This window comes from Bactrocera tryoni, chromosome 1 (assembly GCF_016617805.1).
Source record: "Bactrocera tryoni isolate S06 chromosome 1, CSIRO_BtryS06_freeze2, whole genome shotgun sequence".
Lineage (NCBI taxonomy): Eukaryota > Metazoa > Arthropoda > Insecta > Diptera > Tephritidae > Bactrocera > Bactrocera tryoni.
The window spans coordinates 53,008,332-53,070,789 of NC_052499.1; the positions used below are offsets into that span (position 1 = coordinate 53,008,332).

General features: G+C 33.9%; 2 protein-coding genes across 3 annotated transcripts; both read left to right on the top strand.

Annotated features, from left to right (window-relative positions):
* Nucleotides 1-21,917: 21,917 nt before the first annotated feature.
* Nucleotides 21,918-47,653, top strand: LOC120780830 (acyl-CoA desaturase). Its single transcript, XM_040113075.1, has 6 exons — nt 21,918-22,095; nt 38,486-39,043; nt 44,489-44,619; nt 44,688-45,079; nt 45,151-45,326; nt 47,122-47,653. Exons 2-6 carry the CDS (start codon nt 38,551-38,553, stop codon nt 47,280-47,282), a joined length of 1,353 nt encoding a protein of 450 aa, XP_039969009.1. The 5' UTR covers nt 21,918-22,095; nt 38,486-38,550; the 3' UTR covers nt 47,283-47,653.
* A 346-nt stretch (nt 47,654-47,999) lies between these two features.
* LOC120776697 (acyl-CoA Delta(11) desaturase) lies at nt 48,000-53,243 on the top strand. 2 transcript variants are annotated; one of them, XM_040107585.1, is made up of 5 exons: nt 48,000-48,076; nt 50,799-51,029; nt 51,195-51,325; nt 52,283-52,488; nt 52,575-53,243. In XM_040107585.1, the coding sequence occupies exons 2-5, from the start codon at nt 50,810-50,812 to the stop codon at nt 53,074-53,076; spliced, it is 1,059 nt and encodes a 352-aa protein (XP_039963519.1). In that variant the 5' UTR covers nt 48,000-48,076; nt 50,799-50,809; the 3' UTR covers nt 53,077-53,243. The 2 variants fall into 2 exon arrangements, with proteins under 2 accessions (XP_039963519.1, XP_039963528.1); XM_040107594.1 differs by having other exon boundaries at nt 48,012-48,127.
* The last annotated feature ends 9,215 nt before the right edge of the window (nt 53,244-62,458 follow it).

The window sequence follows — 62,458 nt, forward strand, 5'->3', positions numbered from 1 at the left end:
TTTGTTAAAATGATTTGTGTATTGAAGCGATTTACAATAGTGTGTAAAATTGGAAAATGATCATTTAGTTCCTCCTCTTGAGAGTGGATTGTAGCATTTGTGCTTATGTTGTCTTCTTCCAATGAATGAATCTCGCCTGTGTTACTATCTATTCTACTTAGAAAATCGGCTACGTTATTTTCCTTTCCTTTCACGTAATTTATATTAATATTGTATTCACCTAGTTTAATTAACCATCTTTGCAATCTTGGGTTAATGTCTTTTCCCTTGTTTTTTATTTGGAGCTACTTAAGTGGTTGGTGATCGGTTAAGAGATCGAATGCTCTGCCATAAATGTATGGTCTATAATATGTCACTGCCCAGACAATAGCTAGTAGTTCTTTTTCTGTAGTGGAATAACTTCTTTCGTGTTTGTTAAGTGTTCGACTAGCATAGCTTATAGGATGACTGTCCTGGGTTAATACTGCGCCAATTGCAAAGTCACTTGCATCAGTTGAAATGCCAAATTTTTTTGTTAAAGTCTGGATATTTCAATATTGGTGGGCTTACTAATAGATTTTTAAGTTTTTCAAAGGATGATATGTACTGAGGATCGCATGAGTGTTTATTTTAATATCCTTTTTAAATATTTTGTTAAACCATGTGCTACTTTAGCGTGCAATCTCTTACAAATTTTCTATAATAACCTGTTATACCTAGGAATGATTTAATTTGCTTTGATGTAGTAAAACTTTAGTTTTGTATGTTTTCGATTTTGCTTAAATTTGGTTGTATCCTTCTGTTGTTAAAGTGTGACCTAGAAATTCAGTTGTTTTCGCGAAAAATTTGCATTTATCTACCTGAATCTTTAAATTATGTTTTCTTAATGCTGAAAATATTTTGGTGATATTTTGGGTATGTTCTTCAATACTTGAACTAAAAATTAAGATGTCGTCTAAATAAACTACACATATCTTGTTGATATATTCCCTAAGAACTGAATTCATTAAACGTTGGAAAGTTGCTGGTGCATTCTTTAGTCCGAACGGCATTCTTATAAATTCAAAGTGTCCTTGGGGTGTAGAGAAAGCTGTTTTTGGTCTATCTTCTTCTTTTATTAATACTTGATGAAAGCCTTTTGCAAGATCTAATGTTGTAAAATACTGAGCTCTTCCAAGTTTGCTGAGTATTGTTTCTATATGGGGTATTGGAAATTTGTCATCTATAGTGACTTCGTTTAGCTTCCTGTAGTCAATAACTATTCTCCATTTTTTCTTCATTGAATTGTCTTGCTTTTTCGGTACAATCCAAAGAGGCGAGTTGTGCAGGGAATTACTTTCTTTAATTATACCTTGGCGCAACATCTCGTTCATCTGTCTAATAATTTCTTCTTCATGAATTTGGGGATATCTATAAATTTTATTATAAGTTGGTCTACTTGTTTTTGTAACTATTTCATGCTGAATTTCATGAGTATGAGAAAGGTTTTTACCTTCTTGGAAAAATAAATCGCTATTTGCTTTTAGAATGTATTCTAATTTTTGCTTTTCTTCTTCATTCATGTCACTATTTGATAAAATATCTAGCAAATTCTCTTTACATTCTGTAAGTATATTAATATCTTCGTAATTGTAAGGGCATGAGTTTATAAATTTAATTTTATTGCCGTTTATTTCTACATACTCCTTTTCTAAGTTAATTATTGCTTTAATAGGTTTTAAAATATTTTGTCCTATTATTGCATCAAAGTTTTTATTTTTTATGTTGGTTAGTTTCCAATGTATATAACTTTTCATTGAATTCGTTTGGGGTTGGGGTGACTAACTCTTTATTTAGGGAAAAATTTTCCTTAATGGTGCTAAAGTGTATTGGTTTATCAAGCTCAATGCATTCATAATCTTTTAACACATTATATTTCAATAATGATGTTGTAGACCCTGTGTCAATAAGACATTTAATTTTGGAATTTTTTATGGTCACTTCTATTATCGGTAACGATTGTTTTGGGCTGGCAACCGAAAATTTGCTTGTTCTTGAACGTGATCTATTTCCATCGGTTTCGGGGGGGTTTTGTCTCCTTTGGACTGAATTATATCTTCTAGATTGTTGTGAATTATTTTGCCTACTTTGTCCAATTAGCTAAATTGTTGATAATTGCCATTTGGTTAGAATTGTTACGAAATTCTCTCGGCTGATTTTGTCCAAATTGAAAATTATTGGAATTTTGCATATACTGGTTATTATTGAAATTGCCAAAATTGTGAGACAAAGAATTTCTATTTGAAAAATTTCTATAATTATTTCTTTTATAATTGTTTTGTCTTTTATCAAATTGTATTAGCAAACCTGTCTCTTGAAGAACGCTAAAAGCCTCTCTAATGGTGCTTATATTTCTACTAATCACTACACTGCTTAAGTTGGGGTGTATCCCATTTAAAAATGTTTTTGAATTAAACTTTCGTTGTTAATTGGGGAAAATTCTTTAGGCTTTATCCTATCGAACTCATGTTTTAAATTTAGTTTATCTAAAATATCTTTTAAATTTTGGAAATATTGACTTACGTTATAGTTTCGTAGTACAATCGCCTGATTGTAAAGGGTGTGGTACGACTCCTTTACTCCAAAATTCTTTATGAGTTCTTCTCTCATTTGCTGCCATGTTGGTGTAGGTCCCAAAGGCCGGATGACACTTGCTGGTTCTCCTTTAATTTTTGTTTTGACGTGTCGCTGCGTTACAAATTCCAACATTGATGGGTTGGGGTTGAATAAAGGAAGGATCATGTCAACTTCCCTGATGAATGATGATAAATCTCTGCCGTCAAAGTCCATGATTCTTGAAGCTTCCTTCAAAATTTGCGATCCTGTCATCTGAAGTGGTTGCTGCTCGCCTGGATTCATTGCTGATGTATCCTCTTTTATTACAACTGAACTTGTTGTTGTTGCTTTGTATGGTGCACTTCGCTCTTTCTGCGTCTTCTGTGTGTGGGGCATTAATCTTTAATCCCACTCTTCCTGGTAATGTTGATGGGCGGAATGAAGCTATTCTTCGCCTTCACAAATTGTAGTCCTCGGAGTCGCTCTCCGACGTTCCAGATAACTTGTGTAGAAACTTAAATTTCTTAAACTTGGCTATCTGTGCCGACCGACTTATATATTTGTATATATAAGAGATCTTTTTAAAATGGGAGCTGATCTTAAGATTTGCTTCCCGTTGCTAAAGCTTACGAAACTTAAAAACTTCAATTTTTAGTATCGCTCAACTTTGCAGTTTGTTTTTACCGACTGCGCCAGTTTTAGGTTTGTTCGAGCGGAGGAATAAAAATGCCAATGATGTTGTTTCTATGACATTATATTTTATTCTCTGATGTTTCAAGTTATGCTCTGCTTATATAACTACTAAAGTGATTACAATTTTCTTAATCTATTTCTTTGTTTTGTTTATTTTCTTATGAAATACAATATTTGTAAAATGTAATCTTATTTTCTATTGAATGCAAACAAACATGACTGTGGGGTTTACCCGATAATGTTTGGGTTATCATTATAGTCAAACATAAGGACCAAAACATGTTTGTATACATTTGCATTATGTTCTTTATCTCTACTTGTTATCTTATATTTTTTGTAATGTTTACTTGTTTTTCTTTAATCTTTTATTTTGTCCAATTTATAGTATTTTGTTGTGTGGTGTCTGGTTGGGATGATAGTGTACACATAACTTACGTTGATGGCAAAAAGAACGCCGACCAATATTAGCGCGACCTCTTCGTGGCTTCGTAACAAATTTCAATCTGTAATTGATCACTTCGTCTGAAACACACATAAAGTTTTCACTGAATAATTTTCAATAATTTTTCCTTTGCATAGCCGGAATAAAAAAGCAAGCGACCGAAATTGAACGATTCAAATAATTAACAAATCAAAATATTGATAAAACAAAACAAACAAAAATTTGAAAAAATGTGTATGGAAAATGTTACTTTTTGGAATTGTCCAATTTTCCGACTTCTCCTCATGAAAAGTATAAGGTATTTTGTTTCTAAACCTTTCCCGATTCACAACAAACAACCTTTATAAATTTCACCAAGATTGGTTCAACCGTTCTCTTAGTGTTACTAACAAACAAACATTCATTTTTATATAACGTTTGTATGGGGAAAAGGAAAGAGCTGTTTTAAGGGGGTTTCCGGAAATTTTTCGAATTTTTCTCGCCGTAAAAACCATCTTTGAACTTCAACGAACATTTAAGAAAAAGAATTGGCCAAATTGGTCCAGGCGTTATTGAGTTATGCGCGTACATACAGTTTGACGATTCATTTTTATTTATATAGATATAACCCTATAGCTATCTCGATTAGTTTTAGGTGATACGTACAACCGTTAGGTGAACAAAACTATAATACTCTGTAACAACAGGTTGCAAGCGTATAACAAAGAAAACTAAAAATTAAATACGGGCGCGTTAGAATTCCACATAAGCAAAAAACAACAAAAAACTCAAGCCTACATACGGCATAGCAGACAACTATAACAAGCAAAGTGGGAAGAGGATAAAAACTCAACACTGAAAACACCGAACAAAATCAAACAAGAAAGTGAAAAATTAAAAAAAATGAAAGTAACATGAGAAAGGAAGAAGGCATAAGTACAAGGTGGTTCCAAAGCAAACAGGACTTTTAGAATCTAGCGCCCCCTGTTGGCGCCATCTATATGTCGACTAATGCGATAGAATTTGCTACTTTTATCGATTGGCCAGTGAGAATTTCATGACATTTCATGGATTGCAAGTGAAGTTATTGCGTTTTAAGTGTCAGTATGTTTGTGTTATCGGTGCGAAAATGAGCTTCGAACAAAGAGCCAACATTAAATTTTGTTTTAAAATTAGTAACACATTTACCGAAACGCTTCATTTGATGAAACAAGTTTATGGCGATGATTGCATATCTCGTAGCAGAGTGCACGAGTGATTGTAACCTTTTCAAAGTGGTCGTGAGGACATAAATGACGATCAACATGTGGGCCAATCAAAATCCGTGACCACCGGAAATTCCATCGAAACTGTGCGTGAATTCATCAAAAAACAGCCGAAATCATCGAAATTCATGGAAATAGAAATGAACATCCCAAAACATCGATTTATCGTATTTTGACCGAACATTTCGGCTTACGAAAAGTGTGCGCAGGGTTTGTTCCGCACGAATTAATTTAATACAATTATTTTGAGCTGTAATTCGGCATACAGCTTATTGTAAGAAACCAAACTGTTCATTACAGAAAAACCATTTAGAGATTTTTTTATATACATATGTATGTATGTATATATAGTATCTACCGAAATAAATGAAAAAATTACGGTACCTGCCTACTGTTTATTTTGTGTTTTCAAACACACTGTAACAATTATTCAAAATCAAAGGAAATAATTCAAAGTCAAATATTCTTACTTGCAAGTTTCGGTGATACCCCTTGGGTTGATAAAGCGACAAGCAGGACCACCTATAATAAATAAGCAAAGGCGAGCAAAAAAGAATTGCAAATACATACATATGTGCACATGTAATAAAAATTTAATTTATATTTTTCTTTACACATTTGCCCATATTATCAATTTTTTAATTGTATTTCAAAGCAAAACATTTTTAAGCTCAAAGCTTACAATTTAATTCTTTAAATGCAATCTGAGAAATCAGAAGAGGTTAATCCAAAAACACCTCAATTATTGGAAATTCCAAAAATGGCTGACGATGATAAACCACAAAACACACCTGCAGAAGCAATACGGTCAAAGAAGGGAGCCAAGCAAAAAAGAACCAAAGATAATTCATTGTCAAGGTTTATAACTGTAAGTGACAATTTTATTAGAAACTGCGCTAGGTTTTCAGCTTCCCCTATTAATGGCAACACAGAATCGGTTCTAAATTTAAAAATTCAAAGCATAGATAGCATATGGGCACTTCTTCTGGCAGCGTACGATGCAGTACTAGATACTGACGACGCTGAAATCCCAGAAAACATGAAAGCTTCGGCATCAGCTAAATATGAAAACTGTCTCGAATAATACGAAACTACGAAGACAATGATATTAGACCAAATAAATTTTTAAAGGCCATGTAGAGCCACTTCTCCTCCTCCGAAAGTAGTTACACCTCAAAAAGGAGACCTAGATATAGGTATATTCTTTAAAGTACCAGCTTGTGACACTGAAGTTTTCGACGGAGGTTATGATCAATGGCCGTCATTCCGGTACATGTTCACTGTCGTGTAATTAGATTAGATGCACAAGCCATCGTTCTACCGCAACTCCAAGCTGTGAAGTAAATAAATTGTTAATTCTAAACACAATCTTTGGTTGGATATTGATTGGTCAAGTCACAGAAAGATTTAATTCCTTCACAATCAAAAAATTCTGGGAAGTAGAAGAATTACCTCAGGTTACACACCCTTCAGAAGAAGGCCAGGCATGCAAAGCCTATTACACGTCCACAACAACAAGAAACGAAAATGGTCGTTATGTTGAGCGACTCCCATTAAAATCCACCTTCCTAGATTCTATAGCTCTAATCTTTCTAGAATATAAGCAGTCCAGCATTTTCTAAGCTTGGAAAAAAGTTTGATAAAGAAAAGAGAGTTTATATCAGGACATGATAATGTGATGAATGAATATCTTCACCTCAATCATATGGAAGAAGCTGTACCATATGAAAAAGTATCTAAAGGTTGATATTTATCTTTTTATCTTCCACATTACGAGGTGATACGACCTGATAAAATCACAACAAAAGTATTAGTGGTTTTCAATGCCTCAAAGTATACAAGCTCAGGCAAATCACTCAACGACGTACTATACACTGGCCCAACCTTACAACCAGATCTCATGCTGCTAACACCGAATTGGCGCATGTTTAATTATGTTTTTATTGGGGACTGGCTGACCCGGCGAACTTCGCACCGCCTAATTATTGGAGGCATATTTAGTAAGTCACAAACACATGACACAATACTTTTTTAATTTTATTGAAATTTGCTGCTTTTAGATTTTTAGGAATATTAAAGAATTATAGTATAGAGCAGCAAAGAGACGTTAACATTTCAAGTAACATTTTACCATAGACAATTTTTTTTGAGTGAATACTGACAAATATTTACACTATAACTATCAAACTACATGTTAACATGGCAAATGTTAACAATTACTAAATAAGTAATAACACATAATCAGCAAAAATGAGCAAATCATAGCGGAAATGCATCTTTAGTTGCACAATATTTCCCACAGCAAAAGCCAGACGCTTTCATCAGCATAAAAGCTCATTTTTCGGCGTGAAGCGGAAATCCAACACGCGCAACCGAAATAAGCCAATTCGGAGAATCGGCAACAAAGTCAGCAGTTGGCCAGTGCAACGTAGCTTAGCTTTTAAGTAAATTAATTCTTAAGTTTAGTCTTAGCTCTGTAATGAAACGAACAAGTAATAAATAAAATTTTTTTTTTAAAAGAAGTTAACGTAAAATTTTTTAACTGGCGCCCAACGTGGGGCCTTCGCTAGTCCCGTTTAGTATCAATACAATTCGCGGGTGTATCCACAAGTCTTGGTTAAAAAGTTTGTGCTGTCGTGATTCTCAGCGGCTACCATTAGAAGACAAGGATAATACTTACCACCCCATAGACGGCGAAGGCTTGGGCTAGGACTCAACAGAAGTGCAAGAAAAGAGGGCCCCTAGTCGCCAATAGCAAACGGGAAACGCAAGACGTTAGCCGCCTGCCCAGGAGAATGTTCCTGCTACTAGAGTAAGAATTAATTTTAAGGATCAATATATATCATATATTCACATATGTATGTAAAAGAATTTTTAAAATATAAAAAGTGAAACTGTTTAATGTGAAACAAACTATGTTTAAGAAATCTTTAATGCAAAGGTGAACACAATTTAAGAATAGTGACATAATTTAAGAAAGAGAGCGTAATTCAGAAAAAAATAATTGAACTAGACGAGATAGTATTATATCGAAAAGCTATGTAACTAAAAGTGAAAAATTTAGAAAGGAAAGTTTTAGCTCAAAACAAAATAAGCTAAGGATAAATTAAATTTTTAAAATAAAAAAGTGAATAATAGAAATATATCAATCATGCCAGTTAATCCTGCCAACCTCGCACCCCAAGGGCCACCAGCACCTTCTGGTCAGCCTCTTGCCTCTTTTAATTCATTCTCTATGGATGAGTTAACTACCGTAATCACAGGAATTGTGAACAATGTCTTAAGGACTGAAGGGCGTAACATGGTTCAAGCCGCCCTTAACCCAAATTCCAACTTTTCAAATTTCACAGACATTACCATAGACTCAAGACTATCCGGGAATGTCTCTGAATTAAACAAAATACCAGATGTGGTACGATGTCTTCGGGAGTTCTCCGGAAATCCGGGAGAATTCCCATCTTGGAGGAAAAGCGTGGACAGGATCCTCCAGATATATGAGCCCCAAAGGGGTACCCCAAAATATTATGGCATCCTCAATGTCATTAGAAACAAAATCGTGGGCAATGCCGACATTGCCTTGGAGTCCTATAACACTCCACTGGATTGGAGGCGATCTCCAATTGCCTAACATTGCATTACGCGGATAAACGCGACCTTGGTACCCTTGAGTACCAAATGACCTCTCTCGTACAGGGTAGCAATACAATTCAAGAATTTTACCAAAAGATATATTCTCATCTCTCTTTAATTCTAAACAAACTAGGATGCATGGAAGTCGGCGCAGAAGCCATGCACATTCTAACTCGTACGTATAGGGATAAAGCCCTAGACACGTTCGTTCGCGGACTCAAAGGGGATCTACCGAGATTCCTTGGAATGAGGGAACCAGCAGATCTCCCTCAGGCACTCCACCTGTGTCTCAAACTAGAGAATCAAACCTTCAGGTCACATTATGCCTTGAGCAATAATAACAATATCAGCAGGAAACCACAAGAGTTTCGTCCACCACTACCTCCCAGAAGGATGAACAATGAGTTTTACCCCGAATTGGCATACTTGCCCCAACCATGGTTGTACGTAGCCACTCCACATAGACCACCGCAAATGAACTATCAAGTTCAACGCCAGCAACAGGCGCCCTAATATGTACAACAGCATTACAATCCACCACCACGTCCTTTGCATAAGCCACAGCCACGTCCAGAACCACTGGACATTGACCCATCACTGCGAACTATGAATATTAATTATATGAATAGGCCACGTAATAATGACCCTATTAACAAAATACCTCCTCCTGACAACCCTCCAGCTCCTGTGCCCCCTAATAAAATCCAAAGGAATTTCCATATAGATTCCGAACAACCCCAAGCTTACTATCCTACCACAACAATAGACAAGCAGACGAACGACAACTCTAGCCATTACGATGACGAATGTTACAGAGACAGAAATGATGAAGGTCAGGACGATAGCTACATAGACACGACTGATTTACATTTTTTAGAATGAGTCACTCTTCGCTGCCCTTTGTTGAATGCAGGCTGAAAAGTGGAGATATTGTGAAAATTTTAGTAGATACAGGATCTACGAAAAACTATATACGATCCTCCATAGTGCCCAATCCAATAAATAACGAAAGCATTTTTTTCGCGAAATCCATAGCAGGAGATATCGAAATCAAACAGCATACCTTTCTAAACCTATTTAACTCGGACAAAAAACTAAAATTCTACCTCCTCCCAACTCTGACATCATTCCGTGGTATAATTGGGAATGATAGCCTTAAGGAGCTTAACGCAGTCATCCACGTAAAGAATAACTTCATGGAGTTAGAAGGAAATACCAAAATTAAAATCAAGCAGCTAGCTTCAAGATCTGTTAACAAAATACATATTAAGGAAGATAACTTGTCACAAAAACATCAGAAGGAAATTAATAATTTAGTCGAAAATTTTTCTAATCTCTTTACGGAACCAAACGATAAACTTACCTATACCACTAAAGTCATAGGAGAAATCAGAACGCACAAGGACACAATCCTTTATCCCATCCTAAAACACGAATTAACCCAATCTCTTCAAATTTTAGATACAATAAAACCTGTCGAAAAAAGACAGAAAAAATCCATAGATAGTTTAGGAACGGCTTGGAAATTCATATCCGGAAGCCCCGATCACGAGGATCTGGATGTAATAAGCGATTAAGATAAAAATCTTAATGATATCGATAATAATAATAATAAACAACTACTAATTAACAATATTTTTAACGAAAAAATTAAAAACATTAGCATGATAGTAAATAATCTTTTTAATAACATAAGGAAAGATACTTATATAGAAAACGAAACTATTATAAATTTGCAGAATAGAATAAGACTAATAAAAGAAGAGTTGATTAACATTAAATACGCCATACAGTGGGCAAAGAAAGACATTTTAAATACATTATTGTTAAATAAAAATGAAATCGAAATTGCGTTAGAAAATTTAGAAAATGACGAAATACCTTTCAAAAATGCTGAAGAAGCACTAGAAATATCAAATATAAATGTAATTAGTCAAAATATGACAATATTTTACTTGGTAAAAATACCATTAACTATTAAGGAAAATTTTCAAAAAATGATTATAAGACCAGTTGTTAAGCAAAACAAAATTATAATTAATGTCGAATTTGATAAAATATTAAAGGGTACAAAAGATACCTATGGAATTAAAGAAGTATGTAATAATTATAAGAAAATTGAGATTTGTAAGCAAACTCAACTAGTAAATATAAGTAATAGTAGTTGTATACCTAGAGTAGTAAATAGCCTAAATTCATCTTGCACTTTAACAAACGGCCAACATATCCAACAAATCGAAGAAGTAAAACCCGGCACCATATTACTTAATGGCTTTCAAGGGATAATAGATGCTGACGGAATGCAGAAAAATTTATCAGGGACACACCTTATTAATTTTCATAACTCAACGTTAAAAATAAATCATCAATTTTACATTAATTACGATTTGGTTCCACTGCCGGCAATCCCAGCAGCCCTGCAACCAGCACCAATCGAAAGAAATCGAATTGAATTACTTTTCTCCAGGCCTTAAAGGAGTTTCACATTGATAACATACGAAGAATAAATCTTCTGAAGACAGCAACGATATCCAATAGCTCCCTTTCACTTGGAGCCGTTGCAACTATCATTCTCGGTATAATATTTTTCGAAAATTCTGGAGAAAGCACCAAAACAGAATAATCATATCTTCAAGCCTGGACCTTAACCAGATGCCCCCAGCGAATATTGATCTTAAGGAGATCAAAGATCTTTCCAATGATCAAAATACTTACATCAATTTTAACAACCTCCCCTATTTTTGATAGGCTCTCGGGACGATCGCTTTTAAGAGGGGAAGTGTTAACATGGCAAATGTTAACAATTACTAAATAAGTAATAACACATAATCAGCAATAATTAGCAAATCATAGCGGAAATGCATCTTTAATTGCACAACATTTCCCACAGTAAAAGCCAGACGCTTTCATCAGCACAAAAGCTCATTTTTCGGCGTGAAGCGGAAATCCAACACGCGCAACCGAAATAAGCCAATTCGGAGAATCGGCAACAAAGTCAGCAGTTGGCCGGTGCAACGTAGCTTAGGTTTTAAGTAAATTAATTCTTAAGTTTAGTCTTAGCTCTGTTTCGTTTCATTGAACAATAAATAAATTATTTTTTTAAAAGAAATTAACGTCAAATTTCTTAACTTATATTATAAAAAAACAATTTTAGCATGAAATTAGGCACTTGGCAGCGTAAATGCAATCCTAATTAAAGAAAAAGTTCAGCATTCCTTGATTTAATTTGTATACTCTGAACAGGATTTATTGTGTTTACCACAAAGTTTGTAACATCGGACACTCTATAAAATGTATATGGTAGAAAATGATCAGCGTGATGATATGAGTAGACTTAGCCATTTTCTTGTGCATGGTTATATATGTATATGCAAACTAGTCGCTCAGTTTTGGAGACATCGCTCTGAAATTTTACACACATCCTTTGCTTCCTAATATGACATGAGCATACAAACTGAACAATCAAAATGAAGTTCTTGTAAAGAAATCTTTTTTATTTGACAATACTGCAAACCCAACGCTAAAATATCCGAATAAATTTTTAAGATCATATATTATTTTTGAACTCGACGAATAGTTCTGAGTTCTGTTAGAAGGGATATTTCTGAGTTTAGACCTTCGAGATAAAGAGGAAAATATAGCATAACTTTTTCAGCTTACTCTCATAGAAACACCTCTTAACAAAACTCTATAAGTAAGCTCAAACGCAAACGGCCAAGAGACAGAATTTTCTAGGCAACACCTGTTAAATTCTTAACTATCAATATTGATTGAAACAGCAACAGAGGTACAGCCTATACAAAGACCCCTTTTTTCAAGTCCATTTATGTAGATTAGCTCATATAAGTACTTATTAAATTCTCTATGTCGATCAAACCAAACACATTTTGTAACCCCTCACGCCATGATAAGTTTGCGAAATTTGTGGACCGTATTCCCATACTACATAACTATTCAAACCTTTTTCTGTTTTAAAACGAAACAATAAGATTATAGGAAAAACTAATACGGCTGCGTAAGCTGAATTGAGAAACACCAAAAGCTCCGTCAGGATCGGGAAGGACGTCTCCGAGCCGTTCGATACCAAACGAGGTGTCAGACAAGGCGATTCCCTATCGTGCGACTTTTTCAACCTGCTTTTGGAGAAAATAGTTCGAGCCGCAGAACTAAATAGAGAAGGTACCATCTTCTATAAGAGTGTACAGATGCTGGCGTATACCGATGATATTGATATCACTGGTCTTAACAACCGCGCTGTAAGTTCTGCGTTCTCCAGACTGGATAATTAAGCAAAGCAAATGGGTCTGGCAGTGAACGAGGGCAAAACGAAATATGTCCTGCCATCAAACAAGCAGTCGTCGCAATCGCGACTTGGCTCTCACGTCGCTGCTGACAGTCATAACTTCGAAGTTGTAGATAATTTCGTCTGTTTAGGAACCAGCATCAACACCAACAATAACGTCAGCATCGAAATCCAACGAAGGATAACACTTGCCAACAGGTGCTACTCCGGTCTAAGTAGGCAATTGAGAAGCAAAGTCCTCTCTCGACGAACAAAAACAAAACTCTATAAGTCACTCATTATTCCCGCCCTGCTATACGGTGCAGAGGCATGTACGAAGACAACATTTGATGAGTCGACGTTGCGAGTTTTCGAGAGAAAAGTTCTGCGAAAGATTTACCGTCCTTTGCCCGTTGGTCACGGCGAATATCGCATTCGATGGAACGATGAGCTGTATGAGATATATGAACATTAACATACATAGTTCAGCGAATTAAAAGGCAGCGGCTACGCTGGCTAGGTCATGTTGTCCGGATGGACGAAAACACTCCAGCTCTGAAAGTATTCGACGCAGTACCCGCCGTGGGAAGCAGAGGAAGACCTCCACTCCGTTGGAAGGACCAAGTGGAGAAGGACCTGGCTTCGCTTGGAATCTCCAATTGGTGCCCCATTGCAAAAAGAGGAAACGACTGGCGCGCTGTTGTTAACTCGGCCATAACCGCGTAAGCGGTTTCTATGCCAGTAAAGAAGAAAAAGTTGTAAATGGTTTTTTGTTGCTGCATCTGCATTGTTATTATCATTGCAGCTGTGGCTGGTGGTAATACAAGTTTTTGCAATTTCTCATGTGGTTGTTGGACTACAACGTATAACCGGACGCAGAATAGCCGCAAATGTCCTGTCGCCAACTGTCGACGTGAAGGACCCACGAGAAGAACCACACGACGAACAGGACGCACGACCGAATGTGCGAGGCCAACTAACGGAGATGGGGTGAAAAAGCCAAGTTGTCAGCTTGTTTGGACTGCTCACCCGTTGACTGTGTTGTTTGCTGCCTTGCCGCACCGCATCAAGGAAATGAGAAAAGTTCCTTTTTTGGTTTTAAAATTGCAAGTTTGCCTATGTGCAGGTGCTTTGAGCTCGTAGTGTTGATTTACGCGTCATAACTACTTGCTGCTCTTCATCCCGCTCGCATTTTGTGCTCTCAGTGTTGCATTTCATGGCAGCGACATTTTTAAGTTGCTAAAGGTTGTAGACTTGCGAAATGTTTTATATTTATTTTCCAATTGTTGCGGTTGCGTTTCATGCTTAACAGCCTGACATAAAATTCAGTAAATAAGTATTCGCGCTCTGCTCGCTTTTCTTTCATTTAAGTCGGTCCCATCGAAGCGCCGCCCACTTAAGCGTAAATTAGTTTCAACTCTTTTCTCAACAGCTGATTGTCGCACTTTGTCGTTCGAAATGAAATTTTAAAATTGTTCGGAGCGAATTAATTTTTACCATAAGTAAAAATGAGTCAAAAGAATATATTTTGAGCTGCACCGAAATGTGTACTCTTTATTTATACTCTTAAGACTAACTTATTACATGGTTCTTACTTCTATTTATACTAACTAATATGTTTACTTATTACTAGTTGATAGTTTGTTAAGATACAGATTATATTATTTGTTTAGGTTTGTTTATATATATATTGCTTGCTTAGATACAATTGCTTTGTTCTAAGATAAGGTTGTGGTATTCAAACTCAATGTTGTTTTGATACTTGTTTGTTTAGGATTATTTGTTGTAGTGACAGTGCACATCAATTGTTCTAACTCAAGGTTGTTTCTGCATTCTGTTTACTGAAACAAAAGGTTGTTTTGATGTTTGTTACTATTATAAGGAATACATTCCTTAACTCCTGTGTCTTCAAAGTCGGTTGTCAAAAGTTCTCGCGAACTACTTAAACGATCTTAGTGAGATATATTAGGTCTACAACTTTGCTTCTTTTTGTAAATTTAAGACTTTATTGTAAAAAAACGGTTACAGAAATGTTATTCAAAATGTTGGCCGTCGCTAGCTACTACTTTTGACCATCTTTCTGGCAGCATGCGTATTCCGTGACGAAAGAACTCCTCATCTTTCGAGTCGATCCAAGTATCAATCCAATTTTTGACTTCTTCATAAGAACTGAAGTGCTCGTTAGCTAGACCGTGTGCCATCGATCGGCACAAGTGGTAGTCAGATGGCGCAACGTCTGGAGAATACGGCGAGTGGGGTAAGATCTCCCATTTCAGCGTCTCCAAATAATTTGTGAAGTGAGGCCGAGCATTGTCATGCTGGAGAATGACTTTATCGTGTCTTTCCTCGTATTGTGGCGCTTTTCTTTTAGTGCTCGGCTCAAACGCATCAATTGCGTTCGGTGTCGATCTCCTGTGATGGTTTCACTTGGCTTTAGCAGCTCATAATATATCACCCCCAGCTGGTCCCACCAAATGCATAGCATAACCTTGGCGCCGTGAATATTCGGTTTTGTCGTCGACGTGCAGGCATGTACAGGCCTTCCCCATGACTTTCTTCGCTTAGGATTATCGTAGTGGACCCATTTTTCGCTGCCAGTTACAATGCGATGTAAAAATCCCTTTCGGTTGTGCCTTTGAAGCAGCTGTTCACATGCAAAGAAGCGCCGTTCGACATCTCTTGGTTTCAAGTCGTATGGAACCCAGTTTCCTTGTTTCTGAATCATCCTCATGGCTTTGAGGCGTTTTGACACGGCTTGCTGTGTCACTTGCAACGATTCGGCCAATTCTTCTTGGGTTTAAAACACATCTTGATCTCAAGATCTTCTCCCTTCCACCACCATGCCGGTCTTCGACTTCATAATCACCATTCTTAAAACGTTGAAACCATTCGCGACATGTTCTTTCACTTCGGACAGCCTCACCGTACGTATCTGAAAGCATTCGATGAGCCTCTGCCGCACTTTTCTTGGAATTAAAAAAAGAAAAGCAAAATTTCCAGCAAATGTCGAGAGTTCGGCTCAAAAAGTGACATTTTCAGTTGAGAATAAGTTTGGGATGCAAACAGATCTCTACAAATATTTTGTTGGGTTAGTGTTGACACAAATGTCCAAGATCGATATAAAACGATTTAATCGACCAGTGCTTGACCCTAGAGACATCTATTGGAAAACGGCGGAAGTAAAGTTGTAGACCTAATAATTTACGAATAATTTTGTTGTTCAATTACCACGAATTGAAAAAAACAATAAAAATCGAAAAATTTTCGCCAAAATTTTAATTTTGTTATGAAAAGTCTGGGCAATATCGTACTTTATTTTTTTTCTTAGCCCAATACCTATACTTACTTTTGATGATCCTGTAAGAAGTTCTGCTCTCAACGAGGAGGCGGGCGACTGCCCGAATTTACGTCGTAATGAGCGAGTTTTGAATAGTTTTCTTAGAAAATTTCACAAAAATCTTAGTAAAATGTGTATATGAGCCGTGTTTTCCTTCAGAAAACCCATGTAACCCCTTAATTTAGTTTTCTTTTCATGTTTGAAAGAAAAAACAAGTCACACCGTGTTCAAGCTTGTCAATGTGGCCGTGGGCCGCCACCGCAATAAATTCAATGAGAAGTTGGTTTGAATTATATGCGTTCACATTTTTTTACCGTCTACCAAGCTATCTAACTCTTTTATATTGGTCCATAAGCCCACAATGGCAGACATATGTAGATAGAAAGTAATTTCATTTGGAATACCCATCTACTACTTCTCCATCTAGTACTTCTATTAACGACCCTAACATAATTTTAAATGGTTCTTTGAAACTTTTCTTTCTTTTAAGCGGTTACACCTGAGAGCTTTGGATAAAACAGAAAATTTTCGGGAAAAATAATACAAACCTTATTATGTTATATTTAGGGAATCTTCACTGAGACCTCCCGTATTGCCGGTGGTATAAAATCACTCATTTGAATCAAACATTTAACAACGAGTTTGCTACGGCTTCGAAAACACTGCAAATGTTACTTGTTTGGAACTCATTGTGCTGGCATCAGAAGATGTCAGATGATCTCAAAGTCTCTTATGAATCGACTCAACGCATTTTGGTTCATGTTTCAGCTATGGAGCTTGCCAATGCTAGATTCGTAACATAAGATCTGAATCTTTTGCGAATGACATGGATAAGGGGTCGGAGCATAGATATTTGCCAACGTAGCTGAGAACACTATCGACTGAAGCTTCAAAAATAAGCCGAACTGAAAATCCACGTCAAAGTCCGCCAAAAATTCAGGTGATTCTCATTTTTTTTATTATCGTAGTGTGTTTTACCATGAATTCGTTCCACAGAGTCAGTACTGGCGTCAACGTGAAGCAATTCCCCGTAAACGATCGAAATCGTGGGCAGAAAATTCATGGATTTTTCACCACGATAATGCGCCGTCGGAGTCCAGCTGGATTGTGTATGACTTGTTTGCCAAACTCGGAATGAGAGTCATCGCTAAGCCACCGCAGTTGCCAGATTTAGCACGCTGTGACTTTTTCTGTTTACGAAACTGAAATATCCGCTTCGGGGAACGCACCATGAGTTCATAAAAGCTATTAAAAATCATTTTCTGAAGATAATCCAAACCGAGGCTGATAACAAGTGCATGCTAAAGTGTATTAAGCGTTGACATGGTTGGTTTCACTCAAAAGGAGCCTAGCAGTCTGGGACCAATCGAATCAGATGGTAATTGCTTTGTCACGAGAATAATCCACTTCTGTAGACAATTTTAAAATATTTTTCGGATTTTAGAAACATTAAAATGTTATTTCTTCAAAATCCAGTATACTGAGACAGAAATCTAGAATAACGGAACACATATGTATAACCTTCTTTAAACATGTCGCAGAAATTTAACCACTTTAATTTGTTTAATGGCATAGCTATAAAAAAGTCTTCGCCGAAGGAATTTACAATGCTCTTTCCGCCATAGTTCAAGCAGGAGGAAAGTAGTGAACGTACATATATACACATACATATGTAGTTATGTGTACGTCTGTATGTATGCATTTGACTTTAATGAGTAGCGTTGACATCATTGCTCAGACATTACGGCGAGTAAAAGAGCGTTCACACACACACACACATTGGGTTGTATGTATGTATATAAGTTTACGTTTTTCCGTTGCTAAAGAAGAGTAGATGATTGAATATGCATTATTTATAGCACATTTTCTAGTTTCTTCGTGTAAATATTTCAACTACTATATATGTAAGTATAAATAATTGCTGTGAATCTTGTTGCTATATTTGCATTAAATTATAGATTTTACTTTATATTTATTATACCCTGCACAGGGCATATTAGGTTCGCTACGAAGTTTCTAACACCCAGAAGGAAGTTTGGAGGCCCTATGAAATATAGATATACAAGGTCTGTCGCAAAAGAAACAGGACTGTTAAAACAACAAATATTTTTCAAAAGTTATATTTTTTTATTCAAAGTAGTTTTCTTGTGCTTCGATACAGCGTTTAGCCCGGTCAATTAGCATTTCAAATGAGTGTTTAAGGTCATTTTTCGGAATGCTCTTGAGAATATGGGTCGTCGCCTTTTGGATAGCTGAAATGTCCTGAAACCAGTGTCCTTTCATGGGCAAATGAAGTTTTCCAAATAGGTAAAAATCAGAGGGTGTCAGATCAGGTGAGTAGGGTGAGTGATTAATGGTTAATATGGAGTTTTTTGTCAACAAAACAGTTACAAGCGTCGACCGATGACACGGCGCATTATCGTGCAACAGGCGCCAGGACCCTGCCTCACGGTATTGTGGACGAATGCGTGACAAAAGACGCTTCATAACACCAAGGTAAAACACAGCATTAATCGTTTGGCCAGGTGGGACGAACTCTCGGTGTACAATACCCTCGGAATCGTAAGAACAAATCAGCATTGTCTTTACTTTTGACTTCTGAAGACGACCGACTTCTGATCGTCACAGAGGTCCTCACGACCTTCTTGGAATCGCTTAAACCACTCATGCACATTACTACGGGATAGGTACTGATCACCATAAACTTTTTTCATCATTTGAAATGTTTTAGTAAACCTTTTCCCAAGTTTAAAACAAAATTTAGTATTTGCTCTTTGTTCAAAATGCATTTTACGACCGATGACCAAAAGCTGTTGTCACTTTTTGATCGATAACATCGATTGTAGTTATCCAATTGTCTTAAAATTTTTACGAAATGTCAACAAGAGATCAAACTTTTTATTTCATATACCCACCAATAGGTGGCGCCACCAGAAACAGTTATATTTAAAAAGTTCTGTTTCTTTTGCGACAGACCTTGTGTAGTATGTATAAATAATCAACGTGACAAGCTGTGTCAATTTAAGACATGTCCGTCTGTCTGTGCGTCACTCTGCCTGTCTGTTTGTATATACGCCAACTAGTCTCCCAGTTTTTGAGATATTGATCTGAAATTATGCATATGTCCTTTTCCTCCTAAGAAGGGGCTGATTTATCGGAACCGTCGGCATCTGACATAGTTGCCATACAAAATGAATGTTTGCAATCAAGTCCTTATATGGAAAACTTTTTCATTTAATGAAATATTTTCACAAAATTTGTCATGGGTGGTTGTCTACAACTATGGTGCAAACTCCGAAGAAATTATTCGGTTTGGATCATTATAGCGTATAGTTGCCATACAAATTAAACGCTCGGAATCTAGTGTTTATATGGATAATTTTTTCATTTGAGAACATATCTTCACCAAATTTAGCATAGATTATTTTCTGAAAGAGTGCTACCAGCTCTGAATAAATTGTCCAAATCGGATCATAATAGCATGGAGATGCCATACAAACTAAACGTTCCGACTTAAGTGCTTGTATGAAAAACTTTTTTATTGGGCAAAATTTCTTCACGAATTGTTAGTTAAATAATTTTCCAAGGCAACCCTGTAATCTACAAAGACATTGTTCTGATCGGACAACTATAGCTTCTAGCTGTCATACAAACTGACCGATATAGAAAACAAGATATCGATCTTTTTATAACCTTTTATGATATAAGAAATACAGCTGTGAAGGGTATTATAGCTTCAGTTCAGCCGATGCTCAGATTTTTCTTATTTTCTTGCTACTATAACTTACAAATATAGCATTTAACATTTTATATAATTTTCTTGAACGAAAAACACACCCAATTATTTTTAATTAATTTATTTTGCTTCAGTAGTAGTTAGTTTTGTGAAAGTGTTTCTAATCATAACACGCATACATACATACCTAACTATTCTACTATTGTTGTTGGTCACACACACATACTTAAAAGCATATAGAAGTATGTAAAATAGTTAGTACGCATTCAAAAGTCTGTACAAATATTTGTACTATACGCTTTTATATATGTAAATACACACATACATACATAGTACATACATTCATGTCTGTATTTGTATATTTATGTATGTGTGTGTATGTGTAACAGTCCATGCTTGTATAGGTCAAAAGATGATGACGAAATCAAAAGCGGCAGCGTCTACGCCAACATGTTCCACAGCTTCAAGCCGCTTGCAACCCGCTGCGATTGTTGTTGACACCGACAGTGCTCATGTCGCCGGCAACGATTGCTACCAAAACAAAAACAGCAAACGCAACAACAATAGCGGCAGACTAAAAACAACAATGTGAGAAATAATAAAAAAAAAATAACAACAAAAAAATAACAACAAAAAAATTTATAAAAAACCAAAAACAAAAATAATAAAAATAAAAGAGTAATAAAAAAGAAAAATAGAAACAACAAAAAATAAAAATACAACAACAAAAATAATAAAAATAAAAGACTAATAGAAAATAAAAACAACAACAACAAAAATAAAAAAATAATAAAAACACCTACAAAAGTGAAGAGCGAATCGTGAACGTAGTCAAATGATTGTTGACTCGTTGTTGTTGTTTTGTTCATGTGCTATGAAAATTTTAGTAAAAATATAGTGTATATACGTATGTACATCTGTATATACTTATGTACACAAGTATATATGTATGTATGTAAAAATATAAATGTATCCGACTGCGCGCCACTACAACGCCCCCTCGGCACCTATGCGCCACAGACTACTGCTTGTAAATACATACATACATACATATATAACTGTCTTTATGTATGCAGCGGGTACATTTTGTTTACATTTATTGCCTTTTGCGCTCGCTCGCATTTTTTTATTTTGCTTACACTTCATTTTTCCCCCCAACACACAAGATCCAGCGTAAGTTTTTCGCGCTCGCCACTTTGGGCGCTTTAATCGGTGAGCGGTGGCGCGCTGAGCATTGACTTTGAACTATAAAATTCCGTCAAATGTTTACACGAGGCGGTCGCGCGCTTGGTCAATTGTGGTGACACATTCTGCGCCACGACGCGGTGTACGCCGTCCCACACCGCGCCGAAAGGGTGGGTGGCCGCTTCACGCGATATTGGCGCGTCAGACCGAAACACTAAATAAATGCGCATACATGCATGAAAGCGCGCCGTTTAATGGGCAAAAAGTACCGGGTGTATTGGGTATAGAGCGCAGCGCTGGGAGCGGGATTGCAATGCAGCCACTTGGGTGCTTGGAGTGCTGGCGCTCCATTGCGCGCCTCGATTACTTTACTCCACTATTAACCTACTCTCAAGCAAACACACACACACACATAAAAACATAGCACACACATATAAATACATACACACACACATACATACATGCATACACAGAACCATAAACAACATACCTACCCACTTACCTATATACAACTTTACTTACAATTACTTATCTACTAATTTATTTTTATGTTTGTAGATACAATAGCTTGTAACTATCGGTATGTCAGTCTGTCGGCAAGTATGTATGTATGTATGTATATGCGCCTATGTTCATTTCTATGCTAGTGTGGGTGCTATCGGCGAGTCGAAGTGTGCGCCCCATTGAAATGTACACACAAATTACATATGTACATACATACAAACATTTTCGTATGTTTGTATATATTTATGAGTTAGTGGAGCCGGTCGCCACTCAGTCAGTCATTGGCAGAAGTTCGGTTTGTTGAGACGCACTCGTTTTGTGTTAGCGGTACGCGCTTGTTCGAATTCCGTTAAATATAAAAATTAAATTTCACTAATTGTTTGCTTTTAGTTTTGTGTTATTAGTTTTTCGGTTTGAGTTTGTGTAAAAGCGTTTGAACTGAGCCCCAGCTAGTGGTTTCAGCAAAAGGTGATTTAATAAATTTTATATTTCCTTGCAACTAATTGTCTTTTTAATTATGGCAATTATTGCTTGAAGCATCTATATTTATCGCACTTAATGCTCAGGCGAGTAGAAATGTTTGTTGTCTGTTAGTCGCAGCGCTTGATATAAAACTCAAATATTTGCCGCAGTTAATTGTTGCCACATGAATGCAACGAAATATTAAACAAAAAATAATAAAAATATTTCGAAATTGTGCTGCGGTATGCGGTGAGTGCCAATTGAGCCCACGGGCGCAGGCAGGCAATATGCTTTACATTGTTTTTCGAAATAGTTCAATCCAGCTCTAGTTCAAATCAAGATAAATCATTTCAGCATTTTTAATCAGCGTTTATGCAAATGTATAAGAATTAATGAGTGAATGCTAACAGCAAATAATTGAACGGAAAAACATATTTACTGAATTTAATATTTAAATATTATAAATACATATATACACTACTTATGTACATAAGTATGTGATTTTGTGTTTTAATCCATAAATGCGCTGGCTTGTGATAAGTGAAAGCAGTTTTGCTAATTCATGTAAACACTTTGTGAAATTCAGTAGAATCGTTTTGTTTTAAATATTATAATAGATCTATGTATATAATATAATATATAAATTCTTATATATAATTAATTTAATATGGTAATATATATATTTTTATCATGCAATATAAATTCGAGTCGAACAAAGCAATCCAAAGAACAAAATATATATTGAAAAAAAAGTTGGTTCTGAAAAAAAATCACCCTAAGAAAAAAGCGGATAGTGGCAATGAATAAGAAAAAAATTAGCTCTTAATGCGGCTTATAATTGGTTTTTAATTAATATTTGCCGTTTCTAAAAAAAATATTTTTTTTATGAATATTTATATGTACATATGTATTTTTTTTAAATAAATTTTTATAGTTTTTGTTTTATATATATTTATCGGAATTTTTTTTTTTATTATTTTCTCATGATTTTTATATTATTTTTAAAAATTTATATTTATAATTTTTACTATTACTTTTATTTATTGAAAATTAATTGTTTTTATTAATTAAAAAAAATAAATAAATAAGTAAATTTCATAATACTAAATATTATAATACTTAGAAGCGTTTATCGAAAACAATTTTTTTTTATTATGTTCTCATGATTTTTTATTTATTTAAAAAAAAATTTCTTATATATACATTTTTATAATTTTTGCTATTACTTTTATTTATTGAAAACTCATTTTCTTTTATTAATTTCGAAAAAAAAAATAAATAAATACGTAAATTTCGTAATATTAAATATTATAATACTTAGAAGCGTAAATCTATTTAAAAACGTTCGCCTCTGGGCGACATGTCGTATACGTGACCAAAAATTCGTAGAAATGTTGGGCGATTTTTAACGCTTTCACGAGTCAACAATCTTGCACAGCATTGTGCTAATTATATGTATGCATTTAGCTTTTAATTATATATAATTAAAAAAAATATAATAAAATTTAATTAAACAAATTTGGTTTCCTTTCTTTGTTGATATTAGTTATTCCATAATACATTTTTACAAGCGCAAGAATTAAATCATTTAAATTTTAATTTGTCAAAACATTGTATAAAACAAGAAAAACAAAAAATTATATAAGGTTTTGAAAAGAATCTGTTTTTGTTTTTTCTTCCACCTGTTGGAATTATGTTCCCTTCATTAGTTACATGGGTTTCCTCAGCCTTTTTCAGCGCATTTTTTTCTTATATAAAAACTAAAATATTTTATTAGAATTCCGATGCAAAAAACGACTTCTTCTGGAGCATTCTGCCATGGTCTTTCAAACGTCTCTTGGCTGAAGCCAATGCAATTCATATGGCACCCGATTTCCTTGCTACCTTTAAAGGTTTTGAAATTGTTGCTTGAGTAACACCTAACCACCTCTTCTTGTATTAGGTAATAATCCTCATCAGTTCATGCTACCCCCAGGTTAAAACTCTTTTGAACGCCTACAGCTACGTCTGCCAAGCCAAAATTGCCACTTTTTTTTAAGTCGTGCAAACCACTTTCCGAGCATTCGCTAATTTAAAGCGAATTCAATATATTTTTCACCAAAATACGAAGATTTTCAGCTGATTCGTAATAAAGTACGGAAAGGAACTTGCCGCAAAAACACTTTACCCGGCATAAAGTTCGATATATAGTAAGGGTATTCACAATCTGTCATAACGTTTCGTAAAATCATAAAATCATAAATTTGTACATTTGTTTAAAATAGTTGTTGTTGGATTACGTACAAAAATGAGTTTACGCAATAACAATTTTCAACGCTAAGTTTTCGGTTCATTATAACTTATAACTTTATGGGACTACATGAAACCCCTAAGTAGGTATTTGAATATTGTTGAAAAAAAAAAATATTGTTTCGTATGCTTCACGTTACACGATCTTTTGGTAAACATTGGCTTAAATCAATAAAAAAACAATTGCTGTGTGTAAAAATTTAAAAAATAGTGGAATATGAAGATATTTCTAAAACAAAACTTACTTTAAGTTATTCGAACATCTCTTTTTCGGATTCCTGAAAGAGAAAAAATAATTTATTGAAACAATTTATTGTTATTTATTTTTTATTATTTTTAATTTAATTTAATTATTTTTTAAATTATTGACCGTAGATTTTCTCTAAATATAAATACTCGTATACTATATTGGAATTTTGAGATTTCTAAAAACAACAAAACTCTGTCGTTCTTCAAGTTTTTATCAATATATTACATTGCATATCGTCACCTAAAATCCAAAATATCGTATCAGTTTCCAGGCGAAGGAAAAACCATATAAAAACATTTGAATTTTGATTATAAAATGGTTATACATGGCGGTGGCTGTTGAAAATACAGTTTTTTATTGCTTAAAATTCACCACATCATATTACATACCTGTAGCATGTAATTTTCAGTGGCCACTGATAGATATAACCGGTATATAACCATTTTATAACCAAAATTCAAATTTTGTTTCAAAATTAGTGTTTTTTTATATCGTTTTTCCTTCGCCTGGAAACTTATGAAAAGTGATGTTACGTTATTTTGCATTTTAGGTGACGATATGCGAGTATGTCTGCATAAGTATATTTACAAACATATTTGCATATATAATAGTTATATAGTATGTTAATTTGTAATACAAAATTTCAATCAATTGACCCAAAGTGCTCTTTAAGTTATAGGCCGTTTCAAGTGTTATGTGCTAGAAAAAGTGTATGCCTGACATTTTTTAAATATGTACTATACATGTATATATGCACATGAGCATAAATTATACTATTGACTTTAACCTACTCGAGGTATTGGTATAGAATTAAATAATATCACTGGCCTATTTCGTGTTCGAAAAAAGTACGTTTTTCATTTTGTTTACTTCTCATATTCTCATTAGTGGTTCTTCTCATAAATGCAAACAACATTTTCCCTAATGTTGTAATAAGCGCTTGCTCGCTCTTGCCTCGCTATGCTAATCCATAGTGTGTTATGGTCTAATAGGTAGATATGCTGTAATGAGTCTTAACAAATCGCAGGCGCACCTCATTGTCATTGGCATTGGCATTGATCTCCAGCTGTGCTTTGTCGATGCGAATGCGTGGAAACACACTGCAACAACAACAACAAAATGGCTCGGCATAAATTAGTGACTTCCAATTATTATAAAACAGACATTGGAAATCGCTAAAGTTTAGAAAGAGTGACGAAAAGATAAAAACAAAAATTTGTCTGCGTTGAGTGAAGCAAACTAAGACTGTAAATATTCTTATGGGAACTATGGTATATATACAGATACACTAATAAATATTACAGTCATTGAGTCAAATAAAAGCGAATGTTTTCTGTTTTGTCTTGGTTGTCCACACATCTGTTTCGTAAACAATGATGTCATTTTAGTGTCTCCGTGGGTGGAAATTAAGAGGAAATTGTAAAGCGGAATCTTTTAAAATAATTCAAATATGTAAGCGGTGTGACTTTGAGAGATATGTATTTATGTATATTTTCCATGAGAGAGTACTGTCAAACTAGCTGTCAAGGTGAAGATATGTATTTGACATTTATCTTCAGCATACTTCTGACTAATATGTAAAAGACTCCAACTGTAAACTCCTTGAAAATTTGTAGTTTTTTATAAAATAGTTAGGTTAGGTTAAGTAAAGAGGCTGAATTTGTATTATTTTTAATATTGGATAAGGTAAACAAGCTGGTATTCATGAGCCATGAATAATCCCATTTGAACAGCTAGAGACGGCTGCACGTTGTGTCGTCTAGAACTGCTAAGTATAGATCAAAAAACCGTCGCATATCGACAAATCGTTTAGAGCCTGCCCATGTTCCATTCCTGCCACGTTTGCCGGCTTGTTGAGCAAGCCAGGGCTTGTTTCCACAGCTATATATATAACACATTTTTCGATTAAATATCTACAAGCCATGTAAATTCCCACTTTTCATAGTCTAATTGTAGAGTGGTGCTTGTTCTGGCTAATTTATCTGCTTCGCAGTACATAATGATATCAGTAAGCCCTGGAACCCATAGCAGGTTGATCGTGAAGCAGGATGCTATCATGAGATCATGACTTTCCTTCACTATTCCACTATCTTAGAGGAGTTCCTTTGAGACCTTTGTGATCTCAAAGCCGCCTGACTATGCGTATATATGAAAATATTCCTTGTTGTGGGAGCACTACTTGTCAGAACATGAAGGCTTTCGCTAATTGTTGTGATCACTGTGACACTGTAGTAGTCTGGCGGACTGAAGGCGATTTCGTTATTTAGTTTTGCAGAGAATACATCACCTCCCACTTTGTTTTCTAGGTTGGAATCTTGTGTATCGATTCCTGTGCTCTTTCCCACTCTTCTCTGAAAAGGAAGGCAATATTGGGGAACGCATTTAAATTCAACTATTGGGAAGAAAAGGGAATTATTAAATAATCCTATAATGTTTCTAGTTACTGGCGACTAACAGGGAATATTCTCTCAGTCTAAGGGCTGACTTCGCTGTCATTAACTTACAAAATCTTTACTTTTGAAATATGTTTTTGTGAACCGGCTGAACAGGCTTATGTATAAAAAAGTGGCGGTTATTGGTGTGAAAAGAGCCAAGAAAAGACTGCCTAGTCCCTCTTCATGAGATGCTGTATAGTTTACGAACTTAGAATTCACTTTTCTGTGTGCTATTTTAAACAAGAGCTTTATATTTCTAAGAAAAACACCCAATTCTATAATATAAAGTATATATGGGATGTGATTCATAGCTTTATCTAGAGCTGATGCCCTGCTTAGCAACAAATCCAAGCATTTCTGTAACTCATAAATATTTTTGTGGTTACATATTATTACCATTATATATTTAGTTTTATGGTTTAAAAACATTTCATACTCAATTGGCCTTATAAACACAAAATATATACTTACAAACGTGCCTACACTTTATTCTGTAAAAATGTATCACTAGCGTAATATTAATGACATTAAGTGCAATTAGATTTTCCTCTGCATTAATGTAGTTAGTCAGTATGTATATGCACCTAAATAGTTTTGCTCTGACAACGGTTGTTTATTGTGTTTAGTTAGAGTGCCCGTGTTCATAAATATGCCTGCATTGTGTTCGGGGTAATGAAAAATGTATAACGGTATGTTTGACTGCTGATTTCAATCAAATAATAGTATGTGGCATATGTCAATCTCGCCGTTCGCGGACACGAAACGGACCGAGAGAACATTAAACTATTTACCGAGTTTTTATAAGATTATGGTGACATGTGTTAATAAAATATAGGTTTGGGTTAATTATTCATGCCAACATTAGAAGAAAAGAGTTTCGAAATAAAAGTGTTTTTTTTTTTTTGTTTCAACATTCAAAATTTGATTTCTAAACGCTTTGAATGGTGGACATGCAATTAGCTACAGTATTTACTCGCTTAATTGCACTTGCTATAAACAATTACACAATTTTTGTTTTATTAGTACAATTAACGGATGAAGTAACCCTTATTTGTTTGGTTGACAAGTTCGTAGAAATAAGGGAAAATTATAGAAATAAGGTTGTATAATTTGCTTTCCAATAGCTGGATTAAAACTTTGAAAAGTCTAAGTAATGATAAGTGCCGAATCGAACAAGCAACTGGTACAACTTTTTTGTCACCAATTATCTCATAACTTTTCTGTTTTCAAAGACTTTATATGCAAACAGATGGGTTAGATTAGGTTAAACAGACTTTTTCAATACCATGCAATCAGATCCTACTTTGGAAACGTGACTAGAAGAGAGAGAGGAACTATTTTCAAAGAGCTTACAACTCAACAGTTAGGTTATATTTGGTTTAACCGACTTTTTTAGTATCAACCAATCAAACTATATGTTGAAAACGTGATTAGAAGAGATAATGGTACAGTTTCAAAGGGTTTACAACTGAACAGATGGGCCAAATTAGGTTTAATAGACTTTTTTCAATATCTCCCAATCAAACTCTATATTAGAAGAGAGTGAGAAACTTTTTTCAAAGGGTTTTGAACTGAATCCAGTCAGTCTTTTGAAATCGAGGCTGAAAGTGAGAAAGGAATCTAGACAAGAATTATTGTTTGAGTTATTTTCTAGAAAGAAGTATTGCCAACTCAGTACAAAAGTAAAAACTAACTCGAAAATCTTAGGGCTTTTTTTCTTTTTTGTTTTTAAAATATTAAACTTCAAATATTGAAAATTGCTCGATTCAAGGGTTCGACTAAAGGAAAAAAATGCAATTTGGAAACAAATTCGTTTATAGCTGCTAAGAGCTCACTACAAATAGATAAAACAATAAAACCGATTACGAAAAAACAAAAAAAAATAGTTTCAAACATCTATTTGAAAAGCGCACTAATGAAATCGTAGACAACCATATAAAATAGTACAGACATATTGATTTCCAAGCAATACATTGCGGCCTTACCCCTCAATTGGGGTTAGTGTAAACAACATCAATCACATTTCAACGAATCGTGCGCGCCATATAAACACAATCAAAATGACTTAACCGCAATTTTCGCCGAAATAATTGTCCAACCAAATGTAAGCATACTTCAAGCGAAATTAATGCCACCACCCAACCACCCACAAACGTCTAATGGACGCTCTCAATGGAAAATCATAATTCGGCTACAAAAACACATTCGTGTTTCATTCGCACTAAGCATAGCGCACAAGTGTTTAGTAATCGACAGCTGATGCTAGAATTCTTAAGTCGCAAGACAGCTGCGACGCGTTGATTTGGCGTTTGTTGGTTCGAAAATCGATTAGAAAACCAAATGCATTTCGATACAAGGTATGGTCAGGGTATTTGCAAACGTTTAATAGAATATATGTTTGTGTACGTAGCTAATGAAATTTTTATTCTTTCATGCAAATAAAAGAGTTTGTGCATCCATGACTTTGCGTGCGTTAATCACATTAAGGCAAAATGTCTATGAAATAACGAGTATGTCCGAAATACATACCGAATGTGGACAAACAAAACTGTTAATGTATTTTAACCAACTATGGCGTTCAATATTATGCGATCAGAGGTTCCCAAATAGTGCTTGGTGAAGTGATGGGTTATTATGGTGAATAATTTCTTGAGTAATTTAAGCATAATTGATAACTTTCGCTTTAATAGTAATTTTTTTGTGATCCATATCGGTTTAAAAATATCGACGAGTTTTTGTATCAGATCTGTTTTAATTTCTGTCTTCCAAAGACGATTGATATAACAAGTGTTGTATAATTAATGCTAAAACTATCTGTACAGTAGGGGACTGAGAAATAGATATTTGATGTCTTATTATAAAAATATTTGGGGACCCCTGGATTAGCTTTATCGAATAACTTAAATATGTACATATGTATACAATTATTTTTATTATTATTTTTGCCTATATCCTATACATATATGTATGTAAGTATACACTAGCATTTGAGCACCCCTGCATTCGCATAATCGAATTCATAAACATTACAGCTCTTCATATTTTATATACTATTTTTTTCAGTATTTCTTTTTGTATATATGTATGTACATACATATATGTATATAAACAAATGTAATTTGGGCACCCCTGGATTCAATTTCATAAACCTTGCAATTCTTCATATTTTTTATTCTGCAATTTATGAATATTTGTTTTTTTTATAAAAAAATTTACCATTTGAGTACCCCTGGATTCACATAATATAATTCATAAACCTCGCAGTTATTCATATTTTTATATGCTTATTTTAAACATTTCTTTTTTGTATATATAAAAATTTTCCATTTGAGCACCCCTGGATTCGCATAATCGATTTCATAAGCCTTGCAGTTCCCCATATTTTTTATTCTGCTCTTTAGGAATATTTGTTTTTATATATTAAAAAAATTTCCATTTGAACACCCCTGGATTCGCCTAATCGAATTCATGAACTTTACGTATTCATGTTTTTTGTACTTCTTATTTTCACAATTTCTTTCCTTTTGTCCTTATTTATACTAAATGTACATACTTCATACTTGTATTGCTTGGGTGTGTTAAATTATTACCATTTGGCGTAAACATAACTGTACTAATTGCAAAAGGGAGGGCGGTAACTAACCTATTATCGAACTAAGTATGTGTAGACGATTGTGTGCATGAAGAATGGTCATTAGTTGAAGTTCCTTTAAATAAGGGGAAAAAACTCCATTTAAGGTTAGGTGGTTCAGCTACAGTGCTTGCTTGATATAAACCTCGCTTCCCGATTAAGCGGTTCCACCTTAACAAATCAACAAAAAAGAAGAGTATGAGTTTTAGATATGCAGAGATAGTAGAAAAACAGTGTTGTAAAACGAAAAACTTTTTTTATTGTCAGTGAACATTGGGATGAGTTTGGAAATCTTCTTTTACCGAGAGAGGCCTTAAATTTTGTTTATTTTCTTTTCTACTTAAAGTAGGTGATTACTCACTGCTATCTTGATCGCTAACAAGTAATCACTTTAAAAAAATTTTAAGCATACGAATTTTTTAGTGATTCATTGAACACCTGGCCAATTTAGGGTAAGAACCTTTTATCAATACCTGCGTAGCCATGACTTGTATGTACATAGAAAGCATGCGGAAAAGAAGATAAGAAACGTCAATGTATACATAATTTATATTAGTAGATACGAATAGTATTTAATGTTTATTTTGTATTTGTGTGTTTAGTAATATTCATTAGTATGGGTAGGGAATGTAAACATTCGGGAGGAACCGGAATCGAAACATGTGTTAAAAAGGTCATGGTTATTGGTTAGTTTTATTGATAGTTTCAGATAATTCTTTTCTTAATTACTTTTACTTTTCCAAAAATATAAATACGCTATTTCTATAGACTGTCAGAAAGATTTGGAACGTTGTACTAATACCGAAATCACCGTCGTCGTGTAGATTAGGTTAGGTTAGATGGCTGATTCGTTAGCTTGGCGGAGGGTTCACACTTAGACTGTTATGTTCGATCCTTTTTTGAAGCCTGACGAAAAACTGCTATAGATATTAGCTATCAACAAAGCGCCATGAACCTGTCACAAATCTGCTAAGGATATTTCTATTTTCGCTATTTCATCTGGATGTCTTATATGAGAACCTCTGTCTTTCACAACTCCTTCTAAACAGCTGAGACAGCTGGCATCTAGTATGATGTTCAATCTTACTCCATGAATTTCGTTCGGAGTGTCCAGTTAACCTTGCTGAGAGCGAATAGCATCCTAGACCTTTTTCGATTTACCATGGCAAAAGAACTTTGTGACCGCACAGCTGCCGGTAACTGACCAACGCTTGCTGAGCTGATCTGAAGTTCAGTGGTAACCCGCTCGTAACTCATAGTTAGTTTTTGTTAAATAATCTCGGTAATAATATCTATATTACATCATAAAACAATAACTTAAAAATATATTTTTTCAAACGGAATATCATGAAAAAACTAAACTAGTTCTTCAAAATCTTGTTTGAAAAATTGTTTTTTCAAGAATTAGACTAAGAAAGGATAAAGTTTATATATTTTTATATATAAAAATTATGTGTCGAGTTGTCTGTCCGCGATTGACTCCAAAACTACTGAACCGATTTTTGTAAAATTTTGCACACTGTGTGGAGTTTAACCAACTTGAAAGTTAGGATATTCACAACTAAAAATACGATCAAATCTCTATTAAATAGACGCTCTATTAAGCGGACTATGCACATTTGCCGGTCGCACAATTTTTGTATGTTTATTAAGTACAATCTTTTAATCGGACAACTCTATTAACTGAACAGAAAAGCTGGCCCCGTCAGTGCCTGCTTACGGGAGATACACAAGAATTCAGAATCCCCAAGAAATATAATACAGTTGAGCTTTCATAACTCGAGGTTCTCCATATCTCGGATTCTTGAATTGGCACTAGAAGCCAAATTTCATACAATTCATATAATTTCCTGCCATAACTCGAAGTCTTTCTTGGTTGTAGTTTTTTTGTGGTTTATGGTGATGCGAGTTAGGGAAGTTCATCTATAATTTTAATTTTCAGTAAAATGTCAAACATAAGGGGCTGCTTCCTGAATGTCTGGTTAGCAGCCATCTGTCAGTTAAGTTCTAGTAAACTTAACCAAGATATCTACTTTCGGTAAGGAACTTAACTGACAAATCCTGCTAACCAGACATTGGAAAAAACAGTCTTAAAATCGTTATTTTTGCCGTTGACATTTATTTGTATGAACATATTTAAAATTAATCCTCAATCCCTTGCATTCCTATACCGAGAAAAACGTTTTCGTAAATAAAATGTTCACTGTACTGAATAGTTTATTATTTAAATAATTGTATAAAATATATACCACAGCATCGCGTGGTCGGACTTACTAGTACTATATACATATAAATTTACGGCAAGATAAAGAAGCAAATATAATAAAAGCTCGCTAAAGTAGGCCACCAATTATCTGCCGATAAAGCCAAAGTTTCTTATTTCCAAACAACACTAGAAAAAATACTCAATTCATCAATCCTTTCAGATTTTTCACTTTAAATTATAATCTCCTGAAAGAGTGACACTGATTTTTCTCCGATAAGAAACTTGAGTTTTGAACCAAACCATAAGCCCTTTGCCCAACATATCACCTGGTGGTACAAAAGCTGTGTGATAAGCAAAAAACAATTAGCGGAGTAGTAAAATCTTATCTCAACTTCGTGTTATGGTCGTAAAAAATGTTCGTGGTGCTAACAGATGTTGCTTCACCATTCACCATTCACCATTCAGCTGATATTTATTGAACTGTGGTTTATGCTTGTATGCGACAAAGTGTTATATATAGAACCCACACTAATGGACATACTATATATAAATAACAGTTATTTATGCACGATAAGATATTATTAAATGTTATTTAAGAGCTCATATCAGCGGTGCAGAGGGTAATACATACGTTAGCAGTTACGACAGTGTTGAGAGTGTCTTTAAAATGAAATTTTATATTTCATCAATGCCACTTCATCATAAGCACAATGTATGGCAAGTCTTATCTTCGTCCACACAAAAACCAAAAAAAAAAATTAGGTTTGTTTACGCGCTTGTTTATCGCTTATCGCTCAGATGTACATAGATGCGATCGTTATTGTGTTTGTGTATTTACATGGAAATATATATACATACATATAAGTAAGTATATATGTTTGCCGGTACGTACGCACAAATTACTTTACAGCATTGTCTAAGCATCCATAAATCAATTAGCAGCTACTAAGCGCCGGAAATGTTATGAAATTTATAATTTTGGTTGTATAAATTAATTTTTATACCCTGAACAGGGTATATTAAGTTTGTCACGATGTTTGTAACACCCAGAAAGAACCGTCGGAGACCCTATAAAGTATATCTATAAATGATCAGTATGTTGAGCTGAGTCGATTTAACCATGTCCGTCTGTCTGTCTGTCCGTCCGTCTGTATATATACGAACTAGTCCCTCAGTTTTTAAGATCTTGTTTTCAAATTTTGCAAACGTCATTTTTCTCAAGAAGCTGCTCATTTGTCGGAACTGCCGATATCGGACCAGTATAACTTATAGCTGCCATATAAACTGAGCGTTCGAAATCAAGTTCTTGTATGGAAAACTTTTGCATTTGACAAGATATATACACAAAATTTGGTACAGATTATTTTCTAAGCCAACAATGTAATATCTGAAGAAATTGTTCAGATCGGTGAACTATAGCATATAGCTTCCATATAAACTGAACACATAGTTACTAAAAGAAATGCACCTGTGAAGGGTATATTAGCTTCGGTGCAGCCGAAGTTAACGTTTTTTCTTGTTTGAGTTAAAATCATTTTGAGTTTTGAAAGTTGTGGTTATAAATATTTGAAAAATATTATAAATCATCTATTTATTTTTAACGGAAATTATATTGATAAGTACTGTTACTAAATGGTGTCGGGTAGGATCTATCTAGGATTTATAAAATAAACGCAAACTTCTATATACCGTACGATCAAATTTGACGCGGACTGAACCGTGAAAACTGCGTGTGCAAACCTTCTTTTTCAATATTTCTTTATTTATAACATTATTATTTTTTAACAATAAGTTATAAAATCGTAAATCTATCTAAAAACTAGACAAGCTCAAGCAAGTGTTTGAGCTGTTTTGGTGATATGGTCTTTAGTACGCAGGCATATACCTGTATTTTCTTTTTAGGCGTGTTTAATCGCAGGAATGTACTTAAGCATTAGCCAATGGGTTTGGTTGATCTCGGAGATATATTCTATTCTGCTGTCCTCTACTTATTTATTATTAGGAATACCAAGTTCTTTATAGATATTTTCATTACGCATGTAGAACAATCACGTGATCGTCTTGGTATCACGTGATTGTTCTAAACATTTTCGATTGGAATCTTTGTAATCATTATTAGTTGCATTCGTGGTCGTACCTCACAGCTGAATGCCATTCATGCAACTCTGTTAATGACGATAGCATCGAAAAAGTAAAAAAACAGTGCTTCAAAACAGTCCGTGTTGATATCTGAGAGATAGCAGAGTATCTGAATATTTCTTATGGAACGACTTAACATATCTTGACTCATATGAAAAGAACTGAGGCTCTTTCAATACAAATCAACTTGAATCTAAGTCGAGTAGAGGCCGCAAAAGATATACCTATGTACAAGTATGTTTATGAATATGAAGTCGAAACTGGACAACAATCTAGCGAAAGTCGCTACAAAAATTAAACGAAACCAAAAACAACATCTGAGTCGCTCAAAAATCAAGGTGATGTTCATTACTTTCTTTGATTGCAATGGTGTGGTTCGAAGGCGGAATATTTATTTTTATTTAAAAAAACTCAAAGATTGTAAGCCACATTTCAAATTCCTCTGCAACTCTTTAGTAAATAAAATCAAGTATAGTGGAGTTTCCGTGTGTCTTGTATGAAGTGTCTCTTCCAACATAAAGTTAAGGGCATTTAAGGTCTTATTCTTTTGAAGTGGAAATTGTTAAGATAAGAACTGCATACATACAAGCATACATAATGCTACAAAGTATGTCTGTGAGTACCAGTAAATGTTTTGGTGTGTGTCTATGCACAGGAAGTGGTTTTGTCTCTTACCAACGAGTTCTAAAATTTTGTAAATAAAGCTGTACAAACTTCAGTGTCAAGTAAAAAATGTCGTAAACATTTAAGAAATTAGCGTTACGTTAAATAACGTAAAGATTTCGTGAATTTTAGAATTACATTCACTCATTCATATGAGCAGATTTTCACACAAAAATCCATCTATTATGAATATCATGAGACACTTTTGTTGTTGTGTTACTCAGCAGTATGATGTAAGAGCCGTAATTACTTTTTATGTATGCAAATTATTGAAATATGTATATAGTATAGTATACATACATATATGGTATATGGTATAGGGCGGTTCACTTGATAGCTAATTGGAAAAATATATAACAAGCAATAAACTAAAGTTTTACTTTTGGTTGATCTCACTTTCTTATGACTTGAAAAACTGCCTCCGTTAAACGCTCAGTAGCACATACTGCCAACTCACACTTACATTAATGCTTCTGGCTCGATTTCATGTCTTAAAGTTTGCTCTATACTTGGTTAAGGACTTTCAGGTAGTTAGCATATTACACATATTCTTAGAGTCGAGATGACCGTTAATCAGATTTTCGAGTTCAGAATGCAAAATATTGATAATATGAATATCTACTGGAAGAAGATAACGTTCAAATCCTTAGTTTCAATGTTCAGGCTTAAGGGGGTATTCTAGTCCAGAAATTTTAAAAAATCGAAATTTTTTTTTTATATTTTCAGAGTTTAACTATTCAAGAATATGTGTACAAGAGGATTTTTCAAATTTAAATTATTTTCGGAGATATAGGCATTTTTCTGACCCGGCATCCAAACTGGTTCCGCCGGAATTAATCGAACAAAAGACGTTACGCAAAACTTTAAACGGGTTTTTCTCAAAACTGACTTTTTCGAACGATACCCACGATTACTCAGGTTCTACTGGACCGATTTACTTGAAATTTTTACAGAGTCCTTTTTATAGGCTTGTCTATGGTTGGAACTAGCCCCATTCCCATTCCCATATTTTTATTTTTATTATTTTTAAAAAATTCGAAATAGTCAAAAAAAGTGATCAAAAATAATTTTTTTTTTCAGGCAGTCGCCTTTTTGCGAAAAAAAAATTTCCCCACTTTTCCGTAGTTCCGACCATTGCGACTTTATTCTAGATTAATAATCTTTTTTTTTGGTTTCAAATAACTAGGAGGGTTGAAATCATGGTCACGTGGAAATTTTTAGGGGGGGGTCTCTAAAAATTCGTCATTTCATAATTTTTGAAATTTTTTACTTTTTTTAGTTTTTAATTTTTTTCTGTACACTTCTAAAATTAACAAATAACTAATAAAAAAATGTATAGTAAAAATATTAATTGCCTTTTTTTACGACACTTTAAAAATTACCTGAAATTCATGCTTCTAGACTAGAATACCCCCTGAAAAAGATACCTGTACAATAAAATGGTACACCGACGGTTCAAAAACGTCGGAGGGAATTGGCGCAGGGGTCGCAGGACTACGCAAAAAACTCTCCATACCTGTGGGTAGTTTTCCGAGCATATGCTAAGCAGAGGTTTTTGCTATAAATCGATGTGTAGAGTTAAACCTTCAACGCAACTATCGCAATGAACGTATTGTCAAGCTGCACTCAAAGCGAATTCTGCGTACGAGATCAAATTGCTATTAGTGCAGGAGTATATAGACGACTGAATAGTCTATTAGATCGTAACAAAGTGCACCTTATTTGGTGCAAGTCACAAAGGTACGTATAGCCAGGAATGAACTGGTTGATGAGCTTGCCCGCTCGCATCCACCAACATGGTTGGACCGGAACCTTTCATTGTGGTTGCTCCCCAAACCATAAAGGAGCTATTTGGAAATGATGAAGCAGTGGGTAGACTTGGTAACAACTCCTAGGCATGCGTCATGGCAAGTTGCTCATCGGTTGTTACAATTTTAAAAGGTAGTATGTAATCAACCTCCTAAGGGAAAAACTCAAGCTACTTGTCGCTTTTTATACTGAACATTGTAAGCTGAAGAAGCACTTATTCAACATGGGCTCAAGCTTCTTGTACAAATTGCCAATTCTGCGACTTGGAGTCCGAAACACCTGAATCCCTGCTAAGTGACTGCAGAGCAGTCTGTAGGCGCAAGATAAATACCCTTGGATCCATGCTTCCAAATGGGCATCAAATCGCCTCAATAGCGCCTTGCAGTATATTGGAATTTATCAATGTGCTGGGGTCTAGGTGGGTCGTTGTGACTTAGGAGCGGGCACAATTAACCCTAGGTTGGAGTGCAATCCTTATTTACTTATCTAATCTAAGGGGTAAGGCGATTTTAAACTAAGCTAATCTATCAACAATTTTAACAGTACGTTTTTTGAAGATTGTTTAAGAACTCTACACTAATTCGTTTGTACACATTTACATATTTCACATTATATAGTGTAAAAATAGTTTATATTTGACAGTTAACTATTTGTTCAATTCTATTTATTCACCAATAACAAAACGGTTGAGTACTGACAAATAGCCAGTGTTACCATACTGATATAATTTGCAAAATACAAAAATAATGAACATTTTTTTTTTGTCGTGGCTATAATATATTTTTATATATTCTTGATTTGGAGAACCTTCCCTATCTGCCCATACCCAATTTATGCCCGAAATTATGAAACGGTAATCTAAAGCCGACCCAAACATTATATACATTACATACATATATTTTCACCACAAAAACAAAAAGTAAAACTCACCCACAACGATTTCCTACTAAAAACTTACCTTAATTCATTTACAGTTAACAAATCGCCGTTAATCTATGAGCAATTTTAAGGCCGCAAACAATAAGCGAGTATAGTCGAGATGTGCCTTTCGACACCAAACGTCGCCGCTGGGAACAGCAGCACTAGTGGAAATGCTGTCAGCTGCAATGGCAGTTGTATGAACCTCAACAACAACAACAACAACCACAATAATAATGAGAATGATAAACTAAGCGCAGCGGTGAACTATGGAGCCAGCGGCAATGCAAACAGTGTCAGTATTAGAAATAGATTTTGTACAAACAACAACAACAACAACATCAAAGAAGAAGATGAGTGTGGCGTAGCTGATGAGCAATCCAAAGATTTAGCTGATAGCTTAGGTTATAAGGAAGAAAATGCTGTCTACAAAGAAATTCCACAAAATGCAGCGGCTTCAAAGGAAGCCCACCAAATGAAGGCGACCAGCGACGAGATCGAATACAATCCACAGATCAGATGGCCCGATCTAATAGCGCAAGTGTTTTTACATACCGGTGCTCTCTACGGCATTTATTTGCTATTCCAGGCGAGATTCTACACAATTTTGTGGGGTAAGCGAAAAGTGAACAATAAAAACGCAACAACAAGAAACAACATAAACAAAAGCAAAAATAAATAAAAAACAAATTTATTAGGCACTTCATGCTGTTTATATCTATTATCAATATTTAAACAAACAACTAAGTTATGAAAGCACACATACATACGTATATAGTACATACATGCATACAACATAAATACACATACAATATTACAAAATAAATACAGACAATTATCTTTGAAGCATGTGCTCATAAAAGCTTAATGAAATACAGCATACAATGTGCTAAATTGTTGCCATATTTTGAACAGTTTGCAATATTATTTCAATTAAAAACATATTTAGAAATTCTGTTTTGAAAGGTTGGTTTTTTTTAATAAAATTAATAATTTTTTTAATATTAGTTTTTCAAAATTTTTGTATTGTTAAATTAAAATAAGTTTTTATTAAAAAAAAAAAAACTACATATAAGAGTTTTCAACATTTTTTCATTAAATAATTTTTAAAATTTTTTTTGAAATTTTTGAGCTCCAACAAAACTATAAAATATTTTTTTGAATAAATTTTACTTAAAAAATTATTTTAACTACATATATTGAAGGGATTTGAAGGATATTTCAATTTACATATTTTCGATTTATTTTTTAATTTTTAATGCATATACATACATACATACATATGCATTTACATATTTAATTACAAAATCAATTTTAAATAAATATTGGTTGAAAACTTTTGAAAATTAAAAAAAAAAAATTGAAATTAAAAAAATGAATTTTTTAATAATAACTTTAAATAAATGTTGGTTGAAAACTTTTGAAAATTTTTAAAAAATTTTTGAAATTAGAAAAATTAATTTTGTAAATAAATGTGTCTTTAGAAAGCTATTTTAAATATATGTATATATACATATATAATATACCTTTTTCACATAAATTTTCCTAAGATTTTTTTTTGAATTATTCAATTTTTAAAATTGAAAAGTGTAATTGTAAATAAATTTTACTCAAAGGAACATTTTAGAAAACGAAAATTGCCTTTTGAAAGCCTTTTCTTTTGAGTTTTTTTTTGAAATATTTGAATTTCTAAAATTAAACATTATTTTTCAATTAAATTTTACTTAAAACAACAAATATAAAACATAAAATACAAAATAGAAATAACTAAAACTAGAAACAAAGCTTGTGTTTTTAATATAAGTTATCGTGAATTTTTTTTCGAAATTTTGAAATTTGTACAAAATACTTTCCTTTTTTCGAAAATTTTGAATTTATAAAATTAAAAAAATATATTTTTGTTATCATTATTCTTTTATAATTAAATTTTACTTCAAACAGCAATTTTATCTAATCTGATTTTCAATGTTATATCAATTAAAAATTTTGAATTTTTTTTTCGAAATTTTGGAATTTTTGCAAAAGTTTTTCGAAAATTTTGAGTTTGTAAAATTAAAGAAATTATATTTTTCAATAAATAATTTTTAAAAACCAATTTCAACTATATTGAAGAGTTTCAAATTTGCAAGTGTTTGGAAGTTATTCGAAATTTTTGCATTTTTTATGTAAGAAGAGCACAATTTGTTTATTATTATTATCATTTAGAAACATTTTTGAAATTTTTGAATCTCAAAAATTAAAAAAAAAAAGTTTTTTTTTAATTAAATTATGATTAAAACAAAAATTTTAACTACATTGAAGGTTTTTCATTATTATTTCAATTACAAATTTTTTGAAAACTTTTTTCGAAATTTTACAATATTTAAAACTAAAAACGATGTTTTAATTTTGGAATTTTTTTCCGAAAATTTTGAAATTTTATTTTTTTTGAAATTTTTTAATTTTTGAAATTTTATTTTTTTTCGAATTTATTTAATTTTTGAAATTTTAAGTTTTAAATTAAATAAATGTAGCTTGAAAAACTATTTTAACTAAATAGAAGGGTTTTAAAAATTATTTCAATATCTTTTTCTGTAGAAAACAGATTACAAAAATTTAAGGAAAAAAGTAGTTATGACTAGTTATTCATTCATGCCATAAACAAACTATAAAATATGCTAAACATGTAAACAATAGACACACATTTACAGATTTTCACTGAACGCTGAATTTGCTTATTTGTTGGGAGGTGCAAAATTCTGCCTATTTTTCATAACTTTTATTGCATATTTGCTTGCTTCATTCACTTGTTCGCATAAAACTGAAACTTACTAAGAATTGTGCTAAATAGATGTTTGGCTAGCTTCGCCATTCACACACGAGTTGGTCAATATGTACATATGTATGTATATATGTATATGTATATATGTGAACCCCACCCCTTAGCGGTTTTAAGATGAGAAAACTCAAAAAAAAAACACATGAATGCGGACTATGGCAAATATTCATACATTAACGTTCATACAAACAGACATACGTATACGTGTAATCTGATGCCTTGCAGATTTCTTGGGCTGACACTTAGTCATGCAAAGCAAATAAACGTTAAGAGTCGAATATATTTAGTAGAAAAGTCACGTCACCTAATTTTATGCTGTCGGCGCGAATTTTAGAATATGTATATCAAGTGAAATTAGACAGGCAGGCATTTGATTTCAAAGTATGGGCTGAGAGAACAGTGTAAAAGGGTGAGCATTAAAATTATAACATTTACCACTCCACTCTGTAGAGTTAACAGATTTATGTTAGCTGCAGATGTTATTGACATTTTGGGCATCACTTCCAATTAAACGAACTGACCTACTACAGGGAGAAATGTTGAGAAACTAAAACTAACTGACTTAGTTTGACCGTACTTTTTAAAATAGGGTTTCGAAGTTTGTTGTTATATACCTAAATATTAGAGCGGATCGATTTGCAGGCAGCAAAAAAAAAAGAAAAAATCGCAAATGCGGGAAATGTTCTACAAATCACTCCGAGCAAATTTGCTGTGAGAATGTGAGTCTAAAGACGGGACGAGCCAGAGAAGTTTAAAAAATCTGAATAATTGGTCTAGTTTGCTATTTTGAAGCGAAGTTTTTTAGGGACTATAAACATTAGTGCCTTAGTTTTTGAGAAAGCCCATGAAATTTAATATGTAGTTGCATATTGATGTTCTATTGATCATTTGTCGGAATCGGAAAGATTGGACAACTATATTATATATCTCCCATACAATCCATTATTCAGACTTTTTAAACATCGCCTTAAAAATCGCTGACTCAAAACCCGCATAAGCGATTTTTTGGTAAAAGAACCGACTGCTCGACTAAGCATACAACTATTCCTTTATTTTCAGTTTGTATTTATCCCAACAACAGCTTTAAGAAGTTTATCTCCGTAGATTCGAAACCTACTTATATTGAAACAAGCAAAGTTGAAAGGTTGCCACCTGTTTGTAAAATACATATAAGAAAATAAATAATATGATATATAAACAGCACAATTTTGTAAAATATTAAATTTAAAAGATTCAAAAAAGGTTTTTTGAAAAAAGCGGAAGAGTTGCCACCTGTTTGTAAATTACATCTAAGAAGAAAATTAATATGATAAATAAACAAACCCATTTTCGTAAAATACTAAACTGAAAAGATTAACAAAGGTTTCTTTCACGCTTTTTTCGGGAGAGTTGCCACCTGTTACATTTTTTATTCATAATACTGAAGAAATTATTTGATTAAAATTAGCAAACTACAAATATTCGAGAAAAATTGCTTTTGGATATATTTTTAGTAGAGTTGCCAGCTTTTTGAAAATTTTAATTCAAACAAAACAAGGAAATATATTCAATATTACATTGTAGGCATCAAACTCAAGGGACTTAAGAAATAGTTTTGTCGGAGCTGTTTTTGAGCAAGGTTGCCAGCTGTTTCAAAACTTATTTTAAATGAATTGGCCAAAAAAATGCAGTAAAAATGCGATTTTTGGGAATTCAAAGAAACTACTGTATCAGTTATTTAAAAATTTAAAACTATTTAATAAAAAAAATTAAATAAATAAAAAATTATCTTCCTTTGCTGCAGTTATTCCGGCCTTAAAAGCAAAAAAATACTCTCGACTGAAATATTTTTTTTCATTGGGTTATCTACGGTCTATAAAATTCCAAAATTGGCAATGCTTCGTTCTATACAAATTCAAGAAAATTTAACTGAAGAAATTGTATTTTTAATGCTTGTTTTTAATCTTTAAAACTTATGCCTCTCCACACTGAACTAAATGTTCACCACACAACCAGTGAAGCTTCACTCTATCACATACAATCTTAACTAATCTCATTCTTATCTGTAGCCATATAAGGAGACATAAAGCAGAAGACTTTACATGAAATCATAATTGAGTTTATGTTAGTTCTAGTCAATAGAGACGGTATTCTTTGTTTGAAATATCTATATGAGTAAAAATATATATCAACATTTATGCTTGTATGTGTGCTTGTATTCGTCTGAGCAATATATCTATAAAGTTCTACTATTGCGATAAAATTACACAATTTTTACATTGGAAATCTGTGCCTTCGCCTATACTTTGCCAGGGTCGCACTTTGAATTCTACAATTTTTCTAATTGAGTATTGAAACAGAAGCATTTTATTTCAATAAAAAGTGAACTTCGACCAATACAATTAGTTGCAGAGAGCAAATGATTCAAATTAATGCTTACATACACACATAGAGTCTATGCATAGCAAACTATTGGTATACACATACATACATATGTACATTATATTATATCATATTATATGTGCCGAAGAAAGTGCGGCATACGCCCAATGAAGAACGCGCGCGCATTAGAAGAATTGCAAACACTTGACAGCATCCAGTTCGAACTGCTGGAATTTTTTTCATTACTTGACAATCAGGCCATGCAAGCAAAAACAAGAAAAAACGTTAACCAGAGCTATAATACCCTTCACAGGTACAATTCTTAGAGCAATAAAGGGTGCAAAAAGATGTTTGTATTGATTTCCAACGGACAGTTTGTATGACAGCTATATGAAATATTGGTCCGATCTAAACAGTTTGTTCGTAGATTGTACGGTTACCTTGGGCAATAAACTGTGCCAAATTTAGTGAAGATATCTTTTCAAATAAAAAAGTTTTCCATACAATCACTTTACGCCGAACGTTCAGTTTGTATGCCAACTATATGCTATAGTGGTCCAATATCGATAGTTCCGACAAATGAGCAGCTTCAGGGGAATCAAAAGACTTTTGCAAAATTTCAGAACGATATTTCAAAAACTGAGCGACTAGAACGCATAAATACAGCTGGCCAAATCCACGCCTGTTCAGGGTACAACAACAAATATATACAGACATACATGCATAATTGTACATTTATATTAATTAACAGAGCTTATATTATATGTTTGTGGGTTATTGCCGCAGTGGCTAACACATGCCGAATTCCATCTAGCTTGTTTCATAATTGACTATAACTACTTTGAGAGATTCTTTTCTAAGCAACAACTTTCAATTACAGTGGTGGCGCTTATCTGGTGTTCTGGTATCGGCATCACCGCTGGAGCCCATCGCCTCTGGTCACACAAGTCTTACAACGCTTCCATGCCATTGCGTATTTTGTTGGTGTTTCTGTTCACGATCGCCGGTCAGGTGCGTATCCTTACATAACTTACCATATTTATGTGATTTAGTAACTCTATATACTGCTCAATAAACAGCGTGATGCCTACACCTGGGCGTTGGACCATAGGATACATCACAAGTTCTCGGAAACCGATGCCGATCCCCACAATGCGCATCGTGGTTTCTTCTTCTCACATGTTGGTTGGCTCTTCTTGACGCCACATCCCAAAGTTGAAGAAAAACGCAAAGTGATCGATATGTCAGATTTGCAGAATGACAGGGTGGTGATGTTCCAACACAAATACTATATACCGTTATTTACACTCTTCTCGATTGGGTTGCCTGTGCTTTTGCCTTGGTATTGCTGGAATGAGAATTTATGGATTTCATTTTGGATCAACTTTAATATGCGCTTTACCAGCACACTGAATGCGGCGTTCTTCGTCAACAGTGTGGCCCATATGTGGGGCAAAAAGCCCTATGACAAGTAAGTTGCGTTTGTTTATGGAAATATCGATTGTTTGCTGCAATTTACAATACACTTTTTTTGTTTTTCAGAAACATCAGCCCCGTTGAAAGCCCTTTCGTTTCGTTCTTGGCGTTAGGTGAGGGCTGGCATAATTATCATCACGTTTTCCCTTGGGACTACAAGACCGGCGAGTTCGGCAGCTACAAATTAAATATCACAACTGCGTTTATTGATTTTTGTGCGAAAATCGGTTGGGCTAGTGGAAGTGAGTTTTGAAAATTTTTATATATTATGTATAAAAGGGTTTATTGAAAACATTTTTCTGGTCGTTATGCTTGAGATTTGTTATTTAATATAAAGGAAAGTAGTTGAATTCAACAAAAGAGTATAACCTCTTGTTATTCTATACTTATGCTACTTTTGTGATTTATACCAGTTTTATACCAGCTTTATACCAGTTTGTTCGATTCGCTCTTTTCCAAGACTTCAAAAATGTAAGACGGCTGGCTTATATAGTATTACAAAGGTTTTTTCTTTAGTAAAAAATTGGGTAGTTCTTGAAATTAAGAAAGTGGTGCAAATGATTTTAATTATTGAAAAAAAAACCGGAACAAGTAATACCGGTGGAACACTGCACCTTCTCTATTGATAAATTCTGACTTCTGCTGTTTGAGTGCATCACTCCATTTGCTCAGCTGGTCACAATACACTTCAGTATTAATGTCGGACAAAAGCTCGAAGCAAACGACTTCTTTTAAATCCCACCAAACAGAGAACATAACCTGCTTTTAGGTGAATATCGCCCTTCGAAATGTTTTGGGCTGGCTTAACTTTTTTAGACCATGATTTCAGGACATTACATTCTTGTAATTAACCCCCTTTTCGTCGTCAGTAAAAATGCGCTTCACAAATGCATCACTTCTTTGCCGTTTGACAAGCAAATCACTGTCGTTCATGCGTCGAAGCAAATTTCATTCTGTAAGAACATAAGAAACCCATTTAGTATGCCGAGCTTCGACATTATTCCTTGACGTTTCATGTGCTTATGAACCTTAGAAAAATTTCATCTTTCAGCAGTCTCTCTAATTGTTATTCAACGAATTGCAACGACCAATGACTTTATTTTATCCTTAACGACCTCAAAAGTCCTTCCTTGTCGGAACGAAATTTTACAAACCAATTTTGGCACTGGCGTTCGGTCAACACATCTACTTCGTACACATCACATGATTTTTGCCTTGCTTCAACTATGTATATTTCACTTTTTTGATTGTGAAATAGTAAAATGCGCCGAAAATGCTGTTTTCGTTCCTCCATCTTCGTTAGGAGACCAAACAAAAACTATTTCACAAAATTAAAGAAAGTTTTTTACGAACAAGCATTACTAGTATATCTGCTGTTCAAATATAGAACGACAGAGTTTTAGTTAAAACATTAACTTTAAACTTGGACGAAGAGAAAAAATTGAAAATTGCCTTTTTGGCAGACATTTTTACCAAAATATGAAAATTTCGCAACATTTTTTTTCAAATATTTGTAAACGAAAAAAATCCTTAGTCTAAGTTTTTAAGACCTGTTTCATAAAGATCTGTGTAAAATTTCATGAAGATTGGTTGAGTAGTTCTCGAGAAATCTTGCCAACCGACTTCAATAACACGGTTACGAGAAAAACGCGTCTAAAGACGACGGACTTGCCTCGAGCGCACAAGTTCTCAAGTCTGTATTTCCGAAACTATTACTCGGATCAACTTGAAACTTCAGGACAATATTGTAGAGGTGTTGTGGAATTTAATTAAACAATAAAAAATCGATTTGTTAAGAAAAGGAGTCCAACTAATTTAATTTTGTAACCGTTTTTGTTATTAATTTTTGAAATACAACTCCTTCAGTTAGTTCTTGAAATTTTAAAATCGTGTATTTTTGTAATGATTTCTGACTTCTTTTGTAATTTCCTATTTATTGTACTTTAGTGTCTCGACATAATTGAAGGAATATATAGAAGAGTTTAATCCAGTTATTTTATTTTTTGATGCCCATTTTCCATTTCAATTTTTTTCCAGGAAAATCCGTCTCACCGGATATGGTTAAACGGCGCGCTGCCAAGTGCGGCGACGGAACACGCTTTCTCACCGACGAATTCGCCCATAAGGATCAGGTTTGGGGTTATGGTGATCGCGATATACCAAAGGAAGATGCCATTGAATTGGCCAAAATGAAATGAGTATTTCAGACAAATACACTACAACTACAACTACACAGTGGAAGTTTGTAAATTGAGGCTCTTCAATAAGTTTGTATTAACTTCAACATTCGTTCAAATTCTTAGGTCATTTAGACTAAGCTTTAAACTTAAGCTTTATTCACAATTTGTGCCTGCAATGTGAAACGTGCGTAAATGTTTTTTAATATATTTAATATTATATACATACATATATATATAAGTGCATACATGTAATTAAATACTGAACATTGTCTATATGAGAATTAGTTTGTCTAGTATGTAAAAGTGCTACTCGTAATTAAAATTTAACGGTTTCCTCATGAATTTCGGAAAATGAGAGTGAAATTGCCGCAATACACTACCAAAGCGATTATAATATATAAATACTAAATAAATAAAGAAAACGAAAATAAAAATAAAATGGCTTTTCTTCAGTCAGTGTTCTTTTTTAAATTAAATGCTTGAGGTGCATGCCCTCTTTTATATAGCAGTATTTACAGTTAGTACGAGTGCGTTTTCTAATTATGCCCGGCTCCTATGAATACTTAAATTATGCATTTGTTTCCATAAAAGCGAATTTTAAATCAATTTTATTTGGAAATTTTTATTATCTCTAAGTAAGGTTAGTATATAGCGCTTATATAGTATATTTTTGTACAAAATTGCATATGCATATAAGGTGTGATGTTTTGAAAAACGGTTTTCTATTTTTGTATCAAGGAAGTTCCTTTAGTTGAGTTTGTGACAGCACGCGCAGTGGTTTACCGGCAGTATCCGATCCGCAAATATACAGAGTAAAGAACATTCTGGGATTTTTTATTGGTGTTAAATTATCTATAAAAGGAGTAATTGAACTTTTTGATTGTTTTCGATTTTTTGTAGTGAAAAACATTTGAATTAAATTGATTTCAAGCTGAGATTTATTATTATTTTTTGATTACACAATGCAGAAATATAAAAAAATTATAAGTTTATGATATAAAAATTATGACGAAATATTATCAGACAATTTTTTTCCGCCTAAGTCCCTAAAATCAAATTTTAGCAAATGTTTTACTGACTTCTAAATTTTAGTAAATTGAAATAAATTTTGTATCTAATGCATTTGTTGTAGATTTTATCGAGTTTTTTCTATAAAAAATCGGAGTTAGATTTATTTGAAGCTAATACACCATAGAAACTGTGACGATGTTTTAATATTGGAGACCTTCTACAAGTATATTATAGTATTTTTTTTGTTTTTTGTTTTTGAGTTACAGTGTACAGTTATATAAAGAATAGGACTACTGATCTTAATTTCTTGATACTGTTACAAATGAATTTTGTAAGGTGTACAATTCTACAACTAACAACAAAACAAAATAAAATAAATTTCATAAAAAAATTAATAAAATAAAATAAAATAAAAATAAAGTAAAGTAAAATAAAATAAAAGAAAAGAAAATAAAATAAAATAAAATAAAATAAAATAAAATAAAGTAAAATAAAATAAAATAAAATAAAATAAAATAAAATAAAATAAAATAAAATAAAATAAAATAAAATAAAATAAAATAAAATAAAATAAAATAAAATAAAATAAAATAAAATAATATTAAATTAAATGAAATAAAGTAAAATAAAATAAAATAAAGTAAAACCAAATTTAAAAAAAAACAAATAAATTGAGTTAAAATAAAAAGTTAAATTAAATAAGTTGAAATAAATTAAATTAAATTAAAATCACATCAAAGAAATTACATAATAAAATTAAATTAAAACAGAAAAAAAATAAAATAATATTAAATTAAATGAAATAAAATAAAATAAAATAAAATAAAATAAAATAAAGTAAAGTAAAACCAAATTAAAAAAAAAAAACAAATAAATTGAGTTAAAATAAAAAGTTAAATTAAATAAGTTGAAATAAATTAAATTAAATTAAAATCACATCAAAGAAATTACAATAAAATTAAATTAAAACAGAAGATAAAATAAAATAATATTAACTTAAAGGAAATAAAGTAAAATTAAATTAAAACAGAAAAAAAATAATATTAAATTAAATGAAATAAAGTAAAATAAAATAAAGTAAAACCCAATAAAAAAAGAAACAAATAAATTGAATTAAAATAAAAAGTTAAATTAAATAAGTTGAAATAAATTAAATTAAATTAAAATCACATCAAAGTAATTACAATAAAATTAAATTAAAACAGAAGATAAAATAAAATAATATTAACTTAAGGGAAATAAAGTAAAATTAAATTAAAACAGAAAAAAAAAAAATAATATTAAATTAAATGAAATACAGTAAAAATAAAATAAAAGTAAAACCAATAAAAAAAAGCAAATAAATTGAATTAAAATAAAAGTTAAATTAAGTAAGTTGAAATAAATTAAATTATGTAAATTAAAATCACATCAAAGAAATTACAATAAAATTAAATTAAAACAGAAAATAAAATAAAATAATATAAAATTAAGCAAAATAATAAAATAAATTAACAAACAAGAACAAAATTCAGGAAATGACAAAGGTCTGATTTTGTATGGGAAATATATGAACTGTTTCTTTGGATATTGCACCGTGACCTTGGACAATAACCCATGCCAAATTATCATCATCAAATTCAAATCGCGTCAAATGAAGAAGTTTTCTATGCAAGCACTTGATTCCGATCTTTCAGTTTGTAAGTCAGCTATATGCTATAGTAGTACGAACCGTACCGACAAATGAGTAGCTTCTTGGTGAGGAAAGGACGGGTGAAAAAAGTGGTTTATAAAATTTTTCGATTACGTTAAGAGCTTACGAGATATTTGTCATCAAAAATCAATGAAGAATAAAAAAAAAATAATTTTTTTCTTCAAAATAATTATAATTTAACCGTTAGTATCTTTTAAACGGTTATGTTTACGAAAAAATCGCTTGAGACTTTTTTTAAAGAGCATTTAATTTACTAATGATCCGAAAACGAAATATTTTTTAAGGTAGTTGGAAGCAAGGTACAATTTTTTCGATCTGATAATAAGAAAAAAATAGAAAACTTTTAGGCGGGTGACCTTCGCGTTACAATTAAAGGCTCATACTTGGATAGCCTTTCAGAGAGGTGTCCATCAACCAATTTTTGGGAGTACTATTGGTTGATAGAGACTTATAAGGACCAAGCGAAAAAACAAGTCGTTTTTGACCTACCCTAATATACATACATACATTATAAGGTCTCGAACGTTTCTTTTTGGGTGTTACGAACAACGTGGCAAAGTTAATATACCTTGTTCTGGTTATAGAAAATTAGTTATTATTGCGAACTACACTGAAAAAAAATATTTTGGTAGAATTTTGTACTCAAACCTCATTCCATGGCTAAAAACTGTTTTTATAAAACTATTCTTTTACACATTTTTTATATTAAAAAAGCTTATTTTTAGAAATTCCAAATTTTTTACTTTATTTTCCAATATCTATATAATAAAACAAATAAATAAAAAATCAAATACCAGTATTTTTAATTACTTTTATATTTAACAAAAAAGATATTTTGAAAATGGAAACTCAAAGCATTGCCGCTAGCAATAGCGAAAACCAACAACAACAGCAGCAAACACAGCCATTGACGTCGGCAGACACAACTAAAGAACAACCACAACGCATTAAACGTGAAGCGAGCTGGCCTTTTGTACTATTTTACATACATTTGCATATACTTGGACTCTATGGAATCTTCATAATGTTCACGAACGCCTCATTCCTCACGATTTTATTCAGTAAGTTCAATCAGAATCGACCAAATATTCATAAGTCAAGGCAGTGTGTTTTGTATACTACATACATATGTATGTGTATAAATAAATATATGTTTGTATGTATGTGTGAACTTGTTTGAAATGTTCAGGCAAGTAACTCTAATACTTTTTTCTAATAAATTTTAGCCTTCACTTTGACTTTTCTGGGAATTTTGGGTGCAACGGCTGGCGCTCATCGCCTTTGGGCTCACCAAACATACACAGCCAGCACGTCACTTAGAGTATTCCTGATGCTGTGCCAAACCATAGCTGGACAAGTAAGTGTTTTATGTTGATAACGTGGCATTATTCCTGCGAATTTTTGCATTTGACAATTAGAAAAAGTTCGAACTCAGAAAAACCGATTTTTTTAAGGAGTTTAAGGAATTTACATATATTTGTGCATATCCCCTGAAGTTGATACGGCAAATAGTTTTAGAGATATGAGTGTATTTGTAAGAATTTCTTAACTAACTTAGTATTTTCGTCTTCAACTGACTCGGAAACTTTATTTACGAAACGGTGTTTTCAGAATTGGCAGGCAAAATTTCTTCGAAATCTGAAATGATCTTCTTAAAAAACTCAAAATTTCTATTATGTCCCCTGTAATCTGGACCGACATTCTCTATCCGTATTCTCTAATCCGGATCACATGTTTATTATTCACTACTTTCGCTTTTATGCTTTATTGGTGTAAGTTTTTTTTTTGTTTTTTTTGAACATGTGTGTTATTTGTTATACGAGTAATAAGCAAACAGAAATTTATAAATATTTTTTCATAATACATAGTTCTGTTATGTCTTTGGTAATCCGGATTTCCTTAAATTCCGGATAGGGGCCGGTTTTAATTGATCCGGATTAGCGGGCCTTTACTGTAACAATAAATTTCCATGGTTTTTGGATCCCAGATAATTTTAAGCAGAAAACTCTGTCTTATCGCCAGATTCCTTTTTTCTTAGATGGCTTACACCTCAAAATTTTTTAATATTACTAAACCCTCCTATACACCCTGTCGGAAGTCTGAGTTAACGAAGTGAACGTTAAGTCAAAAATTGAAAGCGGTTGTTGTCTTTGCTAAACTGAACGAAATGACCGTCTAAAATCGTAAATTTGTTCAGAGAACATTTAAACGTTCTCTGATTTATTTTTACGCTCTTAACATTCGGTATTAATTTTACGATCTCAGGCACACTTTTGACAATTTTTAATTTTTACGCACTTTATTAAACCCACAGGGCCCTATCTACAGATGGGTACAAACGCATCGCCTACATCATCAGAAATTCCGCCAAGAAGATGACCCTTTCTACAGCGCACGTGGCTTCTTGGCCGCACAAGTGAACGCACAAATCATGAGTTACACACGGGAACAACAACAATCGCTCAGTCAAGTCGATATGTCTGATATCGAACAGGATAAGGTGGTTATGTTTCAAAAAAAGTGAGTACTCAACAAAATGTCTTTAGAACGACCCTAATAGACAACTACTAATAATATTAATATTAAATATATTGCATTCCCTGCAGGTATTACTGGGTGCTCTACTTCTTCCTGCACGTTTTGTTGCCCGTCAATGCACCGCTTGAGTATTGGGGCGATTCAATTGCCGCAGCCACCTTTGTGGCCTTCTCGCTGCGTTATCTCATCGTTTTGAATGTTTGTTGGCTTATTAATTCGGCACATTTCATTTGGGGGTTGGACAAGAACTTCAAGCCCTCCGATTCAAATAGTGTCTTCTTCATTACGAAGAGCTATTGGCCTCAATATCATTATCTGTTGCCTAACGATTATCAGAGCGGAGAGTTCGGCGATTATGGCAGTGACTTCGTATCGGCAATGATACGCGTGTTTGCTGCTCTCGACATGGCAACAGATCTGCGCACCATAAGTTCGGTGGCCGTGCGCAAAGGCTTGACTACCGCCGTGGAGACGGGACGTCCAATTGTCGAATGCATTCAGGAGCACGCAACCGAAGAGATTAACGAAATGCCGAAGAATCATTTCTTGAACCGCGATCGTTTTATGTAGAGTACAATTTGTCAATACTGTATTGGAGTTTAGCATTATTAGTCCAAAATAGTACATTATATAGTAATGATGTCCTCCATTTTTAGGAAAGGCTTTTATAATCCTACAAAATCTCAAACTGAAATTGTTTCGAATAAATATCAATAATTAAAGCAGTTTATTAAAATGTTATCCGATATTATAAATTGTTGTGACTGTAAGTTCTTATTAGAAACAAGAAAAAAACATTAACTTCAGCTGCACCGAAGCTGATATACCCTTCACAGGTGTATTTCTTTTAGTAACTACGTGTTCAGTTTATATGGAAGCTATATGCTATAGTTAACCGAACTGAACTATTTCTTCGAAGATTACATTGTTGCTTTAGAAAATAATCTATACCAAATTTGGTGAAGATACATTGTCAAATGTGAAAGCTTTCCATACAAGAACTTGATTCTGATCGTTCAGTTTGTATGGCAGCTATATGTTGTAGTGGTCCGATAACGGCAGTTCCGACAAATGAGCAGCTTCTTGAAAAGAAAATGACGTTTGCCAAATTTCAAAACGATATCTTAAAAACTGAGGGACTAGATTGTATATATACAGACAGACAGACAGACAGACATGGCTAAATCGACTCAGCTTAACATACTGATCATTTATATATATACTTTATAGGGTCACTGACGCTTCCTTCTGGGTGTTACAAACTTCGTGACAAACTTAATATACCCTGAACAGGGTATAAAAATACAGATAAAATTGTAGAGGCTATATTTTTACTTTATGCAGACACTGACACTTTTTTTTTGAAGGCGATAACCACTTAACAATGGCTCAAGGTAATTATATAGAATAATTTAAGACCTACACCTATAACCAAGCTTCACTAGTTTATGAAGGCAACGTTAATGGGCATCTGTTATAATTGTATCTATCGAGACTACTAAGTTCAATATGTAAGACGAATTGTTGGATAAAAACTCTCTAGCTCTGCAAATATTCAGTATTATATTGACTGTTAGTAGTAGATGATGAGGGGTCTCATTTCTATAGATCTTAAATACGAAGTGGAGAAGAAGATAGAAATGGTGAGGATTCGGATATATACGAGAGCGGACCAATAAATACTAAGACGCCAAGTTGCAAAAATACAAATGAAAATTTTGGATTATTGGCAACATAGTCTTCTTAACGCTTGCTGTACTTGACCCAGCAATATTCCAAATTCTTTAACCCGTCTGAAGAATACTTTTTCAAGAAGTCTGCAAAATTGTTGTAAATAGCTTCTTTTTCTATGCTAATTGAGGTAGTTATTTTTTCGAACTTGGCACCGAATCTTTATAATACCTGAAGATGATGAAGGCTGTTTAGACTTTTCCTTGGTTGCTGGTGTATACCATTAGATTCATGCTTCGTCGACGGTCATGTATGCAACGCAGAAACTCTTCTTTTTAAGTACCGTCAAACACTGCAAAGTGAAGTGGTCTCACGTTTGCGCTGACCTACATCACGGGCAATATTTTATAAAGAACGTGATTTTTCAGGATACCAGTTGTCTCAGTTTTTGCATCGAAGGTCTGAAAATATAACATTGTGGACTTTTGTCGCGTACGGTCCGTAGTGACTTTTATTTTTCAGGGTGCCTGAAACTATTTGTCACGGTCGTCATCGAAGAGAAATAATCAGCGTATTTTTTTTATCAAGCGCCCTTTAATTTCACTGCATCCAAATGAAAAAATTATATGCTCTCTTCATTTTGCTTTTAAGTTGCCGGACCACTGCTGTATATTTCAAGCTGAAGTCTTTATTGTCTCTAACGCACCAGTAGCAATTCCAGAGTCAACATCTACATACCTAGTCAGTCAAGTTACAATCAAAGCAGCAATCTCGTATCACATATCGGCCAGAAGTGTCTTGGGAAGCAGAAGTGTCCACTGCAAGTGCTGACAGTCAGAAGTAAGTAACCTCAACAATGGAGCATTTCCTGTGTATTTATGAATACGCTGAAAGCATCTGGGGTCTCCACGGTATGACGCACAAGAAGAGGTATCGATAGAAAGGCCACAGTCTGTTGAAATTCGCGTCAGGTGAAGGCATCCTAAAGGATGACTACTCCTCATAGATCTAGTAACTGAACTCCATTTAGTATTGCAAAGAACCAAAACTGGTCTATACGTGGCTCATTGACATACCAGACTAACCTAACCTATCGGATCGCTCTCTTATGAAAAATGTGATATAAGTACCCACTATTTATATCCTGAAAAGGGTATATTAAGTTTGCTTCGAAGTTTGGGTTCAGAAAGAAGCATCGAAGACCATATAAAATATATGTATATATATATGTATATACATGAGAAATATAGAGTAGAAATCTTGCGAGGTTCGTTTCTTCGCAAAAAGCAACCGATATCGGACCGGAATCTAACTGCTATACAAACTGAACAATGAAAGTGACGTTCTTGTACAAAAAACATTTTTAATTGACAAGATATCTGCACGAAATATTTCATAAGTTTTGATCTGTAAAATAACACCGAGACAGACGTCACACAACGACAACAACAAGCTTTACGAACTGCATGTTTGGCCATCTACACCGCAAAGCGAAGTCAAGGCCAAAAGGTACAGAAATTAAACAAAGGTTGGACCGATATTTGCTCACGAAATTTCCAAACGTTGTTGTTTGTACATACTTAAAACGACTTATTAAGACAGAAGAGTTAAAATTTCATAATAAGACACCGAGAAAATAAGACGTGCCTATTTTCATACACGAGCTTATTTCCATGTCTTTATTTAGTTTCTTTTCGTATTTTAGTCACAGAGTTTAAAAACAAACAGAATCGGCACATTTTCCATCAAGCGCTGAGAAGTAGTGGAGCTGGAGCTGGGCAATGACGGGTTCAAGCGCAAATAAAGCGCGTAAGTAAGCATGGCTTTACTGCTTTATGAACACATCTGTGTAAATATGTATGTAGTATGTATGTGTAAAAGTCAATCAAAAATATTAAAAATGCGCTCGTCAACAGACGGTCGTATTATGTCAATACTCGAATTCCCACATATTGATTTGACTTCGAGTGCTCATCCATAGCACAATAAGTACTAGTACTCATTCAACGAGCGCATACACACACACACACACGCGCAAATGTGTATTTGTTTACAAATGCAATTAGATAAATCAATTAGATTTTGCAATTAACTCAATCGTCCCGCCGCCGCCATGAAAGTATGCAAAGTAAGTGAATTGATAAGGTGCGAATTGGAAAATACTCGTCACCTGTCGTTTGTCGTTCGTCGTCCGCCGTTGTTTGTGCATATCGGTCGCCCGGTCACTCAAAGAGCGAAAGAGCACTCCAACATAATGAATGCATCAGTGTGAAGAGTTTAATTCACGCCTCTTTCAATATCCCATCATACTTGACACTGTGCATTTGAGAAATTAATTTGCGGCTGATTAGCACTTGCATTTTCAAAATCAAACAGTTCATGCATGCTTTATTGATTACTTTATGCGGCCATAATGTTTCATGTGTATCAGAATGTGTGTCTGTGCGAGTGTCGGTGCGCGTGGCTGTGTGCGCATCGGAGTGTTAGCGCTAACTGTGGCTACTGTGTTTGTTTAATTTTACGCAAAGTTATTAGAAATTATCACAAAGTCGGTAATGTTTACCAAACAAAATGAATGTGCCAATATTTGATGTCACCAGAGAGTGACTTGGCTTGGCTGTGGCTTTAGTGCTAGCATGATAAGCATAAGGTGTGTACCCACAATGTTTACTTCATAAAGAATTTACTAGAAAGGCTTCATATGTTGCCAATGTAACGTGTAACTGTTTGTGACAACTCAGCGAGTAGTTATGAGTTCGGACTGCTTTATTTTTGTTGTTGGTACTGTGTTTTACTAAAATTTTATATAAAGTAAGAAGGTGAACTTTTACCGTCCGTTGAGACATTTTATTTTTATCAGAATAACAGGAAAGCTCTGGAATATCGCATTTGAAACGAAACAATCTCTACTATAATACACTATTTTCTCTATATTTTATTAGGACATAACAGTATAGAAATTGCTGAAAAAAAACATCTTAGACTTTGAGAGATTCCTTTAACATATTGTCTGAGCACGCGTCAAAGATGGACCCCAAAGAGCGCAAAGCAAAGAAATACCAGTTTTTCTGCGAAACTTCAAGCCAGCCTGAACACTGCTTATGTTCCTCATAAGTAAAAGCTCATCACGCATAATTTTCGCTTCGTCGATTTCGTTACGGTAATCTTAATGTCAAATATGCACCACTCTTTGGAAAACCAATTGGCGAAAATATCGATAAATTAATAGAAAAAGAATGGGAATAACGCAAAAAAACTTTATGCACCAAATTTCTAACTGCCAATCGCTATTTTTCTGAAGCGGATGGCAATTCGTGACGAAAAGTCGGTCGCTTACGACAACGTCAAGCGTCAGGATTGATTGTAGGGAAGGATGTACTATATGTTCAGTGGGACTGGCAATGAATCATCGACCATGAGCTGCTTTCCACCGGTCAAACTCGTAATTCAGAGCTGTACTGTCAACAATTGGATCGCCTAAAGGAAGCAATAGCCGGGAAGCGGCCAGCTTTGTCCAATAGGAGCGGAACTGTATCCCATCACATCGTTAGTGAAGCGCCAAAAATTGCAGAAGATTGGTTTGCATGTTCTTATGAATCCACATTCTAGTCCGAACCTGAATCTAAGTGATTACTAGGGATATCTGTTCCTGTCTATGACGAATGATGTTACTGATAAAAAATTCTCCTCAAGAGAAGCTTATGAAAACAGGCCAAAAGAAACTAGTGTTTCTGTGAGAGTGCCATTATTAAGCAGCTGCATGAGAGTGAGTTTCTTCAAAGATGGATGATGGGTGGGGGATTCGCCAATAATAGAACTTAACCAATATCATAACTTTGAAGTCATAGATAATTTCGTCTATTTTGGAATCAGCATTAATACAACAACAGCGAAAATTTCGAGATCCAACGCAAAAAACTCTTGCCAACAGGTGCATTTTCGAACTGAGTTGGCAATTGAAAAGCAAAGTCCTCTCTCGACGAACAAAAACCAAACTAATAAGTCACTCATAATTCCCGTACTGCTATATGGTGCAGAGTCTTGGACGATGTCAACAACGGATGAGTCGACGTTGCAAGTTTTCGAGAGAAAAGTTCTGCGAAAGATTTATGGTCCTTTGCGCGTTAGCCACGGCGAATACCGCATTCGATGGAACGATGAGCTGTACGAGATATACGACGACATCGACATAGTTCAGCGAATTAAAAGACAGCGGCTACGCTGGCTAGGTCATGTCGTCCGAATGGACGAAAATACTCCAGCTCTGAAAGTATTCGACGCAGTACCCGCCGGGGGAAGCAGAGGAAGAGGAAGACCTCCACTCCGCTTCGCTTGGAATATCCAATTGGCGCCACCTTGTGAAAAGAAGAAACGACTGGTGCGCTGTTGTTACGCTATAATCGCGTAAGCGATGTGTCTACGCCAATAAAGAAGAAGAAGAACCAATATCATAAACCTCTGTACTTATTTTTTCAATATCTTTGACGTAATTTGTGTATATGTATTTGCGCAAATTAAGTTTATGTCTCCCAGCTTTACTTTTTGCCTAATTTTTTTATTTTGTAGTAATTACATTTTGATCACTAAATTCTTAGAATTCGTTCATTGTGTAAAATATGTATATACGAGTACATACAAATGGTAAATATTATTAATGACTTCAGCTGATTGAACGAAAAAGGAGGAAGAAATTAACAAAAGAAACTTTAGAAATACCACACGGAACTATTCTACAGATGTACCTTACTTACTTTTTATCACTTGATATATCTAATTACATATGTATGTGTAGGTAGGTGAGTAGAGCATGTATGTTTAACTAACGAGAATGTAATTAGAGCTTAACGAAGCTTAACCAAGCTTAACCAAGCTTAACCTCTACAGATTTTTTTGTTTGAAGGTTAACACATAATTTGGAGACGATGTGTGCAATTTTTAGATGAAATTCATTTTTAATGACTCAGAGAGATTTTCAAATTCTAAGATAATGAAAATTAAATAGAATACAAGTTTATATTGGAATTATTTTGTAATGGCATGGTATTAGTTTCGATGGATAAACATATGATATTAATTATTATTTCTAAAACTTGCGCTAGGTTGAATAAGAATTGCATTAAAGTTCTCTAAAAGCCTTTCAGCACGCGCAATCAAATGTTATAACATATTTTAAAAATTTCCAAACTTAATTTTAAAACAGTCATTTGAGCCATGCGATGCCATTGTGAAACAGTTGGCAAACCGCCGAATCAGCGCACGACAAACGGCAAGCGCTTCGCACATAGCGCCTGCAATTTTACACCCATTCAACACTTCAGCCTAATGAGTGGCGAATATGATTTGGCAATTTTTCTCCGATGTCAGACTGTTAAAGCAACAACAAGACTGAGGTTTTTCTTGCCTTTTTTCTAAACGTGTAGTTATACAAAAACAAATACATATGTGCACACACACTTATGCACCTGTAGATATGCAGTAAATAGTTCGCCTAACAGACAAAATTGCATTTGTGGAGCCTTTTTTGCCTTGTGAGGCCAGCGTGTGTAACCTGAAGACGCTTAAAAAGTGATTAAACGCTAAACTATTACGACTTACGGCATTACAATGAGTGGCAAATTTTAATTTTCTTATGTATGCTGTGTGAGTTTTGAACACAATCATTGAGTACACCATTTGACATGATCGATTTTATGCCGTTATCGTATATACAAATAGTACTGAATATGTTCGAAAATGGTGATATTGAGTGTTTTTCAGCTCTGTTAGGCCTCCAATCGATTTGCACCCTCGTTATTATATGTTCTCTAGAAAAGGTCCCAACCGAAATCAATGATGGGGTCATTCCCATGACAGTCGGGTGCAATTTTTATCCGGCTAAGGACTGTTAACACGGTACCATATCACGAAATCACGTCAGGAATGTTTTCTGCCTCCAAAACAAGGTGTTGCATGAGGCGAAAATCCTCAAAACCAAAATTTCTTCCATTTTACATTTATGAAAAGCGAAATATTTTACTCCAACTTTATTAAGATCTTTATGTATGTGTATGTATATAACTTAACAATATATGAATACAGGGTTTGTTTTGAAAAGTAATAGGACTGATTTTCTTACGCCGCGACTGTATTTCGGAGCGTGCGCGCATCGACTGGATTCCGTAGAGGGCGTTCCTAGCTAACCAACGAGTGACTGGTCAGTTGTCTCCGAGCATCTGGTGAGTCAGGATAATCATTTTCGCGCGACATGTTTCTGTGAGTGGTGCAAGCCGAAAATGCAGCGTTCGTTAGAGCAGAGATGCGCGATTAAATTCTCGGTAAATCTGCGACAGAGACGCTTGATATGATCAAGCAGGCTTACCCAGATGTTGCTTTAGCAAGAGGTGGTGTGTTTCGGTGGCACCTCCTTCGGTGGCGTCTCCTTGCATAAAAAAGAGAAGAATGAGCAAATCTAAGGTGAAAACGATGCTCATTGTCTTTTTTGACATCAAATGCAACGTCCATCATGAATTTGTTGCTCCAGTACAAACCGTCAACGCAAAGTTTTATGTGGAAGCCCTCAAGAGACGCAAACGAAAGGTCAATGAAAAGCAAGCATTTTGAGACAACAGAGGGATCCAAGTAGAATGCATCTCGGCTCTCAAGGCTATTCCGAAGAAGCCTATTTTGAAAGTTTATGAGAAATTGTAACGATTGGTTCAATAAACTTTTTAAATCGACTCTGTCCTATTTATACACACAAGGCGCGTTCCAAAGTAAACAGGTGGCGCCATCTATATGTCGAATGCGTGCGTTAGAATCTGCTATCTTTATCGATTGTCCAGTGAGAATTTCATGACATTTCATCGATTGGAAGTGAAGTTATTGCGTTTTAAGTGTCAGTATATTTGTGTTATCGGTGCGAAAACGAGCTTCGAACAAAGAGCCAACATTAAATTTTATTTTAAAATTGGTAAAACTTTTGCTGATTTCAATTTCAATTTCATTTTTTTTTGTTTTGTTTTCGTTTCAATACATGAAGTTTATGGCGATGACTGCCTATCCCGTAGCAGAGTGCAAGAGTGGTTTCAACGTTTTCAAAGTGGTCGTGGGGACATAAATGACGATCAACATATGGGCCAATCAAAATCCGTGATCACCGGAAATACCATCGAAATTGTGCGTGAATTCATCAAAAATCAGCCGAAATCATCATTGAAATTCATGGAACTGGAATTGAACATCTTCAAAACATCGATTAATCGCATTTTGACCGAACATTTGGGCTTACGAAAGGTGTGTGCACGGTTTGTGCACACCGTATTCGACGAGTTCGGCGCGAATATTGCGAAAATGAAAGTTGGCATTTGTTGCACGATTATGCGCCGTCTCATCGATCCACGCTTGTGACCGATATTTGACCAAAAATTACGTTTTAACCATTAACCACTCCCCGTATTCACCTGATATGGCACCGTGCGACTTCTTCCTTTTCGGAAAAATGCATTTGCCGATGAAAGGAAAGCGTTATGCAGACGTAGAGGCCATTGAAAAAACCATTTGTTCTGTTTTTTTTTACTTTGGAACGCACCTTGTATGTATGTACATACATATATGTACTATATACTTGTATGTATATAGAACAAAGCTATTATGTTCCGAACGGAACATTTAAACTTTCAACAAAACTGATTTACTCACAAAAAAATGTTATAGTATGAAAACAGTGTGTTATACTTAGAACAAAACTGGGATACTCAAAAAAAATTTATATACTTGGTACAAAATTGTTATACTTTATGAAAACTGTTGTTTAGAACGAAATGCTTAATCACTGAACAAAACTGTTATACACAAACAAGCTATTACACTCATATTCAGAACAAAATTTTATACTCAAACAAACTATTTAACTTAAAGAAACTGTTATACTTAATTAAATTGTTTTACTCAAACAAACTATTTTACTGCAACAAACTGTTATACTTAATTAAACTGTTATACTCAAACAAACTATTTTACTTCAAAAAACTGTTATACTCATATTCAGAAAAAAATTTTATACACAAACAAACTGTTCAATTTAAAGAAACTGTTATACTTAACTAAACTGTTATACTCAAACAAGCTGCTGTACTTAAACAAACTGTTATACTCAAACAAGCTGTTATACTTTAACAAACTGTTATACTCAAGCTGCTATACTTAAACAAACTGTTATACTCAAAACCTGTTATACTCACAAAAACAATTTTTTTTAAGAGTATCGCCGAGTATCGTGTATATTATATACATATACATACAT

Coding starts and splice junctions, on each gene's coding strand:
- LOC120780830 (XM_040113075.1), top strand. CDS start 38,551: ATGTGCCTTTCGACACCAAACGTCGCCGCTGGGAACAGCAGCACTAGT. Junction 44,620..44,687: donor TGTTCACGATCGCCGGTCAG/GTGCGTATCCTT, acceptor CTCAATAAACAG/CGTGATGCCTACACCTGGGC. Junction 45,327..47,121: donor AATCGGTTGGGCTAGTGGAA/GTGAGTTTTGAA, acceptor ATTTTTTTCCAG/GAAAATCCGTCTCACCGGAT.
- LOC120776697 (XM_040107585.1), top strand. CDS start 50,810: ATGGAAACTCAAAGCATTGCCGCTAGCAATAGCGAAAACCAACAACAA. Junction 51,030..51,194: donor ATTCCTCACGATTTTATTCA/GTAAGTTCAATC, acceptor AATAAATTTTAG/CCTTCACTTTGACTTTTCTG. Junction 52,489..52,574: donor GTGGTTATGTTTCAAAAAAA/GTGAGTACTCAA, acceptor CATTCCCTGCAG/GTATTACTGGGTGCTCTACT.